Source organism: Marmota flaviventris, chromosome 15, assembly GCF_047511675.1.
Source record: "Marmota flaviventris isolate mMarFla1 chromosome 15, mMarFla1.hap1, whole genome shotgun sequence".
NCBI lineage: Eukaryota > Metazoa > Chordata > Mammalia > Rodentia > Sciuridae > Marmota > Marmota flaviventris.
The window spans coordinates 72373992-72446080 of record NC_092512.1 but is presented as its reverse complement, the minus strand read 5'-3'; the positions used below and the strand labels follow the sequence as shown (position 1 = coordinate 72446080).

The following is a 72089-nucleotide window of genomic DNA, read 5'->3' as shown; positions in this document are numbered from 1 at the left end:
TTTGTTGGAAATGAAATTTAAAAATGTGTCCTTCCTCAATTATATCATGTAATGAATTTTTTTTTCTTGCTGACCTACTCCAAGAGCTAGAGGATATTCTCATGAGGTTCAGGTCTTTGGTAATTGTTTGTAGTGGCTGTTGTGGGAGCACTGTTCCATTACCTTCTAGGATGGTGCCCCTTATTTCTGTAGCTAATGGGAGCATTGGAGGCTGAGGATTCTCACCTAAGTCCCTCTGTGGGACTTGCCCTAGATCACCAAGAGCCACCTAAGCCGAGGTCTCATACCAGGGTTTTGCCCTTCCTCTCTGCTATCTAACTCTCCCCAACAGCCCATATCCACTGAAGGGAAGGTCTCTGTCTGCCTTCCAGGGACAATTCTGAAGAGTCCCCTCAGCTCCAGGGCTTTTTACAGATTTGGCTTAGGCCTTTTTGAAATTGTGCCACATTTCTGTCCCTTTTCTGTTCTATTTCCTTCCCTTCCAGTAGACATAGTGAGCCAATAACCCAGCTACATCCAAATCTTGTTTCAGGGTCTCCTTTCTTGCAGTCTTGCTGATGTAAACTTGGTCTGACTTGGTGTGATTCATTCTTGTTGACCAGAGCTATCCTTTTAGATCTAGTTACATGCACAGTGCAGTGGGGTTTAACTCTTGAGCTCCTAAGAGTACAGGGTATAAAAAAATATACCCTCATGTACAGTCACTTCTCTGGCATAGTATATTAAAAGTTCTCCAGTTGATTACATGCTGTGCAAAACCAGCTCTTCTCCAAACTATGGGCATATATTTATTTAATATTTATGGTGGGTATTATGGTTTGGAAATGAGGTGTCCCCCTAGATCTTCTCTTAATGCGCAATATTCAGAGGTGAAATGATTAAATTATACAAGCTGTAACCTACTCTGGCCATTCTACTTTGAATGGATTGACTGGGTGGTGACTGTTGGCAGGTGTGTGGAGGCTGGGGCAGGTGGGTCACTGGGGCTGTGCCCTGCAAGGATGCATCTTTCCTTCCCTCACTCTGTCTCTGCTTCCTAATCACACCATGAGTTGAGAAGTTTTCCTCTGCTGGGCCCTTCATTCATGATATGCTGTCTCACTTTGGGCCCAGAGAAATATGAAAGACTGAGACTTCTAGGACTGTGAGTCAAGTTAACTTTTTCTCCTCTATGTTACTCTTGTTGAGTATTTGGGTAACAGCAATACAAAAGCTGACTAAAACAATGGGCTTTACTTTGGGGTTCCTGGTTTCCATTTTTGTGACCAAACCTTATTTAAGACCTTAAAAATCCACTTCAAAGGAGTCTCACCTATGAAATCACCAAAAACTAAACCAAAACAAAACAAAGCAAAAACAAAAAACAAACAAAACCCCCCACAAAAAACCCAAACAAAAAATCAAACATGGTATAAAACTCTTTCTTTTGTAATGTTCCTTGGATTTTATTAAGATTTGCTTACCTACCTGCCCCCCAACAGGTTTTGAAGAAATGAACTCTACGAGGCCATCAGTGATCCTGATCCACTCTATTCAAATCAGCATAGCCATGAGGGTCCTCAAGTGTGAAAGAAGAGGCAAAGAAGCAAAGGAGAAACTGGCAGTTTCCTTTGAATAAATAATCAAATCAATTGAATAACAACAGTAACTGAGCTGTGCTTACCAACAATATTTACTATTATAAAGACAAAAGTTTAAATAAAAATACTATCAAAGATATAATTTAAGCAACGATAGACTCAGCTCCAGTTATACTTTCTTCATTAGAAACTTTGAACAATTTTTTTCTTTTTTTTGTATGAAAGTTACAATTTCAATACTAGATATTATCTATTGTACTTTGAGACTGTCCTTTTAGAATGTACAATTGTGAAATAACCTTCTAAGAACTGCACAAAATATGGACGGCTTCACAAATTTGCATGTCATCCTTGTCCAGGAGCCATGCTAATGTGTGCCTTGTTCCAATTGTAGAGTATGTGCTGTCGAAGTGAGTAACTGAAAAATTCTTTTCCGCAGCTTTATAGAGATCCTTATAAATTTTTTCTTTTGCTAGTCATACATATATTAAGACATATTTTTCCCTGGGCATAGTCCTTTTCCTAGATGATAGCATAATATTTTATTATTATGGAGTTGTTCACATATATTCCCACATCCTCCACTGTCTGTTCCTTGGACAACTTTCACTCTTTCTGGGCTTTGCCTTGGTCAACTTGCCTTCCACAACTCTGTCTTTACCTCATTAGCTATTGGAGTTAAATATCAATGTTTTAACTTTTTTTTTTTTTTACTTTTATAGATCCTTAGGTTTTAATATAGAATCTCTGCTCCTCTACAATATAATTTGTCATTTTTCAAATATCGATTGCTTCTTTTCGGAATTATCACCAGTTGATATGCATCTATTTTGGCAAATTGCATGTACTGGATCAGAATTGTTGGTGAATGTCAAAAATGTAAAGTAGATTAATGTACATTGGTATTTCATGGAGAAGGATTTTTTTTAAAACACATGCACCCTCTTTTTTTCCTTTGTGCACACACTGTTAATTTTGCGTAAAATTCTCTTCCTTACTTTATGCAGCTGGCAAAATAAAACCCAGTTTATATATGACTACTTTCTTGAAGCTTCCTGACACCTCTCCAGGTCCCCAGCTCTTATTTATTGCACCATCTCTGCACTGAGTGTATGTTGTTATGATGCCAGCTACCTCTTGAATTATAATAATAATTATTACGCAAATATGGTTTTACTTGTCTCTTCCTAAGATTCTTGAAAAGAAAATTTTCACACCTGTCATCTTTGTATTTCTAGTTTCTAGTCTAGTGCGGAGCATAGATTACATGATCCATAAGTGTTGGCAGAATCTTAAGTAAGGATATGTCTATTTAAAGATGGTGAATGGAATCATCTCTGTTATGTGGCAAATGCCAAGATGGGTTACATTCTCATGATGGCAAGGGTCACAGAAATGAATGGAAATCACTCTGAATTAGTTGATAAATACTATTATTTTAAAAAAATGCCATAAAGAAAACCAGTTGATTGAAAAGTGGCTGTTGCATGTTGTAAACAAATTATTATCTTTGTTCTGCATATACTGTTGGGAACTCCTACTGAAAAATTTAGAAATATCTAAGATAGAAATAGAGGATAGAAAGTTATAAAAGAGTAGATAAAATTTAAAAATTCATTTTCCAAATGGGACATGTTTAAATTCAAGGACTGCTTAATGGGAATAGTATTCATATTTTTACAGATGTCAATGCTTTCCTGTTTCTAGAAGTAATAGATTTGTGCATATAATGGCTCTCATTTTCTCAGGTTTAGCTCTTTGCTTGACTTTTCTGTTCTTTCCATGAGGAGACTGCTCACAGCAGGAGAATTCCATGCTGAGAAACTGACAACACCCGCTTATCTTTCAATGGGATTCTAATTCATTAAAAAATAAACCAGGGCTTCATTCTCATTATAATTCTCCACATGAGTCATGGACCATAAGGTGCAATCTCAAGCTTGTCTTTAATTTTGGTGAAGCAATGTCATTCTAATTCATGAAAGGATTCAGGAGATGGTGGCTATTAAATTTATTCTGGCTGCATGATAGGATTTTGTAGCTGGAAACAACTTTTTATGTCACTAAACAGACTTCCTCGTTTTATAGATGAGCAACCAGAGATCTGCGGACATTTCATTCCTGACTCAAGGTTAAAGAGATGGCACTGAGCTCAGTGATCTTTCTACTACAACAAGTTGATTTGGATATAGTTTCTCCCTTATGGTTCATGTGCTGGAAAATTGATTCCTGGTATGGGGGTGTTTAGAGGGTGGAACCTTTTAAGAGATGGGGTTCTAGAAGAAGTAAACACATCACCCTCATGAGGGTAATGATGCTGTCTTTTGGGAGTGGGTCAGGTCTCCCATATGAATGGGTGGTTATGAGCTCATATTCCTCAGGTTACTCTCTTGCTTCTTTACTTACCATGTGATCTCTCTTTATCCCCACCAATCCTCTCTTTCACATGTTCCTCCCATGCAATGCCATCTGACCCTCAACAGAGCTAAGCAGATGCTCATGCCATGTTCTTGGACTTCCAGAACTAAACAAACCTCTTTTCTTTAAAAGTGTCTAACCTCAGGTATTTTTTTCTAGCAACAAAATGGATTAAGACAATTATACGGCTTTTATTTCTTATTGAACCCTGAGAAAGGCTGAATTCTTTAGAAGTTATGCCCAAATGTATGAATTATTCCCATCATGACTGTGTTTTCCTCTCCCTCTGTGTAAACAAAATAATGGACACCAAAGATGGCCTTTTCCCATGAGACTTGAGAATGATATTTTATATGATAAAATGAATTTTACAGATGGAATTCAGATTTTGGACCTTAATATAGGAAGATTTATAGGAAAAGTATAAATACATGAGTCTTGAAGAGTAGAAGAGAAGGGCAGAGCAGTAAGTCAGAAAGATGAGATGGAAGAAGACAAAGAGACATCCAAAGTCCCAGAAGGACCTGACACACCATTGTTGGCTTTGAAGATGGAAGAAGGAAGGCATGAGCCAAGGGATGCTGTGAGCCTTTAGAAGCTTGGAAAGGAAAGGAATGTGCTGTATACTGGGTCCTACAGAAGAAAAACAATGTAGGCTTTGTGAGAGTCAAAGGAAAGAAACTGAGACCACAAATAACTGATCTCATAATTTGTCAATGTAGTAACAGGACAAGGTATGTACCCTCTAGCTGCACCTGCCTCTCCTCCATCTTCACATCCTCCCTGAAGTCACCATCACCATTGCCTTCATCAAGTTCATTGCTCCATGGTGGCCATCATCACCATCACCACCAGATTGTCCCCTTGCCCTGGGTGCCTATCAATCGGAGCACTGGGCTAGATGCTTCACACCCACTGCCCCCAACCATTAGTTCTTTGCAACAGTTCTGCCATGTGGGTACTATTAACTCTTTCTGACAACCTAGGTAACTGAGTTGTAGAAAAGCAAGCAAATTTTTTGTGGGTTACATAGATAGGAAGTGTAGGACCACCTATCTCTAGGTAAGAAAGGATATCAAATTTGTGGGTAGGCAAAAGTCACAATACTTTATTGTTAATTTTTTATGAATGATCTAAAGGGAAGAAGAAGAAGAATAAGGAGAAGAAGAAGGAGGAAGAGGAGGAGGAGGAGGAGGAGGAGGAAGAGGAGAAATAAAAAAAATAGTGCCTCTCTGCCTTGATACACTTGATACACTCTGGCATGTGGGAAAGAGAATATCAGCAGCATTTAGCAACAGAGGAAGATAAAATAGGTATTTATAAATAAGAAATTAAAAAAATATTTTATACATAGACATGAAATGAGCACAGTATTTTGAGTGATGGCATTTCGTGATAGTGTGCAGTGTGACTCAACATTTCATCTACAGACTTAGAGATTATTAAGATTATCCTAGGTGAGTTTCCAAAAGCCTTTGCTGCTTAGATAAGGAGATCTTCTAATCTCTTCATTATCTGATCTAGAATGGAGTTCAGGTAAGCTAAGCACTGCAGTATGCTTACATCATCTGAATAAATCGGCTGAAAATACGCATTGTGGTCTCAGAATGTAAAAGGATGCTGGTGATAGATGCTTACTGATAACCATTTGATGGAAATAATAAACCTGTAGATGGCAGAGAGGTCTGCAGGCCTGTGAGTCTGTGCTACAATATTAGGGTGCCAGGTGGGGATTGCCAGGAGAATCCAAAAGAAATGGTGAGATTAGTGGAGGTTAGAAAGGAGGCCTGGGAACAGCTGAGGTCAGGGAATCTTGGAAAGCAAAAAAAAAAAAAACAAAATAAAAAAAACAGGGCAGAAAAGAGGCTCAGAGGGCTAGAGATGTGGCTCAAGCGGTAGCGCGCTCGCCTGGCATGCGTGCGGCCCGGGTTCGATCCTCACCACCACATACAAACAAAGATGTTGTGTACGCCGAAAACTGAAAAATAAATATTGAAATTCTCTCTCTCTCCTCCCTCCCCCCCCTATTAAAAAAAAAAAAAGAGGCTCAGAGAAACAAAACACTAGGAAAGAGGGATAAAATAGACCTAGAAAAAGGAGAGAAAACTGGAAATACTCAAAACAGTTTTTGGAAAAATAAAAGACATCTTAAGAAAAAGAAAAAAAAATGATGTTTGGGGTTATAATGTTTAGGATGAGCTATTAAAATTCCAAGGTCATGTTTTAATGCTCTGTTTCCATTTTTAAAGGGTTCAGTTCTTATGTCACGTGAAAATATTTAACCAATTTAACTAACATTTGTTGAGCAAAGAGTTTAAATTTTTTGGTCTCCAGTTCACTTTGTTCTTTGAAGAAAAGAGCTGGGATTTGGTTCTCGTTCTTCCTGACACCCAGGACCAGTTGTTTTTAACACTAAGGGTAGTTTGAAGACATCCACAATCTATACTTGTGTCTGTTTGGTCAGGATAACTAAATATTTTCATGTGCATCCTGAAATCCTGAGTTGAAGCCTTTGTAAAAGTAAGGAAGGGATCAGAGGGTGGTGCTCACACTCCTAGGCAAAGGTGATTGGCTCATAGTCAGGGCTCCCTCTCTTTCAGAGAGCAAGGCATTATCCTGTTCCTTGGTGTCTATAAGAGATGGAGGAGAGCATGTCTATAATATGTCTATAAGAGATGTCTATAAGACATATAGGTGGGGTGGGCAGGCTGTTTGGCTCTTAGTGTATCATGCTCATCTCCAGTGTTACGGAACCTTTTGGCAGGTGAGCTCCCTGAAACTGCCACCCATTAGCCCAAGTTTTAGTTTATTTTTTTTTTTTAGTAATAGAACACTAATACTATTCTGAATATCAGTGTTCCCATTGAAAATACTTCTTTAATAACCCCCTTGCAGCTAGGTATGCCTACATGATTATGATTTAGTCTTCAAAACAACTGAGGAGGTTGTGTGAGACTTCCAGGAAGGTTAGGAGCTAAGAGAAAGCTTGATCATCAGGAAGAACACCATTTGGTTCTCTGCCCTTACTTCTTCCTGCTGCCTGGGACAGATGAGATAGTAGAAGCTCTAGCAGCCATTTTTTTTATATCATGAGGTGACCTTGAGGACAAAAGATGGGAGCAAAAATAGGACTTCTTAGTTACACCAGTTCTGGATGTTCTATCTCTGTGCTTGAGAGAAAAATGGAATTCATTGGGACAGTGTTAGTGTGGGTTTTCTGTATGTTCAAGGTAACATAATCCCAACTGGTACCATAGTTGCACTAGTTTGGGTTGTCATGGAAACAAACATCAAGACAGGATTAGACATGAGATTTATAAGGAGGAAAGAGATTTATAAGGAGGAAAAACGGTGAAAAGAAAAGGGGAGGGAGCCCAGAGGAGGTGAGGAGAGTGTCGGGAAGGAGAGAGGGAAAGAAGATGGGTGAGACAGGCAGAGTCTCAGTGTGAGTACAGTTTTTATGAAGGTTTTGGCTGGGAAGCTGGGCATAGGTCTCCCTGCTGGCATGCACCTGCTGTGGGTCCCAGTCTTAGCAGCAAGCGCAATAGTGGATTCAGAACACAGAAACTGGGGCCATTCATCAGCCTCAGTCTCATGGCAAGGCAATGCATTTCCATGGCCTCCCTAGCAGCCCAATATTGTTCCTGTCTGGTTGTGTTCTGATTTCCCCTTTTTAAAAATATTCTCAGACATTTGTGCACAATGAATCGAAGTGTGTTCTGCTGTCATGTGAAACTAATCTTTTAATTAGAGTAAAAATAAATAAAGAAATATTCTTAGAGATGGCGGTGAGAACAAATTGTGCGAGACACTTTCACTGGGACAAAACCAAGTACTATGTTCCTGGTGCCTCTGGTCACAATTGTTCCTTCATGCTTCAGGTGCCTGTTCTAGGCTGCTTCCATTCTAGAGATGAGAGCAAGAAGGCACACTTCAGTGGTTCTCATACATCCTGTGTGAGCCAGGGAAAGGGTTCCCCTCCAGAGGGATGGGCTGAGAAATAAAAGTAAAGAAAATAGTACTAGAGATAACCACAGGACACAGAAATATAGTTTCGGAGTGGGGGCAGCGATGGACCATGCTGACCAGGGAGGTGCAGCTTCTAACAAAGATGGAGCCTGTGCTTTCTTCATTTATAGTGGTACAGATCAAAGGGGATGGGTTGGTGGTGTCAGGTTTTAATGTGGGAGGAGTCTTGCCTCCTACTTGCTTCTTCACAAAAAACAAGATATAGGTGGGGGGTGGGCAGGCTGTTTGGCTTTTAGTGCATCACGCCCATCTCCAGTGTTGCGGGACCGTTTGGCAGAGCTGGGTGGGAGTTTACATTGTTTTGGGCCATCTCACCAACAGCAGTGCTGCTGTGAGTTCTCAGACACCAGATCTTCCTACTCAATGGCTTCAGTGTCTATCTGGTCCACGCACATTTCATGGGGGTGACTTCCCATAAGTGGTTTCTCCCAGTCTGGGATGGTCAAGAGGAACTGAGAAATCTCAACAGACACGGGGTGATGTCAGACAAGGCAGGTTGGGGAAGCCCAAGTGTGGATGGCAGAGAACACTGGCTTCACTCCTGCTCGCTGCCACAACTTGGAATGGACACTGGCAGGAGCACCCTGCCAGAAATGTCAGGTACAGAAATGTACTACAAAGGCTATAAATGGAAAAAAAAAATGTGCTTTTTCTATTGACTTGCTTGTATAAATGGCTTAGAGATGTTTTCCAAGTGCAAATCCCTAACACTTTTAAGTTTTTATTTCACCCAGTAGGAAGAAAATACTCATTAAAGGATCTACAGACCCCAGCTTCTTGGCAGGAATTTTCAGCTCATTACATGGTAATTAATACTAATCTATATGCTTAAAAAAAAAAAGAAAAAAGCAACCCCTTTTCTTTTTTTCAATTTTTATATTGCTGCTCTGCCAGACAGCCAATAAAAGTAAAACAGAATCCTTTGTGCTTTTTAAGAGAGTATAAGGCAAATAAAAATTTCATGCCTAGAGTAAAGAGATCTATACATTTTTAGATTCTTGATGATAAAAGTTTATTATTATTTGCAAAATTACTACCATCACTAAAACACTTTGCAACAACTGGAGACCCCCACAACCAGTAAAAATGCAAATAGCAGTAGGAATTGGAAAACTCTTTAAATCTTCTTTTTTAAATATTATTTTACCTGGATTTGATTACTTAACAATGTGAATTCACTAATGAAGATAATATTTGGTATTATCTCTGATATTAGATAGACTAGGCTCATGATGGAACTTAAAAGCTTGGTTTCTAATGATTATTCCACACTATACCATACAGAATAAATGTGAGATAAATACCCTTGTTCATATTAATGTGAAATTCATAGCATTTTAGCCATATTTCTGCATGCATATTTTTGGAAAAGTATAACAATTTGGAAAAGAGGAAAGAAAAGATATGGCTTTCATTTTCTTAAGACCTTAGGAAATATTAATGATGATGACTCTGGTGATAAACATGAAGGAATATGTAAGAATAGCCATAGAGGGACTGGTTAGAAAAGAGATGCACACTAAGTACCTTCTCTAAATAAGGCACGGGACATGGACACCACACTTGTGAATTTATATACTATTGAAAGAACATGATCATACATTAAAATTTCACTTCATGGAAAAATTGAATGTATGCAAACTTTCCCAATTTCGGAATTTATTAAAATCTTGTATATTTACAAAGAAGGGCAGGTGGAGTGGCTGGTAAATATTTCATTGCTATGTGTGGCTCCACTTTAATTGGGAAAAGAAGGACCTGCCATCTTTTGTTAAGACCAGGTGTGCTGCTGTGCCAGTCCTGGGTTAGTGATATGTCCTTTCATGCATTGTGACTGCTGTCCACTCCACTGTGTCTTGGGGATGGTATTGTGCAATTCACAGACACTGCCGTTTAGTCCAGTGGAAGACATAAAGAAGTATATAGACACATGGAAAAGGGGAAGACATGCAATGAGAGAGTCATATACAGTATGTTTACAAAGTAGAGAGAAGGGAATGGGACCCAACTTTGAAAGTAATAAGACAATCATAAGGAACTGTCATCTGAGTTGACTTATGTAGACAAGTGGAAGTTAGCCTCAGAAATTATTGGGGAATGTGGGTGATTATTAGAGGAAAAGGATATCCAGGTAGAGGAAGAGGTTATGCAAAGGCATGGAAAGGAAGATGTAGTTTGGCTAGTCTGGAATGCAATTAGGGATGAGGCTGGAGAGGTTTTTAGAACTGTTCTAAGGAGTTTGAACCAAGCCAAGTATACATACTTCCTTTATAGGCTCTGTGTCTGTGATATGTCCAAATTTCTATTTTATAAGAATCACTTTGGAAGCAATGGAGGATAAATGGCAGGATGTGGAGCAGAGGCAATGTAAGACATCATGTGGATCAAAATTGAAGCAGCAGAAATGAAAAAGAAAAAGTTAACTGAGTGACCTTTATGCAGAAAGTGAACAAGTCCTCATGACAGGTTAGTTTGAATTTGGGAAAAGAAGAATCGTGGATGAAGATTAATGTATGATTATACGGAGAGATCAGAATAAACAGGACTTTTAGACCAATTGGATGTGGGTACTGAAGGGTAGAGAAGATTTTATTATTATAACCATTACATTTTAGACTTGAATTGTATTCAGTGAAGGCTTAACTCAGTAGATCTGAATTTTTCTAAAGTCTTCAAATGCCAAAGAAAAATTTGACCCTTGCCCACTTTCTGGGATATAACCCCTGATCCCTGGGATTATCCTGCTTGTTAAAATGGACTTTGTTTATCCTAGGTCTTGGGTTGTGCCAGGTAGTCTATGATAACAATGTGTTTTATGGTGGGGCCCTTAGGTCATGCAGTATCAGATTGAACTCTGGACAGACTGGACATTAAATAACTAATGTCAGCCACGTGAGCAACCAGCCAGGCCTATGTGACCAACTCCCAATAAAACCCCTTGACTCCAAGACTTGGGGACCTCCCTGGTTGGCAATCCTTGTGTGTGCTGTCATATATCGTTATTAAGAGAGTTATGCACTATCTCTAAGAATCAATGGGAGATGGGGCTGGCATTGTGGCTCAGTGGTAGAGCCCTGGCCTAGCATGTGTGAGGCACTGGGTTTGATCCTTAGCACCACATAAAATAAATGAACAAAATAAAGGCATTGTGGCCATCTACAACTAAAAAAATAAAAATAAAAATAAATCACTGGGAGAGTACCAACTAGAAGCTTGTGTCTGTTCTCATGTGTTCTCTGCCTCATGTTTCTTTTACCTTTGCTGATTTCAATTTGTTTCCTGTCACTACAATAAATATGATAGCACACAACAGCTTTTCTGAATTGTCTAAATCCTTCTAGAGAATCATTAAAACTGAGGATGAAGCCTTGGGGATCCCCAAACACCAATAACCAATTGGATAATGATGATGTCATTCGTGGATTAATGAATAGATGAAAAAAAATGGCTTTGGAGGAAAAGATGAATTGGGTCTTGAACATATTGAGTTGAGGTGCTTATTCCTAAGCATTGAAGTGGAGATATCCAGTAAGAAGTACATGTAAACATGGTATGGAGGAGAGAGGGATAAACCACAGCTCTGAATTTGGGAACTTTACTATAGAGATATTATTTAAACACATTTGTAAGAATAAGATTGTCCTGGGAATAAGAAGGAAGGATAGTTAAAGAGAGAATTGCAGAGAAGCCCAATCGTGAAAGAAAAGAGGAAGGACTATCTTAAAATCAAGATGCAACCATGAAATTATTGGAATTTCAAAAGTCAAAGGGGAAAAATATTTACAAGAAGGAGTTATCATCTAAAAATATGCCAAAAGGCACAAAAAGACCAAGTGATACTATAGGAATTTAATACAATGGTAATGGCCTTGTTAACTCTAAGTTATAGATGTCTAAGTTATAGATGAAGAAACAGAATTGTGATTATCTAGCAAAAACCACAAAGAAAGTGTCAGAAAGTAGACAGCCCTGTTCTCCCATGCCTGGGCAGTCTCACTTGCTCCAGGTATTCTTCTGGGCTTCTTTTCTGCAGGGTGCCCTTCCTGACCCAACCTACTCTCTTCCCCCAACTCCACTTCCTTTCATTACTATTGCACATCTGTGGTGCATGGAGGCATGCACTCCCTCAGTGAGAGTGTAAGTTCTCAGAGTCAGGGAACTACATTTAAAAGTATAGCTGTACAAAGCCATGAGTTACAGCATAATTTCTCACTCTCTCTTTTCATGATTTTGCTTCAGATATAAAAAGCTAAATCTCACCCCAGGGGATGTATATTCTGTAAAGGAAAAAAGGATCAGTGCATAGTGGTTTTATTATGGATCCAATCCATAACTTATGATAACACGACATTTTTTTTTTCTTCTTCTTCTTCCAGATATAAGTAGGAATGATAGAGCTAGACAGCAAAGGTAGTATAGAAATGAACAGTTAAAGTTTCACCACCTTCTTTTGGGAGAGGTAATGGAGCTTTGGGGATGGTGTAAGGTTATAGGAGGTGAATTTAACATGAAGTTAGTTCATAGGATGATCTGGGTGAGACCCTTAGCAAATAAAGTATTAAAAATTGGAAACGAGGGTGGAAAAATTACGAATACTGCCGGTGGTATAAGTAGGGAAATCGATTCCCGGGAAATAAGAAGTTATTTTTATTTTGGTGAATTTTGTTGATTAACTGAGCAACTTGAATGTTCGCAGCAGACTCAGCTGGGGAGACCCCTCACATTAATAAGGAAGGGGCTTGCTCAAAGTGTTTTCTGGGGTTGAAAGTATTCCAAGCTCTTGCTGACCTGTACTTTCTTGTTTTTCTCAGGCTGTTTCGAGGTTCTGAACACATTGAGAAAATGGAGGAAGGGGGAAATTTTAGTCCCAATATGACACTTGTAGATTGAGTATGTTTTGCGTTTTCTGCTTTAATGACCATTTTTGTTGATTCCCTATGTTACGGGTGCCTCCAATATGGTGGTGGTTTTGAAGTTCATTGGTGAAACATGACCATGTTATTAAACATCTCTTTCTAGTAGTATTGGAAAGGAATGGGAACCATTTCCTAAAGCCAGTCACCTGGCTTCAGTGAAATCATTATTTATAGTCCTAGATATGAAAAGTTGATATATGCATACAGAGCCATTCAAGGTGTGTCCTCTCCTAAAATATAAATAATATATATATATATATATATATATATATATATATATATATATATATATATATATATATAAACTTGGGTCAAAATGGAGGGAATGTGAATGCATTAAAATAGTTCCAGAAATCCTCTGCAATTTCTCATGCAAATAATTTAGCAACTTACAACTGTATTACCAATGACACAGCCAGACTGCCCAGAAATGGGAGTTGCTATCCGTGAAAGCAAATTTATTGGTACAGTTACCAATTATATTGTGATTTTAGGAGATAAAGTAGGGTTGAAGCTTCCCAGCAGATATTAAAATCATTAATTTATAAGGAAAATTCTCTGGTGAACTTTCAATGCAGAGTAAAACCAACATAACCAAAAATCAGTCTCAAGTTTGTTTTCAGATGATTTCTAGAGGAAATTTCTTCTTGAAGTCTATTGTTAAAAATGAAGTGGACTGATGGTATAACAATGGAAAAATGAATATTTAAATAAAATGGGTTTTTCTTCAAGATTTTATTGCTTAGTAGTAGGCTTGACAAAGAATGAAAACTTTTCTGTGTAAAAAAAAAATTAAAACAGATTATAAACTCTTAGGGTTATTTATTCTAACCATCATACTTTATTGACGGACAAACTGAGGCCCTAAAAGCTAAAAAATTTATTCAGGTCATGGAGCAAAGTCCACCTGGACAACAAGGGCCTGGTCTGCCAGACCAGAGGTCTTTTGCTTAATTAATTTAAGCTTCCATGTTCTTCAGGAAGTTGAGACTCCTCCCGAGCTTAAATGGTTTCGTCCATTATTCTAGAAAGGCTACTTTACTGAGATTGGCAAAAGCATTCAGCTGTTTCGTCTGCCTGGGAAACAGGGTGAATTTTGATCCTTAAATCCCTACCTGGTTTCTCAGGGAGTAGTGAAAAATTACCTAGCCTTAGATTTTAGTCCTCTGCACTTGTGGGTATGAATTTTATTCCACACTCCCAGGTAAAAGGTGTACACTCTTACTTTTAAATATGTACTGACAAGAATTTATATATTGTTCACTACTGGGATACTCTTCCATACTGGTAGAGCCAGATGAAGGTTTTAGCAATCTTTCCTAATGCAGAACATTCAGAGAGGTTCCCCCAATTTGCCTCCCTCTTCCGTGTTTTTGTCTCTGAGAAGCAAAGTATTGGGAATGGTTTGGAGAGCAAGGACCCTAAATAGGCTCCCTCGTTCATGAATACTAGCTCCATTCTTTGAATAGCAGCTCCCACCATCTTATCTATACCCTATACTCCAGTTCTGTGACTTTGAAGGTCTTTGCAAATGTCATACAATTAAAGATCTGCAGGTGAGATCATCCTGGCTTAATTCCAATGACAGGTGTCCTTAGAAGAAGAGGAGAAGATACAGAAGAACTGAAGACCATATGAAGAGGCAGAGACGTTTGAAATTGAAAGCCAAAGAATCTCTGGAACTTCCAGAGTACTTTTGGATACTACTTTTGAATACAAAGGTACTGGATAGTAATTTTGTGGACTGGGTAGCCCTCCCTGCTAACACTGAAATTTGTATTTCTGGTCTCCAAAACTGTGAAAGACTTGTATTCCATTGTTTAAAGACTTCAAGTTGTAGTAATATATTATAGCAACCAGCCTAGGGGTAAGAGCACCTGCTTAGCATTCATGAGGTCCTGGGTTCAATCCTCAGCCCTGCAGAGACAAAACAGAGAACATGCACACAACCAAACTCAGTTACAGCAGATACAGAAAACTAATACAGTGAGATAACCAAGGTAAATGTATCATAAACATTAGGCCTTGCCTTATGAGTCCATGCTAACACTATTGATAAGACTACATAGAATGGTTGTAAGCATCTGCTTCTTTGCTTCTGTTATGCAAAACTTGGGGAAAGGTGGTTTGTGGACTCCAGGACACTGTTACTCTGAACCCTCTTTTCCTAGGTGGTTCTTTTCAGCGTTCTCCATTTGACTAGGTGAGGTCTTGTGTTAGCTGTCACTGTTACAAAATACCTGAGATAACCAACTTAATTAGGGAAAAGGTTTTTTTTGGCTAACAGTATGGTTGCTTGGCCCTGTTGTTTTTGGTCCATTATGGCAGGGGCATGTGGCAGAAGATGTCTGTTCACCTCATGGCAGCTAAAAAGCAGAGAGAGAGAGGATGGGATCTGAGTTTCAATATCTCCTTTAAGGGTACCCAGTGACCTACTTTCCTTCCACTAGGCTCTACCTCTTAAAAGTTCCACCCCACTCCCAGTAATGCCATAGGCTGGTGACCAAGATTATAACACATAGGCCTTTGCAGAACATTCAAAGTCCAAACTGTAATTAAATATGCACACTAAAACTATGGTGTTTTCACTTCTGATACAAAAGTGTGACTCTTTTCTAATCTATGTTGCTATTCTGGAAAACTGTGGCTGGTCTGAGGACAGTGGCTCTGTCATGTATCATGTACTACTCAAGGGGCTTTACTCTGTGTCTTGCATGTGGTAGGTATGATCTAGATGCAAGGCATAGTTTGCTGAAGCAATCATAATTTTTCAGATCTGGGAGATATATCAAGTTTCGGGGAATTCAAAATGAAAGGCAAAAGAGATATGGAAGTACTTGGCATATATTTAGAGGTAAAAGAAATGGATTTTGCTGAAGAATTATAATGGGCAGTCAGAGATAAACAGTATTACTGGAAGTTCCTAGGTTTGCTCTGAATAAGTGGAAGGAAAGCGATGCTATTTAGCAAGATGAGGAAGACCAAGAAAGTCACATTTTTGTTTTATTTTGATTTTTTTTGTGTGTGTAGTGAAGTTTGAAGTCAAAATATATCTTTTGGACATGTTCACTTTGAGATATATGATAAGTTAAACTTTAGAAATCAGGCTTGCAACTGAGCTCATCAGTTTGGAGCCCAGGTAAAGACTCAAAGGTGGGACATTGCATTTTTGATTTGCTGCAACATACACAATATTAGAAGGTGTTTGAGGTCATCTGTGGAGGAATCCTAGACTGAGAGGAGATGGTGCTCACTGAACCAAGCTCTGGGTTTCAATACAATTGACATTCATTATCAGTTATTTCCAATATGTTTCTTTTGCTTTAGAAATCACTTTTAAAAACCTGAAACTTCTACTTTATAGGATTCCCAGTCTCAGAGTGTTCAAAAGAATTGCACATTCTATATAATTTAGTACTGCTTATTTTGCCAAAAAAAAAAAAAATTCCGTTAAGGTGTGCAGTCATTCCTTGCTTTATGAGAAGCCTTAACTTCTTAAGAGACCTGTAATTTTCCTTTTAATTTCTGATGTGAAGAGTCTGTCAATAGATTTTAGTCTGTTAATTACTGAAGCTTTATACTGGTTTCAACTCGTTAGAAAATGTTTAAATTTGATACCATTAGGGGAAATCTTCATATGTCTTTTTATACTTCTCTGTTCTCAAAGTATTTATAAACATAGCAGCTAAGGTTTCTTATCCAGGGAATAGCACCGATTTTATTTAATGAGGTATAATTTGGCTTTCCAATCCACTACCAGTCTCTCTCTCACAGCTGGTATGGTATGGCCTGCTAAACCCCAGCCTTTTCAATTGTACTGACTTCTTGTTAAGGCCTGAAAATGCACTTTAGAAAAAAAATTGGCACCCAGCACCAAGAGAGAGGGGATGGAAAAGGATCATAGGTCACGATGAAATGATAGTCATTTGGGGGTTGGAGGTGTAGCTCACAGAGAGAGAATGCATGATCAGCTTATGTGAGACCCTGGGTTCAGTCTTGAGTACCCCCTCCCTCCAATTGGTAGAATCCTACAAGGCTTTTACCCATATTTATTTGACAGAGACCCACTGAAGAACGCACACACACACACACACACACAAAGCAAAAACAACAACAACACATACACAAATAGTTAAAACTTGTCTGTTTCCCATGCCTGTCTTTTCCCACTCCCATGTAATAAGTCCATTTACAGGACATCTAAATAAAAGGACATCAACTTGCTCAGTGGATATCCTTGACAGCTAAGCCTCCTTTGGAATTTCTGAAACCAGAAATATGTAGGAGAAGAAAGAACTGGATCTGACACTCAGTTCTCTTCTCAGCTAATACAAGAGATACTTAATGCTCAGCCATGCCTTCTTTCCAGTAAGAAAGGCCGGGCTGGGTTTTTGCCAGTGCTATTCGCTCCCACTATAAATCTTCTAATGCCACTAGAATGCTTTATTTTTCAGGTTCCCCCTGATCTTCTTCTCACTGTGATTTAGCAGAAAAACCCACACACTGCCAGATGATCCTATACAATTACAGGATTTATGGGGTGCTAAAACAGCCCTTGGGCAAGGCCATCAAAGGAAAGGAGCTATTCAGGGATTCTGTAGTTGGTGGGTGTACAAAAGGAAATGGTCAAAATGGCAACTGTTTATTACCAAATCTAAAGAATTTAAGCAGTTACCCAGGATAATCTGCTGGGTAAGAGGAAGCATATAGGACTTATTCACAAGAATGGGGTACGGTTTAAGGGTGCTTCTCTTACTGGATGGGCTTTCTGAGACATTCGGCTTATTCAAGCCAAGATACCCTTGTCCCGTAGATGAAGAGTTGGTCCTTTATCCTGTCTCAAGTTTTCTGCTTGGGAGACGATGTGAATGAAATGCAGATGTTTAGAAATATAAAAATCTCATTTTGCTTTGAGTACTTAGTCTGGGAAGAAAGCCAGTGGAATCACTAATTCTGTTTTTTATTTGTTTTGTTTACCGAAAGCTTTTTAAGGTAAGAGTGTAAAAATTATTAAAGAAGATTTTTTGATAAATGTCGAGCAAAAATCCCCCATTTTTCTATAGTGAAATGGAAAATGGTGCTTTTTTAAAAACCAAATCTGGAGGTATCTGATTATATAAATCAGAATCCATGGTGATCAGAAATTTTTTATTTTTAAAATAGTTTTTTTTTTCCCCATGGAAATATGAATACTCTGAAAAAATTTTGTTCCACTTTCAGAGGCAGGTAACCTAGGACTCTCATTCTTGTCATTTCCCATAGTTTATCACAGTTATGAAGAATTGGGTCATTAGAACAAAGTGTTGCACTAATTACATGTGAGAGTCTTGTGCACATAGTGCTCCAGTCTTGTGCACACAATCTGTGTTCACTGCTCTTTAGGTGCTAGATCAATATTTTGCTCCTCATTATAACCCTCTAACTTACCATAATGCCTTGATTATATGCAACCTTAAAGGCAACTTACTTACTGCAAGACTGGTGTATGTCATGAGTCAGTGTTTTAAATAGTCCCCAAGATTTCCAGCGTTCTTCTAGTCTATTCTGCTGGTTCCTGTTCCACGATTATTTTATGATTAGAGGCACCATGAAGGAGGGGACTTCAAATACACTCAGCCCTCTACAGTAAAAGCCTGGGAGGAGAACATATGGATGGGGTCTAAGGGAACACAAAACACCCCAGAAATATCATAGAATAACAATCGTGGGGAATATATTTGAAAAAGACAACAAACAGTAACTGAGTCTTTACTGTATCTTTGTCAGGGGACTATATTCAAATCAATCAAAAAAGAGATCTGCCCAGCTTTCTCACCAAAAGTTGTACAGATGATTATTTAAAATCTTCACCTGCGAAAGCATTCCAATGTCTCCAATGAGAAGAATACTAAACTCCAATGTTTAATGTCCCATCCAAAGGAAATACGGTATCCAAGAGGCACTCATGTATATCTTATTATGACCTTACAGGATTCTCCCCAGCCTTTGTGATAGTGAGAGATGGAGGGTGGCTGGATCCAAATGCAAAATTGCAGGTGCTAGCTTGTGTTCATTCCCAGGATCGCAGTGTCTGCCAAAGCCTGTGAGATTGCATGAAGGGGGAACTTTTCATGTAACTTCTATTATTAAAAAAAAAAAAAAAAGTTCTTTTTCATGCCAGTTCTCAAGCCTAAAATTGAGAGGCCTCCCTGAGGTCTTTAGGTGGTTATTACGAAAGTAGCTAAAACATGTTCTTTTGTTTCCCATTTAAGTCAGTTCAGACAAAAATAAAATTACTTCAGTTCCAACTCGAAGTGAACAGTGTTCAGATCCAGAAGTTGAAAGAATTTCTCAAGCACATAGTAATAATCATGGCTTTCATTTATTAAATACTGTGCTATGTGCTTTACCACTGAGCAGCACTCTGAGAACTAAGTGTTATTTACTCCATTTTACAGACAAGAGAACCGATGTTCAGAGAGGTCAAGTAAATCAACCAGGCTTGCTCAGGCAGAAAATAGCAGAGCCTGGATTTTATACCAGAACCTGTTTTCAAGTTTTTATCTCTAAGCCACATGGCCTCTGGCACTCGATAAAAGAGCCCTCTGAAATATGCAGCTAATACCTGATTTCTCAAAGGTCTGCTATCTGACCCAAATTAAAAAAATGAAATTGAAAATTGAACAAGAAAAGTCAAATGTGTCTAGATAAATTCTAGGGAGACAAAAAGGCATGTTCAGATTACTAGACCTTTTACTAGGTTTTTGTAGGTTTAATTATCTATATGATTCTCTGAATTCATTGCTCAATTTTGCCTTGTAATATTTAGGCACTGTAAAAGCACTGCCCTCTTTCCTTAAGGACATTTTGTGATTAGTAGTGAGTTCTTAATTAAAGCCACTAATTGATATTAGTTAGTGGCTTTCTGTGGCTCCATGATACTTTATATTGGACATTTTTTTGATAACTAAGGTTGCAATCTAACGGCTTTTTCAAATTAATATATCAATACATTCGAATATATATACTTCATCCTTTCTCTATCTCTGTCTGTCTCTCTTTTTGTAATGGCCCTTGGAGTTTTTCTGCTGAACACCAATAATTTCAGGGATGGTTCCAGCATCCTTTTGGGTACATTGTAGAATGCATAATTTGGTCATTATCTCCATTGCTCTCCCTCCAAAGATGGTAAAGAGTTTCAGATGAAAGAAATCTAAAGTGTGCCTCTTTGCCAAAGAAAGCAAATCCAATATCTCCCTTATGGGTTTGTTGTGCCAAACTCCTAAAGGATGACTGTATTTAAAATGGTGTATTTTGCATTAAGTTTTCAAACACCACTGGATTTAAAGTAATCATAAAACTTTTTCCATTTCTTTGGATCTCGTAACTCTTTTAGGTGATATGTGAAGAGATGTCAGAAGACTCTTCTGTGGCCACCTCAGTTTTTCAGGCATAGATCCCTCTCCTTCATCTCCCCCTCCCCCTCCCCCCAGTTTGCATTAGGATTCTGAAGCCAAATGTGCTAATAGGATTCTGACAAATGTTTTAGATTTACCATGGAAAAATCTTTATCTACTTTGGATTATCAATGTTTTTAATTTTTATTATAGTTCTTGGAAGCCAGTGGAATTTTCATGAAAACATAAAAGTGAACAGTAAAATTAAAGTCTTGAAAATCCATACCCTCCAAGAATTTAATCAAATGCTACATCTCCAATAAAGCCTTTGTTGATTGTTCCAAGAATTGACAACTGTTATATTTGCTCCTATCATGTTCTTATTAATTTATTACATTTCTTTATTTTCCCTTTCCCTTTCAGTTATCTGTACAAAATAATTCAACAAATGCTTTCTGAATGAATACATTTTGAGTGAATATTACTGGAAATAATTGTTGGTGTAAATAAGTAAAGTTAACATACTAGTAGTTGATATCATGAGTGTCATAGAATTGCTTTCTGAAACTTATCAAAAGGTACTTCACTTTTTAAAAAGATCACAGAACTCTTCATAAATATTAATGTGTGGTCAAAAGCAGGTCAACTTTTATAAAAACTAAGAATTTAAAAAACTTCCAAATATCTGCATTTAAGGATTAGGAGCTGAAAAGTTCAAAACACAAATTCCCAGCAAATTCCTAAGTTTCAATGGATTTAAATAGTAAGTGATTATGATTTGAAAGTTGTGAAGAAATGAAAAGTAAGTCTTTGTTGTTGTTGTTTTATATCCCACGTATCAATACTTAAGAGCTGGGGAGTAAGATAAGGGCTTGGAGGATTTTTCATAGATAATTACAGAATTTAAAATTTGGAGAAAAAAAGTATGTCAATTACAGACTTTCTATAAAGATTAATGATTAGAAAATTATAACTGTAGAAAGGAAACAAATGTTCATTGAATATCTTCTGTGGACCCAGCACTATGGTAGGTCCTTTACCTATTCATAATGAGTATAATAAATTATACTAAATATATATAAACTTTACTAAGCATCTAACCTTTTTTGAAATGCTTTACATATATTTAATCCCTGACTCATCATCATAGTCCTTTTAGGTACTATCACTATCACCCCCATTTTACATTTGAGGAGACTGAGGCATGAGGTGACCTTCTCAGGGTCACCAAGTTAGTAAGGAACAGAGCCTGGAGTATATTGTTCTCCCAGAGTTGCTGTAACACATTATCACAAACAGGGTAGGTTAAAACAACAGATAAATATTATCTCACAGTTACAGAGACTAGAAATACAAAATCGAGGTATTGGCAGGACATGTGCTCTCTGAACCCATAGCAGGGTTATTTCCCAGCAGTCCTTGATGTTGCTTGGCTTGTGGTTGCACCACTCCACAGTCAATGGCCTTGTTATTAAAGGTATACCCTTGTCCTGGAGCAGTGTAACGGCAGACTGGTTGGTGGACTGGAGTACAGATGGTGAGATTGGGCTGTACCTGCAGGGAGCCTGCCATGTCAATAGATGGGCTTGAGATGCAGTGGGCTAGGGAAGCAGATCTGTCATCTGCGGCAGGGGTACCAGGTGCAGACACTTGCAGCTCCAGACTCCCCCTCCTCTAGCATGCACAATTAGCTGATTGCAATCTCCTGGGATCCTGGGATTTGAGAATGAGTGGCAAGAAGGTGGAAGGGGGGCAGACCTAAGTGGAAGTTCATACTCAAAAGTTAACCAATAGCATTAGTACTTTTCCAGACCCTGAATAGCATAAGTTTGGACCAAAAACGTTGACCTCAGTGCTGTGTAAACCCCTAGATTAGCACACTCAAATGGAAAACCTGCTATTGGGTCCCCTCTCACCTTGGGAGAGTTCTGTTTCTGTTTCTATTCTTGAATAAATCCTACTCCTTTCACTCTCTTGATTTCTGTTGTCCATGAATTTCATTCTTTGGATTTGCAAGACAAGAATGCAGAAAAAAGAAATTATTGGTGAGCTGCTGGGGTCTGCTGGAATACTGAAGGACATATCCTGGCATTCAGAGCTATAACACTTCCTGGCTGCAGAGACCTGTGGTTTACACACACTGTAAGGCCAGCAACAGGGGAAAATAAAGTTTCATCTCATACTCTATTTTCATTATTACCTGACTACATTCTCCTTGTGTGTCTCTTGTCTCTTCTTATGAGAACACAAACCATGTTGGACTAAGGGCTCAGCCTCCTTCAGTATGACCTCATCTTAACTAATTACATCTGCAACTACCCTATTCCTAAATACGGTCACATTTGGACATAACAGGGCTTGCCTCCACCTATCTTTTTGGGGACACAATTCAATCCACAACAGCCCTCCAATCTGTGGTACTTTTCATTTAAACACTGCACTATGCTGTGTTTTGTTTTGTTTTTGTTTTTTTTAATGAAGTAGAGTTTTCAATTTCTCTTATTCTTTACAAAGGTTTGTTGTACATTTTGTACTAGGAAACCAGTTTAGGTGGGAAAGGCTTTTAAAAATATGTTTTACCCTTAAATGAAATACACGTTAAGAACATAACTCTATTTTTGCTTTGTTATAATTATAAAAATTCAAATCAAATTTTCTAGTGCTTTTCTGCTCATTTAAAAACAGGGGCCGAAGTAGCCTGGTTGTTTTTTAACCCCTCTAATGTTATCTTTCTTTTTTCACCTTCACCCTCCTGACAGATATGGCATACTCCAATGCATAGATGGTTCACTGCAACAATGATTCACAACAAGAATGATTATTTCACCACTACCATACTGTCTTGATTACTGTAACTTTATAAGTTTGTAAGTTGGGTGGTGGGAATCCTCCAGTTTTGTTCTTCTCCTTCGGTACTGACTTGGCTACTATGGATCTTTTGTCTCTCCATATAAACTTTAGAATCCATGTATTGATACTGGCATAAAAATAACTTGCTAGGCTTTTGATGGATTGCATCAAATCTGTAGATCAAAGGAGGAAGAATTGTCATTTTGACAATATTGAGTCTTCCTGCCCATGAACCTTAGGTATATTAGATTTACACCCAAGTATTTCACTTGGGGTGGGGGTTCCATTGTACTGAAATTGTGTTTTTAATTTCAAATTCCTCTGTTGATGGCTGCTATACAGGAGGCCATTCACTTTTGTGTATTAACTTTGTGTGCTTCAACATTGCTAACATTGCTTGTTAGTTCCAGGAGTCCTTGTTGATTCATTGGGATTTTCCACATAGACAATTGTGTTATCTGCCAACAAACACAGTTTTATTTCTTCCTTCCTAAACTATCTCTTTTGTTGTTTTTATGGTTTGGATACAAGGTGTCCCCCAAAAGCTCATGGGTGAGACAATGCAAGAAGATTCAGAGGAGAAATGATTGGACTGTGAGAGTCTTAACCCAGTCGGTGAATTAATCCCTGGTGGGGTTAACTGAGTGGTAACTAGAAGCAGGTGGAGTGTAGCTGGAGGAAGTGGTTAATCGGGGGCGTGGTTATGGGGTATATATTTTGTATCTAGAGGTGGAGTCGCTCTCTCTCTGATTCTTGATCACCATGAGGTGAGCTGATTTCTTCCGCCACCCTCTCCTTCCATGATGTCCCACCAGGATGTTCAGCCTCACCTCGAGCCCCAAGAAATGAAGCCGGCCTTCTGTGGACTGAGACCTCTGAAACCATAAGCTCTCAAATAAACTTTTCCTCCCCTACAGTTGTGCTGGTCAGATCCTTTAGTCACAGTAGCGAAAAAGCTGACTAAACCAGTCGTGTTATATCATTAGCTAGAAATATAAAGTAAACCCATAAAATTTTAAGTAGATAATGGACATCAAAATGAATTTATTGCCTTTTAGAAAATATAAAGTATCAGATATATGTAAATGAAAAATAACCTCTAATAAGGATTGGGATAACAATATTATGTGAGAGAATGTCAGAAGAGTTTCTCATTTAGAAAAATGCTTGAGGTATTGGCAAGACCTGTGCTCTCTGATAACTTGTAGTTATCTGGTTCTGTAGATTTCTACTCCAGCATTTTAGTAAAGTCATGCATTTCATGAAACCTTGCCCTCCTAAGTATCTTTCATTTTTTGAAAGGTCTCCCTTCCTGCCCAGTAGGATCATTAGAGTGGACTCAGTCCTGCGCCCCTCTCTCCCCTCCTCCCTCCATCTCTTCTCTGTACATGCTTTCTCTATGTACCATATGTGCCAGTTTCTCCCAAATAGTTTCTTCAGACTTTTGCTCTCTTGTGATCACCAGATTGGTATACGGACTCCTTTTGACATTTCTGTTTGTGAACAAGTGCACATTTCACACTTAATCAACAGTAATAGATATTTAAAACAATCCAATCAAGTTTCTTGCCTTCCACCCTCTCACACATGGGTTATTCCTTAAGTGGTCCTGACTGAGAAAATGACACTGCCATTCTTATCTATACGGCCACAATGGCTCCTAACTGGTCTCCACTTTCCAATAATGACCTTTCTTCAATTCATTTCTTTCAAAATACTATTGAAATTGGCTTCTCTCTGCACTACATATTTAACCTCATTTCCTATCATATTTTCCTTGTGTACTTCTCTCTAGGCTATCTCTTTTTATTCACTGAATACTGAGCTGCTTTCTGATTAGAGCATTAATAAAGGTTCTTTTGCATCCTCACACAGTAGCCTTTTCCAGTTTCTTTTGAATTTAAGTTCACTCAATTTAATGCAGCCATCTTGTCACTATCACGTCACTAGGTTTGGATTCACTGCCCATCATTTCTTACTAACTCATAACTTCTTATTTACTTAGCCCTTTATTTTCTCTTTCCCTTTTATCCCTATTAGGATGGGACTTCTTCTGATTTCTTCACTCATTGTACACGAGTTACCTAGTATAGTACCTGGCCCCAGGTATTCAGTAACTATTTGTTAAAATCAGGAGCAAGTTCAACAACTTTTCATTGAGTCTACTCTGCACCCAAGTGCCTCTCCTTTTTAAAAAATATTTTTTAGTTATTGATGTACCTTTTTTTAAAAAAAAATTATTTACATGTGGTGCTGAGGATCGAACCCAGTGCCTCACACATGCTAGGCATATGCTCTGCCATTGAGCCACAACCCCAGCCCCCCAAGCGCCCTTTTGAGGGCTGAGAATCGGTGGTTAACAATACCCAGCTCCTGTTCTCTCACGAAGGTCAGAGCTGGTAAAAAGAGAGACAAATGAACATATAATGAAGCTACAGGGTGTTTTGGGGAAGCATTCTGGAAGGTAGCTTAACCCAGCTACAGAGAAGGAGTGGTCTGTAATGTCAGAAGAAATGAGATAATAAATTATGAAGAAAAAGTAAAAACTTTCCAGAGTAAGCAAGGAGGGAAAGAGTTCTGGGAAGAGGAGATATAAAAAGGTTCTGACTGTAAAATTGTCCTCTATGAGTCAATCTCAAAAATAACAAAACAAAAACAAAAAACCCTCAGCTTCCCTTAAATGAATGTCTTCAGCCTATACCAACTCTTGAAAAAATGTTTTCAACTTTACTGAATGAACACAGTATATTTTTTTTAATTTTGCAATTGGTTTTTAAAGAAGTAGTTAAAGTATTGTAGATTTCAATTTTAATATTTTAGAATATGGTAAATAAATTTGTATTATATTAATTCCTCCATATATAATGACTATCAACCATATCCTCTTGAAAGTCCTTATTTCTTTTGGTTTATATTAGTATGAAAATTTTCCATTCCATGAATCTTGAGGTATATTTACTAAACTTTGCTTGCATTGTAGCTACCAAAACTAAATATGATGTTCCTAATTTGGATAGTATGGCTTTATACAAATATAGTGTAACCTTTGATCTTTTATTTCTCTTACTCTTGTGAGTGGTATACCACATGTTATTATTTTGAAGTAATATTCTCTTTCCGGAGGAGTCAAAATTATTAATCTAGAGTTTGTCATCTTGTACCTGTGATTGGGAAAATATTTTTGTAAATGTATTACATTGCACTTTTCCACTCTGAAACTTCCTTAGGCTGTTTGTACCTACTTCTAGGTGTTTTGAGTTGCCTTTCTTCCTTCATTATGTAGAACTGTGGTTCTCAGTCTTGATTATATGTTGTAATCACCTGGGAAGATTAAAATAATCCTCATGCCTTTGTTCTATCCCAAGAAATTCTAATTTAATTTCTATGGGTAAGACTTGGGCATTAGATTTTTTTAAGTCTCCCTACATGATCCCAAAGGTACAGTGTTCAGAACAGTTAGACATCTTGCTTCTCACCATGTAGTCTAGGAGTAATCAGACCCTGGATCACTTGAGTTTGTGGGAAATGCAGAATCTTGGGCCTCATCCCAGAACCAGTGAATCAGAATCTGTTATATCACTGAGATTTATTTTTTCCAGATAAATTTAATGTTTTCTGTAAACTTGTGGGTAACACTATAAATTTTCCCTTTGAAAAAAAATATTTATAAAAATGACATGTGAGGAAAGTCTCCACATTCGTTTTTAGGAGCTCTGATTATTAACATTTCCTGCCCTGAGACTTGATTTTACTTTCACTAAACCAGATCTCTATTCATAACTAAACTATTTTCACAATATCAACATTACTACTTAAAAATAGTCTTTCTATGGAACCATGTAAACAGCTTTATGAAATTTTAAATTACATAGTTCCAGGATGCCTAAACATATCTTCTCTGAAAAAGCCAATGATCAAGAAAAATAATTAAATAAATAAATTGAAAAATTATAAGTGAACAGTAAAGGAAGGTCATACACATTCTAAAATAATGAGGTTTTGAACCTAATATACACTTTAGCAAAATTCCAGGGAACTATGGGTAAGATGTCAGAATCTATAATTTCCTGTTTTCTGTCTTAAATCCATTACTCATAAAATTATAAATTCTATTTCCATGAGACTAAAATATTTGACTTCACTTTGGGTATTACTTTTATAAAATCAAATTTACAGTTGTAGATTTGAGCAACTACTATGTGTCTCTGTGTTCTTGCATTTCATTTTTATCCCAATTAATTCTGAATTCTGAAGTCCAAAGAAGCATTCTCTTGTTTCTCTTTAAAGTCCAACAGTAGAGATTTAAAATGGGACTGTCTCAAAAGAGGTCAGGTATTCTCTAATGTTTTGTCCTCAGAAGGAGTAAATTATTCAGAGCAAACATTTTCAAGTCCTGATCCATGTGGAAAGCCTGTATATTCATATATACCAATTATAAAAAATGCAACCACTGAGGGACAATTAAAAAAGACCACATATCCTCATTAAATTTGCTTCTTCAATGGCAGAAGGGACTCAGGGAAAGAGCATCCTTAAGTGGATGTTTGTCCTTTCTGAGACATGTAGAGTTTCAGACTATAAATTTTAATTCTGGGTCTGAAGTTAAAGGGATATATATAATTATATATATAATATAAAAACACCTGAAAGAATGGTTGAAGCCCACAGACATTAGAAAAGGATATTAAATATCCCAGGGAAAATGATCAATAATGAGGTAGTTAAATACACTGAAAGAAATCCTGCCTCCGAAGCCTTAGGGAAGAAATTGAAACCACATCTAAAACCCACAGCAAAAAAACAGTTAGCTGGGAAAAGCACCTGGCCCCAACAATGCTATGGCTGAGCTCATAAAAGCGGCAGGCAATTATGTAGCTAGTACCCTGTAAAATTTGTCAGTGCACATGGAAAAACAGAGCAATAGCCAGAAGCCTGGTACAAATCAAATGGCATAAAGACTGCTAAATAAGGGAGAACCGAGAGCAAGAAGGGACCACAGATCAGACCCAGGAAAGCTCCCTTATTGCCCATCAATCCAGCCACATGCCTCAAATGCTTCAATAAACTATTTTAAGCATAAGATGTCCCGGGAGGCAGAAGTAAGGGGGACATTTTTAGAAAGAAAGCCAAACTAGTAAGCTATAGCAGTGGAGGTGGGGTTTATTGACAACAGCATCTTGATCATTCAATGAAGCCCTCCACCCAGGGGACAATTTCACAATTCAAGAATGGTCTTAAGGGGCTGGGGCTGTAGCTCAGTGGCAGAGCACTTGCCTTGCACATGTGAGGCTCTGGGTTCGATCCTCAGCACCACATAAAAATAAACAAATAAAATAAGGATATGCTGTCCATCTACAACTACAAAAAAATTTTTTTTTTTTAAATAAAGAATGGTCTAGGAATTACACCAATTAGCTCACCCCTCCTTCTCCTACAATTGAGCTAGCACAGAAGTTGCAAATTATGAGATACACATTGTGAATTAACACTGATTTCATGTAGCTTTTTCAGAATGTCATCACCATATTAAAACCCCTTCCTGGGTTATTAGAAACAACAGGAGGTGGGAGGCAGAGAAAGTGGTCCCCCCCAAAACGAACAAACCAAAAAAAAACATTTAATTGATTTTCTAATGGCCTACAGTATATAAAGCATAATGATAAGAACTGAGATTATAAAGTTGAGTGCGCTCAGTGCTTTGTCTTTATCATAAAGAAAAGAGGATTCTAGAGGCTAATTGGATAACTTCAGTGTGAATGAAAATGGTCATCTTGAGTCTTGACTGTGGATGTGGGTGGTGCAACAGCAGCATCATCATCACCCGGTAGTTTGTTAGAGATGCAGAATTTGGGGTCACACAGTCACTGAATCAGAATATGAATACTAACATTAAAGTTTAAGAAGTGTTGGTCAAATATGGTTTGCATTTCAGGAGGTTGATGCCTTGTGCTTAGGGTAAAATAACCAATCCTCAAACCTTAACTCAAATGATTCTATGTTCTTTGTTAAGACTGGACACTCTCATTACTTGTGGGTTCTTCCCCTTACTCTTTGCCTCTTGATGTATATTTGTTCCTTAGGTTTTAATTTAATATACCATCTTGGGGAGGTCTTTTGGATTACCTCCAGTCTGGATTAGCTTCTTCTGTTAACACGATCAGATCCTCTGGATTTCTCTTCCATCATTTCCTATGAGTTATGAACCTGTTTTTTGCTTGTCTACCCTCTCAGATTTTATGCTGTAGGTCTTGGACCTGTTTTGTTTACCACTTTACCCCTCGGTGCTAAAAATGGTGCCTGGCAAAATTTTTCAGTTGATTAGATAAAATGAATGAATTTCCTGGGCATGTAAGTCATTTCCAGATTTATGCTATTATACTTAATGCTCCCGTAATTTGCCCCCAATTCCTCTGCCCCCCCCCCACCACATTTAGGATTCTATCTTAAAGATGAATTACAAAGGATAGAATCTTTTTGAAGATTTTTGCTGTATTCTCCTAAGTAAATCTGTAATTATTAATAACCCCCATAATATCAGAGATTTCCCTTTCTTGTGCATTGTTGTAAATACTACAAATGTAATAATTTGAAATAAATGAAATTTTCTTGGGGCTGGGGATGTGGCTCAAGTGGTAGCATGCTTGCCTGGCATGCGCGGGGCACTGGGTTCGATCCTCAGCACCACATACAAATAAAATAAAGATGTTGTGTCCACCGAAAACTAAAAAATAAATATTAAAAAAATTCTCTCTCTCTCTCTCTAAAAAAAGAAATTTTCTTGTGAAAAATAAGTAGTATTATATTTTAAATTTAATTTTAATTCCTTTGATTACCTGTGGAGCTAGATGTTTATTTTCTATGTTAATCGGCTTTTCTTTTATGGGGGGAATGTTCTTTACCTTATTGATTTTTTAAGTGTTCTCTATATGTGCTTGAAATGCCTGGAATCAAAGAATCTGTGAAGACTTTGGTTCTATTAAGAAAGCAATAGTTGGGCTGGGGATGTGGCTCAAGCGGTAGCGCGCTCGCCTGGCATGCGTGTGGCCCGGGTTCAATCCTCAGCACCACATACCAACAAAGATGTTGTGTCCGCCAATAACTAAAAAATAAATATTAAAAAAAAAATTCTCTCTCTCTCTCTCTCTCTCTCTCTCTCCCCCCTCTCTCTTAAAAAAAAAAAAAGAAAGCAATAGCATTCTTCACAACAACATTATCATTCATGACATAAAAGTGCTTTTCTCAAGGGTCCTGCATTGGACCTTGGCACAATTATGACGAGGGCTATTGCAATAAAACCAACCAGTTCAAATATAGATAGACCTAGAAAATTACTGAGACATTTGATTACAGCATCATAAATTAATTACCATATTAAACAAATGAATGTAAATGGTATTTCTTCAGAGAAAATGTAGTTAGAATTGCAAAGAATTAGAATCATCAAGTAATTAACAAAGAGAAACTCTGGTCTTTCAGAAATCATCTTTATGAATAAACAGGAATGAATTTAGTTAGCACACCAAGTCCTTAGTAGAATAAGCTTTTATTTTTCACTCTTCTCTTAATATTGTTAACAGGGATTTCATAGAAGCCTCAAAGCTAAAATCTAGGATTTAGACAGAATACAGGATTAGAAAATGTGGAGGACTGACAGAGAATATTTACGTTTTTTCATCCCAATGAAATGATAATTAGAAGTTTAACTTGTCATGGAAAAGTTATGAAAGAGCAATTATCTTAATGATTACATGATTAATTATGATTTAGTGTGTACCAGAGACATGAGACTTTATTTGCATTTCATTAGTGTGGTGAATGTATAAAGAGCAAGACTGATCAAAATTTATTCTTTCTCATTCTAGAACAACCAGTAGTTGACCAGATAATCTGTGAGGCAGGTCTGTTTAAAAAGTCAGAAGAGCCCCATACTTAGCCAAAATGTAGATGATAAGAAGATTTAGTGATTCTTTTTTGGATGTGATTTTAACATAGAGATTCTTCCAGGAGAAATGCTAAAGGAATATATTTCTTATCTTAGAATTATCTTAAAATTTTCTAAATTCCTTTTGTAGGAGAAAACTGTTAGCTATCTGAAAACATTGATGGACCTCCAATCCTGTGATGATCAGGATTGAATTATTTTTAGCTACAAGATTTTGATTAATAAGAAAGGCATATTGTTGCCTTAGGCAGTACTTTCGCTTTTTAACAAAGTGATCTGTTTTTATAATCCAGGGTTTGATGAGACTAGTACATCAGCATATGTACTCATCCTCCCTGGCTGGAGCATTGTTTCTGGGTTATAGTAGTGGAAATATGTAAGAGTAGAGGAGGTAGTTTCTAGACCTGCTTAATAGAAAACAGAAACCTCATGTGCTTTAAAAAGACTTTAAATATATTTTGTCTTCATCATGATTCTTGCTCTATGACAAGAGGTAGTGAGGAACTGTATCTCTGAAGAATCCTGTTCTCTTCTTGGACATCTCTGATGAACACATCTGATGGCACATCCCCTCTAAAGGATTCTCTTTTGATATTGCAGGAAAAAAAAACCCAATCTTTATCTCTGAAGAGAATCTGCTTGTGTCTCTGAGTCTTGCCTTCTTATTTCTTCAGTCTTCTTTCTGAGGATGTTAGAGATTGCTTACTTTGGTCAGTACCTGAAGGCACACGAAATGATCTTTAAGCTCATCAAAGGTGATTTCGACTGCTTGACATAATAATCTGGCCACCATTTCCCCAATGGGAAGCAGCAGTGTTATCTATTATATACATCACTTTGTGTGTGTGTGTGTGTGTGTGTGTGTGTGTGTGTGTGTGTGTGGTGCTGGGGATCGAATCCAGAGCCTTGTGCATGTGAGGCAAGAACTCTACCATCTGAGTTATATCCCCAGCCCCTACATCATACTTTTAATACAGCCTATATCACACTATTTTTCTTGAATATTTCATAATCTTGTTAAAGTTACTTGTTGCTTCAATCCTAAAATCCTTTTCCTTTATATCCTATTACTCTGAAATTATTGCAGTAGTTTTCAATCAGGATGATCTCTGTCCCTGCTGCCCCCAGGACATTTGGTAATATATGGAAGTATTTTGATTGTTCAATTGGTATAGGAAGGGAATCCTACTGGCATCCAATGGATAGAGGCCAAAGATGTTTCCGAACTCCGACATTATCAAATAATTATACATTTAAAATGTTGGTAGTGCTAAAACTGAGAAATCCTGAGTTCATATTTTAGATTCAAGCACAGATGCTTATGTTTATAGACTAAAATTCAGTTTCCATATGGTTCATTTTTTTATGTGAAGTATCTGCCTCTGTTCTTAGAGTCTGGCACACATGAAAACACTGTTATTATTGTTAAGATCATTAAAGAACAATAACAACAAAATTCAGGTACAACATCAGTAGCACACATGAAAACAGTAATAGTGTTCTGTAAATAAACAAATTAGGTTTGTGATAGAACTATCAGCAAAGCTGTGAATTCATGATTTTGAAGCATAGATAGCCGTAGTCAATTTAGGACTTCAGCTAATAAAATTTCAAGCAATTAAATCTCCAGGTATGTGAGTGTGTGTACATGTGTGTATTCATGTATTTCAGATTTGTTTGTTTGAGGTGCTGAGGATCGAACCCAGGACCTGGAATATGCCACTACCACTGATCTATGTCCCTAGACCTATTTCATTTTTTTAAAAAAATAAAGTGTAATATATTTTTGTTTAACTAGACTCATTCAATTGCCCATGCTTAAGAAAAAGTGCTTCCCAAATTTTATAAATCTTTTACAATCCAAGATCAAGAGAGAATTTTGTGCTATGTACTTGTTTTGGTCAACTTGGTCAACTTATCTTTCCATTAAGCACCTCCCCTTCAAAAGATGTCCTGTGACCTATGCACTCAAAATTCTTCCTTTTAAGCTTCCCAAAACAGGAATTGGTGTATTAGAACATTTTAGGAGTGTTCTTGAGAAGCCTTTTGTTTCCATAAGAATAACTGGAGGCCTGTTGAACAATCACTTTTTGGTTCTCCCTTCTTGTGTGGTCACAGGTGAAGAGGTGGAATTGGTGCAAGGCACTAGACCAGGTGATGATGAGTCCTTAGGTTGGTGGGCTTTTCCCTGGCCTTCTGTCCCTGAGTTATTTGAACGCCTCACAGCCTACTAAGCTGTACCTAGAGGCTTTTTTTTTTTCTGCTGAATTCTATGCATTATCAGCAGTATGCTCTTCACTGCTTCATACTGACCTCAAAATTTTAATGACCTCATTTAAAAAATCTTAGGTGGCTGGGAATGACTGGAGTTTCTGTAATTGGCTGCAGGAAGAGGCAGTAAGGTCTGTGGGCATTGATGCATTTGTGTCCAAAATGGGGAAACAATGTGTCCCAACTTTGGGAAATTTGGAATCAATTTAGGAAATTAATATAGATACACAGAACCACATGGCAAGTGTAACTTTGCTCATGGGAGTTATCAGTAACATTTACTGAATGAATGAGAATATGTGTTCTGATAGTGCCTTCCAGTCCTGCCAAACAGGAGTGAATTAGATGTCAATACCATAAAAACAGGAACCAAACTTCAATCACATCTTATTTATCTTGGTATTACCAGTACCAGGCACAGTGTTGAATGCATACTTGGTGTTTTATAAATGTTTCATAAATGACTGACTCGATGAATAAATAAATATAATGGAATTCCCAACAGGTGTTATTCATCTGAGGGAAGGGGCAGGTAAGGCTGTGATATGGCTCCAATCGCACTATTTGGAATGGGAGGAGAGTGGACATGGAAGAATTCCTGTTGGCCTTTGGGAAGTTTGGAATCAATTTAGGAAATTAATATAGACACCCCAGAACATTTGGACAGTAGGATGTAACAAACTTAAATCTGTAAGCAAGCAGCTTGTATGTTTGCAAAGCATTAGGAAAGTAATTACTTAAAAGGCAAACTATTTCGTATTCATTTGAAACAACCCTTATTCCTGAGCTATTATGAAGCAAATCCTGAAGTGTTTTCTTTCCAGAAATCATTAATTAAAGCCTGCAAGTGCATACAGTTACAATCCTTGCAATGTAAGAATTAGTAGAATACAACAGTCACTAATATGCCATTATGTAAAAATGTGAATGTGTAACCGATGTGATTCTGCAATTCGTATGTGGGGTAAAAATGGGAGTTCATAACCCAATTGAGTCAAATGTATGAAAGATGATATATCATGAGCTTTGTAATGTTTTGAACAACCAATAAAAAAATGAAAAATATAAGAAGAAGAAAAAAAAAAGAATTAAGTCTAATCAACCAACCAGTCAGTAAACTAAAAGATAGGTGGAGAAAGCCTGATTTTTAAACTCCGTTTATTTCTGAAAACAAACATCAAGCCAAGTTGGTTCTGAACAATTCTGCAACGTTCACAAATGCAGAGAGCTCTTGTTTCATGGGAGAGATAGTCAGATGGTTCCCACAGCAGCTGGGCTCCACGCTAGTGCTGGTCTCACCATCCCTGTGATAACTCCAAGGGCTCTTGAGCTGTTCTCGCAGTTACCAGTCTTTAGGTGAGACATTCTCTTGGCTATCACACATGTGCATGTTTACCAATCCATTTAGGTTATCTTTGGAGGATTTTCAATGGGTGAGTTTTGTAAGAATGTGGTGGGAGGTGCATACCATGGTAGAAGTTCTTAGATTTTGTAGAAAAGAAAGTTTCATCTCAGGTATGAACTATGAGGCAGAAGATGCCAAAAAATGTTACTCTTAAGGCATGATTTAATTAATGGTGAAAAATGTAATTAGTAAATATGTAATTCTGACTCCTCAATTAGGGTGATGCCAAGAGAAAAAATATATCAAGATATCTATGGTTTAAAAATGCCTCTTGTTTTTATTATATTTTATAATAAACCTAATAATTATGATCACTGTAAAAACATGTATATTATTTTAAAAATGAGAAAGAAAGTAAAAGTCTCCACTTCTAATTCTTAGGGAACTCTGCTTTTGGAGATATTTCCTTTCCAGGATATTTTATGAGCATATGCACACAGCAGGACCCAAAACACTTTTAAAAAATTGGCTCTGATTTTGTGCCACTTTTATTGTAGCTTACTTTCACTTTACCTTATGTACTTTATATATTGAGATTTTTGCAAATTATTATTTTTTCAAGACATGATTTTGAAAATCTACATAAATATTGATTCTACTTTCTGATTGTCTTTCAATCGCTAAATTATTTTTTAGATAAGTTATATTTAAATTAGCAGCCCCAGAAAATTGTAATCTTTGGACACTCTCATCACCACTGGATATGATGACTTAGAAAACTGATTTGTTGGTGGACCTAAAGAACTGTATTGTTCCCTGAATTTGCACTTCGAGATTAATATTAGATTGTGCTTCCTGGTTTTTGCTTGTTATTCTCCTGTATTTCTTGCTCTTCTGTCTTGTCCTCTGCCTATTCTTTACTATGACAGTGATGTTTTCCCTGTGGATGGAATTGAGTTCTTTATACATTAATTCATTGCTGTATTTTTGGCAAATATTTTCTCCACTTTCTTTCTTTGGAATTTTTTTAATTTTTTAATTTTTGTTTTCCTTTTGGACATGTAAATGCAAATTTTAAAATTTGGACACACAAATTTTAAAACTTGTAGGCAATCACACCTATCATTCTTGTTTTTTTTTTTTTTTCAAAAAATTCTTATTAATTTTATGCCTCAAAAGTCTTTTCTTCTGTTAAAGTAAGATATATGTTAGACTACACATTCTTTTATAGGTTTATGCCTTTATTATTATTTTTATTTATTTATTCCACTTAGATGGCATGAAGCAAAGTTATAAGCTGATTTAAAAATTAGTTTCTCCAGTCATTACATAATTCTATTTTTCCCAGTTGACTTTTTCTTCTTTAAATCATAAATAATATTAAATTATAATTAAAGTCCACTTCTGAACTTTTTGAATTATTTATTAATTTCATGCCTTTTCTTATATCAGTACAATACTGTCTTAATGAATGAAGATTAGTAATATATTTAATTTACTGTGAACACTCCTCTCTCATTAGTCTTTTGAAGGTTTTTTTCAAAATACTTACCTGTTCTTACTTCAGAAAAATTTTACCTATTTCCCAAAAATAACAAGATGTGATTTTAATTAGTATTATTTGAGTAGTAAAAGTTGCTTTGGGAAGCATTCATACCTTTTTAATTTTTATGTTTTACTTCCACATATGACTCTTCACTTACATTCTTAAATCTTTAAGCAAAATTTTGTGCTTTACTTTTATAGATCCTCCACATTAAAATTAGCATCTTTTTCTTATTCTTTTACATTCTTCTTTAGTATTGTGAATAGCATAGTTAATCTATTTTTATTTTTAAAACTTTAAATTATTTTTAATAAACACATAATGATAATAAGGGGCACAGTGTAATAATGTGTATGTATGCAATATTAACTATTTTACTAATTGCTTATTTTATGCTTTTATCAGGAAAATTATTGATATTTAGATGTTTTTCTAAATCAGCCACAATATATCTTTAAATATTTCAAAATCGCATTGCTATTAAAAATGGTATAGTTTGTTTCCTTTTAAAGAAAACTTAATTAGACTTATTGTTTTAAGCTGCTAGTGACCTGGCTGTCCTGATTTTGAATTTCTATCATATGGAAAGTTTTATGCTGGTTACATAAAAGCTGCACAGATTTTTTCCATTCTCAGCCCTGTCCCATGGTAGCTATATGCCACTTTTGAATAATAAACTTTTAAATTAGAAGCACATAGTAATCCCACAGAGTCCCTCTGGCAACATCTGCATATTGATAAACAAATATTTTGGTAAGAAAGAATCAAGTGCTCAAGATGGTAGAATCTTAGTGAATAGAGCATTTTCTGTTGACCTAATAATATATATTATGAACACAGTTTTGGGCAATATGGTATTTTCTGCCTTATATAGGTCCAGAAATTGCCTCATGCGATATGGACCATGAAATCCACAAGGGTACAAATCATTATTTTCACCAGGGGCAGAAGGTGGCTGATGCAGAATGATCCTAAATTTGTCATAAGGATACTGGCCCTAGTCCTAAGGGAACCGAAGGAGGTTTTGTGGGAAATCCCCGAGGCAAAACTTGGGCTTTGCACTGATATAAATTTACCTTTTATTTCCAGCATACTAACTCCATGAACTTGGTTTAACCCAGTGTGTCTTAACCTAAGCTGCAAATTAGAGTCACCTTAAGAACTTTTAAAAATATTGTTTCTTGGGTTCCACTTCCAGGATTTTTTATTTAGCTTTGAGTTAAGACTTAGACATTGGAATTTTATAAGTTCCCTAGTTGATTCCAATATGCAGTCAAGGTAAGGATCCTTTGGAAACTCTGAATCTGTTCCTTTATCAGCAAAATGAGGAGGCTAACATTGATAAGGTGGTGGTGAAAATTCAGCGAGAAATAAGAATTCAGCTACAATTGCATCTAAACACTTTGTAATAAATTCTAGATGTTATTATGATTAAATTTTGGGCTTAGAATGTTGCCCAAAGTAAATGCTATGATAGGAAGAGCCATCTCCAAAATATTTAAGACATGACACCCTACACTCATGCAGGAATAGGATGCTCTGATTTTTGAGAATCAGAGAGGAATCCTGAATGTGCACACCTACTCATATTTTTCAGGAATTTTGCCCTGGTCATTTTTCTGATTATCTCACAAAACAGTTTTGCCTTTTGGGATCTCAAAATTACTCCTTATTTGTTTCATTACTAAAAGAAAATAAGGAGAAAATGTGTTTTCTTTTAATAATATTTTATACTTGACAAGAACATACTAAGCTCATTTAGGCATAAATTATTTATTTAATTCCAGTTCCAGCTTTGCTTAAATAAAGGCTTAAGCTCTTCAAATTCTTAGAAATTTGACACAAGTCGACCATGAAATTTTTGACTAAGAGGTGTAAAACAAGACTCCTTCTAAGTAGCAGATACTCAAATTCTTGGTAGACCAGGGGATAATGAGAGAAAGACATTGGCAGATAAAGGCAGTCTGCTTCAATATTCAATGCTAGCATGAAGTCTATGGCTCTTCCTTTACTTGTCATGGTCTGTGTGACCTCTCAACATTTCAATCCGCCTGCCTTTGTGCTTATTTGAAAAACCATCTGCAATAATTCAAATGCAATGACTTTCTACATGTATATGTAAGTATATGTGTGTGTATGTATATATATAGAGAGATAGATAGATATTGATAAAAGACATATTGCAGGCATCTTTTTCCATATGGTGCTAGCAATTTGGATTTTGTAGCAGTTTTTATAACTTGTCAGCTTACCACTAAAATGTCAGAACCTGTGAGAATAAAACAACTTCTATTTTAGGTGGTGGATTCATTTGCTCTGATCTTTCAACCAGAAAAACTGACTCTAAAGGCCCCTTTTATTCTGAATGAATGTAACTTTCAGTTCACTACTACCTTTTCAGTTTATTAAGGCTAAGAGTGTTCCAGTATCTCTTCTCTTTGTTCACTTACTGACATTTATTGAACATGTGCCATGAGGGGGAGGCTGTCACCACAGTTAACAAACTGACCTTTATGGCAATGGAAACCAGTGTAAGAGAAACCACAGTAAAAAGAAAGAAAAAAAAATTCACATCGCTAGAAGAAAGTGTCTCTAAGCTAAGTAAAGATGCACCTAGTTTTTAAATCAATTCAAAAAATCTGAGCAAAGGCAGCATAGAAAATTAATAAGAAAATTAATAAATTTGCTTTGATGCTGGCTTTTAAATTAAAGCCACATTTATAATCTTTGGGTGGTTTTGAAATGCCTGACCAAACTTACTGGAAAAACTTTCAAGTGTTTTTACACAGCAATACTTTTATATTTCAGACATGCCAATGCCTTTTCTCACATTTCCCTAGTCTACTAAGGGGTTGGATATCTTTTTTTTTTTTTTTTTTTGTGGTATTGGGGTTTGAACCCAGGGATGCTTTACCACTGAGCTACATCCCCAGCACTTTTTATTTTGTATTTTGAGGCAGTGTCTCACTAAATTGCTGAGGTTGGCTTTGAACTTGCAATCCTCCTGCTTCAGCCCCCTGAGTCACTGGGATTACAGGTGTGCACCACTATGCCTGAATTCCTATTCAGTTGGATATCTTACTGTCATTTATGCCTCATATTGACACATGACCCATTAATTCCAGGGCAGTTGTTTTATAAAGATACTTTATTTTAGAAACTGACCAGTTTTGATTATTACTAGTCTGAATAAAGAGAATTGTTTGCCTAAATGTTAACTTTTTATAGCAATTTCCTATCATTTATTCAGGAGGAAGAGAATGTCCTCCCCAAATCATCATTAAAGCATCACATTGAATTATGATAGTTTTTTCAACTCAACCATATTTCGAATAATATAAGAGACCAACTACTAAGACTCTTGGAAATCTTTCTTCATTGATTTGACTTGAGTAAAGGAGACTTGAAAGTAGGCAGCCTGGAGAGATAATACTTGATCAGGATGTGTCAGAATCTGGGAGAGTCCATTTTCCTGGGATGGCCCTAACTTACCTCTTAAGTATAAGAACTGGGAAACTGGGGTGGTTGATTAGAGGTTGGCCTATGAGGATCAGTAACACTGAAGGTCTCTCTTCTTTTTCAGTAGGCCTATAAAGTCTTGTGTCTTTAATTCTAGGTAATTTGCTCAAACTGGAATCATTTGTGGTAATTTAGATTTCAAGGTGAGGATAGGGTACATCAAGTTTCAATCAAAAGACAACTAGCCACAGATTGAAGATTGATAATTTTTCAAGGAAATAAGAGCTTTCATTCTGTCAGCTTAATTCATGGCACATATGTGACCAATTCCCAATAATCTAAAATCTGTTTTTCAGAGTTCAGAAAAACGTGAGTTACTGTAAATTATCCACAGTCTCAATAACAGAGCTATGATCTGGTGAATTTGGGGGTCTTGTTGATTTTCTACTTTATATAAGTGGAAGAGACATAGACATAGGTGTCTTCATGTCTCTGACAAAGGCATAAAACTCTTTATTTTACTAGTAATTACCTATTTATAAAGATGCTTAGAATATTTATTATGCCTAATCATAGAGCCAATTCTCATTTAATTGTGTTTTCTGTTAGTTTTAACCCTGTGTTGTTCAATATGTGAATCCCTAAGTATATGGAGCTTTTGAATAATTGGAAATTTTAGTGTCTAGTCTGAACTATGATGTTATATAATATGGAAGCAAAATACATTTTTGAATATTTAGCATGAATAAAAGTATAAAACACTTATCAATAACTTTAAATTACATTCTGAAATAGTATTTTGAATATATTGGTTAAATCAAATGTATTATTACAATTAAATTCATTAAAAAAATCAGAATAATGGAAAATTCAAAATTGTGTACATGACTTATATTTGTCCTTTGCATTATATTTTTAGTGGGCTGTGCTATTTTAACATAGGTTATGATATAAATTGTTTTTTCTTAAAGACCAAGAAAGCTGTAGATACTCAAATGCTATTTATTAGCCTGAGCAAAATGGCTTAGAATTTCAAAATTTTCTTTATTTTAATAATAGACAGTAAAAAACTTGAGAAAATGGAAGTTTTAAATTTAGGGGTATAAAAAGTTGTTAACAATATAATTAGAGTTCAAAATATCTTGTTTATTCATACAGCTAACATTATTGAGCATCTACTATGGAAGTGCCCAGCATTAGGCACATTGAGCAAATTTGACAGTGAACGAGACTCAGATTTTATCTTTACAGAGTTTTCAGTTGACCAGTGTTATAAATGTTCTGAATTGAAAACTACAAGTTGGTGAAGATAGTACTAAAAATACAAAGTTCAGAACAGTGATGGGGGATCATTTAGAGAAGGCAGTAAGCAAAGGGCCCTGGGTGGAAGTCACCTTATTTTTTTTTAATGTTTTTATTAGTGCATTATAGTCTTTCTGCAGTCACTTTAGTTTAAGAGGCAGGTTGTCTCCTTCCTCTCTGTTTTAAATTAACTCATTTTGTTTTTCACATTAAAACATATGGGATTAGAATACTGTCACTCAATGTTCTCTGAAAGTTTACAAATGATAAAATGAGTATAGAGTTTACTTACCTTCTGACAAGTTCTGTAGTTGGACTCCTGGCAGATTAGTTCACGAGAATGAAAGCAGCTGGATAAATACTCCCTCTGAAATTCTGAATTTTTCTGGTTCCATTAATAATTAAAACACTACCAAATACAGAACTTACATGGCAAGTCTTCTTGACAGGCTGGCCGAGAAAGGTCCATTAATCACAGATGGTTAGTGACACAGGCTTTGGAATCAGATAGGATTTGAGGTTTGGGGGACTTTGGGAGAGTTAATGAATGAACTCTTGAATCTTAGCTCCTTCATTTGTAAAATCAAGAAAATAGTGTCCAAACCAGTTTATGAGGATAGAATGAAATAATATATGTAAAATGCTTAATACAGTATTGGTATACAGTAAGTGATAATTGTTTTCCCATGTTCTAAATATTTATTTATCAGAAAGAAAATGTTAAGTGAATTAAATAAAAGTCTTTTTTAATGAACAAAGTTACACTTATATAATTCTACAAGAGCAAAATAGTAAAAAGAAGAATGCATAGATGATTTTTAAGCTGAGGGTCTAGGAGTGAGAAGTGGTTTGCTTTGATTAGATTTTCAGAGTAGAATTTTTGAATTAATCTCTCCTTTTCACCTTTTGAGAATTTAGTGCCATTTCTGTCTCCTGGGCCTGGAGTTTTCTTGGTAGAAAGTTTCAAATAATGGGTTTGAGTCTTAAAATAGATACAGAACTAATCAGGCTTTCTTTCTACTGTCAGTTTTGGAAAGTTGTGGTTTATAAGAAATTCATTTACATTGTCAAAGATATTGACAAAGTTATTTAAATATTATTTTACTCTCATTTTAATACCTATAATATCTCTTGTAATTTTTTTTTCATTCCTGATACTGGTGATTCTTTTTTTAATTATCTCTCTCTTCCTTGTTCCTCTCATTAGATTGATACGTTTTGCATTTTTATCTATAAAGATCAATATTTTGGCTTTGGAATTTCTTTATTCTTCATATTTTCTATATCATTGCTTTGTACACTTCTTTTCATTATTTCCTTACTTCTATTTTGTACTTCATTTGCTCTTTTTCTAGCTTCCTGTATGATAAGCTTCAGTTATTGATTTTAAACCTTTCTCATTATCTAGCATAAAACTTTATATATTTATATATTTCCCACTAATTGCTACTTTGCTGTATTATATCCATTTTAACACATTGTGTCCTAATTATTATTCAGTTAAAATCATTTCTATTTTGCCTAATTATTTCCTTATTGATACATGCATTATTTAGAGGAATGTTGCTCTGTTTTCAATATTAGAATACATTTCACTTCCTCTTGTTTTAATTCCTAGCTTGAGGCCATTGTGGCCATAAATATTCTGTAAGATTTTAGTTTTTTTTTTTTTTTAATTTATGGAGACTAGTTTAATGGCCTACTATATGGTATATTTTAGCAAACACTTCATGTCCATTTTGTAAACATGGATTTTTATATTTTTATTTGTTGGGTAAAGTTTAATGGAAATGTTTAGTTGATTAATAGTGTTTAATATTCTATGTCTTATTGATTAATTTGTATTTTTTCCTTATCAATTAGAAGTATGTTAAAATCTTTATGATTACATATTTTTCTATTTTTTCATTTAGCTTTTAAATTTTTGCTTTATATATCTTGAAGTTATTTTCTGGCTAGGTTCATATTTATTACTTTTTTGTTTTCCTGATGAATTAACTTTTATTATTAAGAAATAACTCACCTTTTCTCTATAATTTCTCTTTTCTTAAGATTGACTTTGACTCATTAATATAGCCACACTCTTGGCTTTTTATAATTAGATTTTGCAGATTTTAAACTTTTTTTATTCTCTAATGAATACCAGTATAAGGCTTAGTATGTCAAGTTTGTTTTTAAAACTATCATACAATTGTTGTCTTATTTTTAAATCATATCTTTCAAAAAATATTGATTCATTTACATTTAATGCAATTATTGCTATGGTTAGATTTAAGTCTATCATCTTGCTATTTGTTTTCTGTTTGTTTTTCCTGGGTTCTTTTAATCTGTTAGTGACCGATTCTCTCAGTTTTCATTTTGTCTGAGATGTCTTTACTCTTTCTTTTGTGGAATATTTCTTTATTGGGTATAGAGTTCTAGGTTGACAGATTTTCTTTTAGCTTGCTAAAGATGCTTTCCACTATCTTTAGTTCTCATTCTCTTTTTTGTAAGAATCCAGTCATCGTTATTAATTTTGTTTTCCTAAGTGTAATGCATGTTTAAAATTCTTCTCCTTTATCTTTGACTCTTGGTAGTCTGAGTTTGAGATGACTGCACACAGTTGTCTTTGTGTTCAAACTTTAAGGGTTTGCTGATATTCTTGGATCTATGAGTTGATACACAGCCTCAGTTTTGGCAAATCTTGGCCTTTATGTCTTCAAATAGTGTCACATTCTTTCCCATTTTTCTTTTTTGAGATTCTATGTACAGAATCTTAATGTCATCCATTGGGCTTAAGTCATGTATATCTTTTAATCCTAAATTAATTTTTTTAGAGTATCATTTTTTTCCTATTGAAATTCTCCTCTTAAAAAGCATTTTTTCTAAACTATTTTCATATTCATAATAATTATGCAAAAATTCATATCTGGTAATTTGAACATGTAGGTGATAATGAATATGCTTTTATTGGCTACTTTTCATTGGTTATGGGTTGTATTTTCTTGCTTTGCATTTTTTATTATGTACTAGACATTGTCTATAAAACAGTAGAAAACTGAAATGGATGCTATTTTTTATCTCAGAAAAACATTGCCCTTTCTTTTAACAGGATGGGGAAAGTTTCCTTTAATTTAATGCCAAATTGAGTTTTCAGAGCAGAGCCTTTACTTTTGTTCAGTTCACTTCTAATTTTAAGTATTTGGAGGCTGGAATTAGTTCTTCTATTCAGGAAGGTTTTGGGTCTAAGCACTGAAAGATTTTGTGTTTTTTCTCTGCTTCTTAGCTTCATTCTCTTTCCATGATGCTGCTTAGTCAGAAAAAGTCTCAGGGGGACAACTTACCAATGACAGGGAGTCTTTAACTTTTTATGCTTCCTCAGATGTCCAACTAACTTGCCAACTCATGCTTGGACTTGAAGAATTTTAGTAATCTCCTTTTTACAGCAAAGGTTTCAGTTTTTACCAGTCCCATGGCTCTCCTTGGTGTCCTAGGCTATGCTAATACCTCTAGAGATGAGAGTGAGCCATGGTTTCCGCTTGCTTAGGAAGGATTCATTATTCTTAGAGCATAATTCATTACTTGTCTCCAAGCATTTTAGTAGCTTACAAAGAAAATTTTCAGTTTTGGGTTCATTCTATGATTTCTCATTGTTAAGTGTGAGTAATGATTTATTGGTAATTTCTACATCTTAACCAGAGAAGGGATAAGAGAAATGCTTAGTTTTCCTGGAGGGATCAGAATTTTGGTGTGCAAAGATCTTGAAACTTTTACTATAATCATATACAATGTTTACTAACAATATGTTATTTGGCTTGGGAAATTAAAAACAAAAATTCCATCTTTGTAATTGTATTATTATTGTATATCTTCTCACCTAAAAGAGTTTCTTATTTTATAAAATGTAGTAAAATTGGATTTGATAGACTAAAATGTCATTCAAATATCCTAGGAATAATCTCTTCCACACAAACTTGATGATGCTCTATATGGCAAACAGATCAAACATTAGATGATTCTATAGATGTCCAAATATGGTCTAAGATGTGAATGGCAATCCTTGACTTGTAAAATATATTGCTTCTCTATATCTCATAGGACAGTAATGAAAACTCAGTCATAACATATGTGAAGTGTTTACTATAGGAAGAGGTTAAAATGAATTTTTTACTTTCCTTTTGATTAATAAAATATTTTAATGATACTCATTTCATATTTAAATACAATTCTATTTTAAGACGTTTTAAACTGCCAATTGTTTCTCTATATTCACAGCATGGTTTTTTTGGGGGGCGGGGGGGTTACTTTTACTTTTAGTTTTATCAATTTAATATTGTATTTATAAAGTAACTGAGACCATGGTGTTTTGGAGCCAGACTGTGAAGACAGATTATTTGATGTGTAATCTCCAAAGAATATAGACAACAAAGTTTGTCCCATAAATGCTTTCTGGATATGACAATAGATCATATTTGAAAATAGGTTTGAGATACAAATGAATTTGAATTTTAGACCTAAATTCTCACCAAAGAGAATAATGTTGCAAAAATAGACAAATGGAACTAAAACTTATCAAGTTTCTACATTAAATAACTATGGTATAAACAATATCTCATTTGATGAGATTGAGCCTATCATAATTGTACCATGTTTTATATTAAAAAAAGCAATGAGGTTATATGAAGATCATTAGCATATACTGAGACAAGATAAGTTATCAGCAAAAATTTGAAACCTAATTTAAAAGCATGATACCTCAATCTAAGTTCATATTTTGGGGGAAGGAAAATCCAGAAAATTGGCTTGAAGTATAATCATTATTTTCTGAATCATGAAACTCAGTAGCTTCAAGGGGATAAGTGAAGAGTATGATAATATTCTTTCTGTGAATTAATTTTTCATCAAATTAGAACTGACAGGTGTTTTGTGCCATGTAGACTCACTAAATTCTCATTTGAATGAATTAATATACCTTTATTGTTTGTACTTACAGGCATTTATACATGGAACAATTTTCATCTATTTATTTGAATTTTCATCCTTTTTGATATCAGATTATATTATATGGATTACAAAGTCCACACCCTTTCCAAAATTTTTCCATGATTTTGGGGGAAAATATTTTGTAAATTCAAGTATAACCCCAGAAGGAACATTTCTTGAAGGCAATAATACATACCAGAGTGTGTTCTCACACAGAAACTTAATAACAATTATTGAATAACCCAATCTGACCAATAAACTCCTCAGGTGGTGCTATGGCTTAGATAAATGTCTCCCAAAGGCCCATGTGTTAAAGACTTGGTTGCCAGTCTATGATGCTCTTGGGAGGTGGCGGAACTTTCATGATGTAGAATTTAGTGAAAAGTGGCTAGGTAACTGGGTGCATGCCCTTGCAAGATATATGGTGTCCTCAGCCCCCTCCCATTTATTTTTGTTTCTGGCTGCCTTGAGCTGAGCAGCTTCCTCTATCATGCATCCCCACCATGATGAACTACCTCAAAGCAGTAGACCCAAAGCAGTAGGCCAATTGCTTTGGGTCGGAAACTATAACCATGAGCCCACCTAAACTTTTCCTACTTACAAGTTGTTTTTCTCGGGTATTTTGTCACAGTGATAAAAGCTGACTGACATAGCTGGTAAACAACTTGACAATAGGAAATGTGATTTGCCACCCCATCTTTAGAACTCAAAATTATGCTGATGGCATTCAATAGGATTTCATTAAAAATTATATTTAAGTAATAAGTATTCATTGGCTCATTAAATTTAAGAAAATGGAGTTGTAAAATATAAGGATGAATTTTAAAATATGAATAATATGAACAGTTGATATTTGTTATAGACATATTTTTTGACAAGCTTTGGGTTCTGTTCTTCATATACATATTTTGTAAATAACTACCATAGAATAGAAGTCTACCAATTGTAGGATAGGGAAACAAGTCCTGGCTGTATTCTAACTGGTTAATAAGTATCATATTTGGGACTTGAAGACTTGTCATGCTGATTTCAAAACCCTCATAATTAACTTATTTTTTTTTATTGTTGGTTGTTCAAAACATTACATAGTTCACACTTTGATTCAAGTGGGTTATGAACTCCCATTTTGACCCCATATACAGATTGCAGAATCAAATCACATCAGTTACACATCCATTGATTTACATATTGCCATACTAGTGTCTGTTGTGTTCTGCTGCCTTTCCTATCCTCTACTATCCCCCCTCCCCTCCACTCCCCTCTTCTCTCTCTACCCCCTCTACTGTCATTCATTTCTCCCCCTTGTATTATTTTTCCCTTTCCCCTCACATCCTCTTGTATGTACTTTTGTATAACCCTGAGGGTCTCCTTCCATTTCCATGCAATTTCCCTTCTCTCTCCCTTTCCCTCCCACCTCTCATCCCTGTTTAATGTTAATCTTCTTCTCATGCTCTTCGTCCCTACTCTGTTCTTAGTTACTCTCCTTATATCAAAGAAGACATTAGGCATTTGTTTTTTAGGGATTGGCTAGCTCCACTTAGCATAATCTGCTCTAATGCCATCCATTTCCCTGCAAATTCTATGATTTTGTAATTTTGTTAATGCAGAGTAATACTCCACTGTGTTTAAATGCCACATTTTTTATCCATTCGTCTATTGAAGGGCATCTAGGTTGGTTCCACAGTCTTGCTATTCTGAATTGTGCTGCTATGAACATCTTATAAGTACCGCGCGCTAACCGATTGCCCGACTGGAGCTCCTGCTATGAACATCGATGTAGCAGTGTCCCTGTAGCATGCTCTTTTTAGGTCTTTAGGGAATAGACCGAGAAGGGGAATAGCTGGGTCAAATGGTGGCTCCATTCCCAACTTTCCAAGAAATCTCCATACTGCTTTCCAAATTGCCTGCACCAATTTGCAGTCCCACCAGCAATGTACAAGTGTACCCCTTTCCCCACATCCTCGCCAGCACTTGTTGTTGTTTGACTTCATAATGGCTGCCAATCTTACTGGAGTGAGATGGTATCTTAGGGTGGTTTTGATTTGCATTTCTCTGACTGCTAGAGATGGTGAGCATTTTTTCATGTACTTGTTGATTGACTGTATGTCCTCCTCTGAGAAGTGTCTGTTCAGGTCCTTGGCCCATTTGTTGATTGGGTTGTTTGTTATCTTATTGTCTAATTTTTTGAGTTCTTTGTATACTCTGGATATTAGGGCTCTATCTGAAGTGTGAGGAGTAAAGATTTGTTCCCAGGATGTAGGCTCCCTATTTACCTCTCTTATTGTTTCTTTTGCTGAGAAAAAACTTTTTAGTTTGAGTAAGTCCCATTTGTTGATTCTAGTTATTAACTTTTGCGCTATGGGTGTCCTATTGAGGAATTTGGAGCCCGACCCCACAGTATGTAGATCGTAGCCAACTTTTTCTTCTATCAGACGGTGTGTCTCTGATTTGATATCAAGCTCCTTGATCCATTTTGAATTAACTTTTGTGCATGGCGAGAGAAAGGGATTCAGTTTCATTTTGTTGCATATGGATTTCCAGTTTTCCCAGGACCATTTGTTGAAGATGCTATCCTTCCTCCATTGCATGCTTTTAGCCCCTTTATCAAATATAAGATAGTTGTAGTTTTGTGGATTGGTTTCTGTGTCCTCTATTCTGTACCATTGGTCCACCCGCCTGTTTTGGTACCAGTACCATGCTGTTTTTGTTACTATTGCTCTGTAGTATAGATTGAAGTCTGGTATCGCTATACCGCCTGATTCACACTTCCTGCTTAGCATTGTTTTTGCTATTCTGGGTCTTTTGTTTTTCCATATGAATTTCATGATTGCTTTATCTATTTCTACAAGAAATGCCGTTGGGATTTTGATTGGCATTGCATTAAACCTATAGAGAACTTTTGGTAATATCACCATTTTGATGATGTTAGTTCTGCCTATCCAAGAACAGGGTATATTTTTCCATCTTCTAAGATCTTCTTCTATTTCTCTCTTTAGGGTTCTGTAGTTTTCATTGTATAAGTCTTTCACCTCTTTTGTTAGGTTGATTCCCAAGTATTTTATTTTTTTTGAAGATATTGTGAATGGAGTGGTTGTCCTCATTTCCATTTCAGAGGATTTGTCGCTGATATACAGGAATGCCTTTGATTTATGCGTGTTGATTTTATATCCTGCCACTTTGCTGAATTCATTTATTAGCTCTAATAGTTTCTTTGTAGACCCTTTTGGGTCTGCTAGGTACAGAATCATGTCATCTGCAAATAGTGATAATTTAAGTTCTTCTTTTCCTATTTTTATGCCTTTAATTTCTTTCGTCTGTCTAATTGCTCTGGCCAGTGTTTCGAGAACTATGTTGAACAGAAGTGGTGAGAGAGGGCATCCCTTTCTTGTTCCAGATTTTAGAGGGAATGCCTTCAATTTTTCTCCATTGAGAAGGATGCTAGCCTGAGGCTTAGCATAGATTGCTTTTACAATATTGAGGTATGTTCCTGTTATCCCTAGTTTTTCTAGAGTTTTGAACTTAAAGGGATGCTGTACTTTGTCAAATGCTTTTTCCGCATCTATCGAGACGATCATATGGTTCTTATCTTTAAGTCTATTGATGTGGTGAATCACATTTATTGATTTCCGTATATTGAACCAGCCTTGCATCCCAGGGATGAATCCTACTTGATCATGGTGCACAATTTTTTTTATATGTTTTTGTATCTGATTCGCCAGAATTTTATTGAGGATTTTTGCATCTAGGTTCATTAGAGATATTGGTCTGTAGTTTTCTTTCTTTGAAGTATCTTTGTCTGGTTTAGGCATCAGGGTGAGGTTGGCCTCGTAGAATGAATTTGGAAGTTCTCTCTCTTTTTCTATTTCCTGAAGTAGCTTGAAAAGTATTGGTATTAGTTCCTCTTTAAAGGTTTTGTAAAACTCTGCTGTATACCCATCGGTCCTGGGCTTTTCTTAGTTGGTAGTCTTTTGATGGTTTCTTCTATTTCCTCAATTGATATTGGTCTGTTTAGGTTGTCTATATCCTCCTGACTCAATCTGGGCAGATCATATGACTTAAGAAATTTATATATGCCTTCACTATCTTCTAATTTATTGGAGTATAAGGATTCAAAATAATTTTTGATTATCTTCTGTATTTCTGAAGTGTCTGTTGTGATATTGCCTTTTTCATCCCATATGCTAGTAATTTGAGTTCTCTCTCTTCTTCTCTTCACTAGCATGGCTAAGGGTCTGTTGATTTTGTTTATTTTTTCAAAGAACCAACTTTTAGTTTTGTCAATTTTTTCAATTGTTTCTTTTGTTTCGATTTCATTAATTTCAGCTCTGATTTTAATTATTTCTTGCCTTCTACTTCTTTTGCTGTTGTTTTGCTCTTCTTTTTCTAGGATTTTGAGATGAAGTATGAGATCATTTATTTGTTGTTTTTTTCTTTTTTTAAGGAATGAACTCCAAGCAATGAATTTTCCTCTTAGAACTGCTTTCAGTGTGTCCCATAGATTCCGATATGTTGTGTCTGTGTTTTCATTTATCTCTAAGAATTTTTTAATTTCCTCCTTGATGTCTTCTATAACCCATTGATCATTCAGTAATCTATTGTTCATTCTCCAAGTGATGTATGCTTTTTCCTTCCTTCTTTTATCGTTGATTTTCAGTTTCATTCCATTATGGTCAGATAAGATGCATGGTATTATCTCTACTCCTTTATATTGTCTAAGAGTTGCCCTGTGACATAATATATGATCTATTTTTGAGAAGGATCTATGTGCTGCTGAGAAAAAAGTGTAACTGCTTGATGTTGGGTGGTATATCTATATATGTCTATTAAGTCTAGGTTATTAATTGTGTTATTGAGTTCTATAGTTTCCTTATTCAACTTTTGTTTGGAAGATCTGTCCAGTGTCGAGAGAGGTGTGTTGAAGTCTCCCATGATTATTGTATGGTGGTCTATTAGACTCTTGAACTTGAGAAGAGTTTGTTTGATGAACATAGCTGCACCATTGTTTGGGGCATATATATTTATGATTGTTATGTCTTGTTGGTGTATGGTTCCCTTAAGCAGTATGTAGTGTCCCTCTTTATCCCTTTTGATTAACTTTGGCTTGAAATCTATTTTATTTGATGAGTATGGACACTCCTGCTTGTTTCCGAAGTCCATATGAGTGATATGATTTTTCCCAATCTTTCACCTTCAGCCTATGTATGTCTTTTCCTATCAAATGCATCTCCTGTAGGCAGCAAATTGTTGGGTCTTGTTTTGTGATCCATTCTACTAGCCTGTGTCTCTTAATTGGTGAGTTTAAGCCATTAACATTTAGGGTTATTATTGAGATATGGGTTGTTCTTCCAGCCATATTTGTTTATTTCTGTTACTAAACATGGTTTGTTTTCCTCTTTATTTCCCCCCACTTTACTGTCCTACCTCCCAATGTTGATTTTCATTCTTATTTTCCATTTCCTCTTCCTGTAATGTTTTGCCGAGGATGTTTTGAAGAGTTGGTTTTCTATCTGCAAATTCTTTTAACTTTTGTTTATCGTGGAAGGTTTTAATTTCATCTTCCATCCTGAAGCTTAATTTCGCTGGATACACAATTCTTGGTTGGAACCCATTTTCATTCAGTGTTTGAAATATGTTATTCCAGGATCTTCTAGCTTTCAGAGTCTGTGTTGAAAGATCAGCTGTTATCCTGATTGGCTTACCCCTAAATGTAATCTGCTTCCTTTCTCTTGTAGCTTTTAAAATTCTCTCCTTATTCTGTATGTTGGGCATCTTCATTATAATGTGTCTAGGTGTGGATCTCTTATGATTTTGCACATTCGGTGTCCTGTAGGCTTCTAGGATATGGGATTCTGTCTCATTCTTCAAGTCTGGGAAGTTTTCTCCTATTATTTCATTGAATAGATTTCTCATTCCTTTGGTTTGGAGTTCTATACCTTCCTGTATGCCAATGACTCTTAAGTTTGGTCTCTTGATGTTATCCCATATTTCTTGGATGTTCTGCTCATGGTTTCTTAACAGCCTTGTTGAGCTGTCTATGTTCTTTTCAAGATGAAACACTTTGTCTTCTTTGTCTGATGTTCTATCTTCTAAGTGTTCTACTCTGCTGGTAGTATTCTCAATTGAGTTTTTAAGTTGGTTTATTGCTTCCTGCATTTCTAGGATTTCTGTTTGTTTGTTTTTTATAACCTCTATCTCCCTGTATATTTGATCCTTTGCTTCCTGGATTTGTTTGTGTAATTCATTGTCGAAGTGATCTTTCATTGTCTGATTTTGCTGTCTAATGTCTTCCTTGATACTCCAGATCATCTGAAGCATGTATATCCTGAATTCTTTATCTGACATTCCATCTGCTGCAGCTGTTACCTCTTCTAAAGTTGAGTTGACCTGCATTGCTTGTGGTCCTTTCTTTCCTTGTCTTTTCATACTGCTTGCGTTTCTTTCTGCTTGGTGAAACTGTTGTGTTTTTGAAAATTTTCCCCCCTATATATTTATATTGCTCTTGTATAGTTGAAAAGTCTCCCTTGCAGGGTCGGGCGGCGGTCTGCCTACCTTGCAGGCGCGGGTGGCGGCTCTGCTCTGCCCCTCCTCCAATTGGTGTGAGGTGTCTACCACGCCCGCGGACCCCTGGGCCTGTCCTGCTGGTCGGACACAGGTCTGCCTACCTTGCAGGCGCGGGCAGCGGCTCTGCTCTGCCCTTACTCCAAATGGGGTGTCGTGACTACCACGCCGGCAGGTCACTGGGCCTGTTCCGGGAGCGGGCGGCGGCTCTGCTCTGCCCCTACTCCAATTGGGGTGATGTGTGTACCACGCCGGCAGGCCACCGGGCCTGATCCGCTGGTCGGTTACAGGTCTGCCTAACCTGCAGGCGTGGCGGCGGCTCTGCTCTGCCCTCCCTCCAATTGGTGTGACTTGTCTACCACACTCACGGACCGCTGGGCCTGTTCCGGGCGCGGGCGAAGGCTCTGCTCTGCTCCTACTCCAATTGGGGTGACGTGCCTACCACCCTGGCCGGTCGCTGGGCCTGTTCCATCGGTCGGTCGCAGGTCTGCCTACCTTGCGGGCTCGGACGGCGGCTCTGCTCTGCCCCTACTCCAAATGGGGTGATGTGTCTGTCGCACCGGCAGGCCACTGGGCCTGTCCCGCTGGTCGGCCGCAGGTCTGCCCACCTTTCGGGCACGGGTGGCGGCTCTGCTCTGCCCCTACTCCAATTGGGGTGACGTGTGTACCACGCCAGCAGGCCGCTGGGTCTAATCCGCCGGTCTGTCGCAGGTCTGCCTACCTTGCAGGCGCGGGCGGCGGCTCTGCCCTGCCCCTCCTACCACTCCCGCGGACCGCTGGGCCTGATCTGCAGGTTGGTCGCAGGTCTGCCCACCCTGCCGGCACGGGTGGCGGTTCCGCTCCGCGCCCACTCCAATTGGGGTCACGTGACCAGCACACCGGTGGGGCCTGATCCGGGCGCAGACGAAGGCTCTGCTCTGCCCCTACTCCAGTTGGGGTGACGTGTGTACCACGCTGGTACGCCGCTGGGCCTGATCCGCCAATCTGTCGCAGGTCTGCTTACCTTGCAGGCGCGGGCGGCGTCTCTGCCCTGTCCCTCCTACCATGCCCGCATACCACTAGGCCTGTTCTGCAGGTCGGTCGCAGGTCTGCCCACCTTGCGGGCGCGGGTGGCGGCTCCGCTCCGCCCCCTGTCCAATTGGGGTCACGCGACCACCACGCTGGCGAGCCGCTGGGCCTGCTCCAGTCGCGGGCGGCGGCCCGGCTCCTCCCCTCTGGCTCCACAACAAAGCAAGAGAGACTCGGGTGTCTGTGACTCACCTTCCCTACCAGGAGACCAACTGTTTCTGTCACCGCTGGTATCGATGAAGTTCTCTCCTCTGCCGCTTTCTGATGACATCAGATCTCTGCCATGTTGGTATCCTATGCGAATGGCAGCATTTCGTTCCCTTTGCCGGGTGACCAAAGCAACGGGTGAGTCCTGACTGGCCCTCACAGGCCCCGTCTCGGTCCTGTTGCCACTGCCCATGAAGGCTCGGTTTGTAGTTACCTCCACAGTACTCAGCAGGACCCGGACAGAGAAGCAGTTTATGCGAGCCCCTTAGCCCTGGGGCAGAGCAGTTCCGGGAGCCGGAACTCGGCCGCTCCGTGCTCGGTGTATGCTCTGATAAGAGCAGGCTCCAAGAAACAGTTTCCGCGGGTTATTTAGCACTGAGCCTGAGTAATTTGTCTGCAAGCCGCAGGCGAATGGCAGCCTGAAATTACCTGTTCTATGGCTGAATGAGCTGCGATCAGTGGAAAACAGGGATGGTGACGTCAGCTTTCCAAGATGGTGGCCGCTGGCCTCCTCTGTGGTCTGACCGGTGTGGAGAACCGAATTGGACTGCTTCCTTCCCCCATCTCGAACCCAGAATTCAGCACTGAGTACGGTGCTTGCACGGCTGGCAGAAACTGCAGCGCTGTATCCCTGCGTAGCTATCTCCTCGTTTCCCAGCGCGCGCCGCAGACTCTAGCCGTGGGGCGATTTGCTGAATAAGCAGTGTGACTCTCCGTGCGACAAATCTCTCGCTTTTGGGTCCCCGTAGCCGATCCTCATGCGATGGAAATCCTTCCTCCAGGTTCCGGAGCACCCCACTATTGCTGGAAATTCCTAACAAGATAGCCTTTAGCCGTCCTGACTCGTCATTCTCCCACACAGTGACGTGGCACACGGGGGCAATGCACTCCCCTCACCGCCATCTTCCCTCTCTCCGTAATTAACTTATAATGCTCTAATTCCTGGGTTTTCAGTTTTGCTTTGGCTTTCACCAACTGTCAATTTTAGAACACATCATATACTTTGGCACCATGTGTTATTTATAAAATGGGAGATCTATCTACATGTTACAATTGTAGTAAGGGTTAAAACTTAAAAGTTCATCTGAATGTTAGGCTCTTCCTCTTGGAAGAAGTTTTTAAATATACTACTACTGAGAAAAATAAACATGTGATCCAGTTGTTTCTCAGTACAAAATACCTGTCCAAGAGGTATTTTCAGATTCTATGGGAATGAATTTTTCATGTACCTTACAAACTATAAGAAATAGAACATGAGATTAATAATCTGAATCAAAATGGAGAGGGTAGGTTCTGCATTATTGAAGATGGAAGCATTATTTCCAAGAGCTCAAATTTAAATCTATGCAATATTTGCCAGGAATTCTGTAATAGAGAGTTCATTAAAATATTGTGCCAAAAGGTTGAGCCCTCTGGGTTTTAATTCACCAACTTGGTATTTTTAGTCCACTTCGCCAATCCCCCCAACTCAGTTTTCTGTCTCTAAGACAGAATGTTGTGTGGTTGCTGGTAAAACAGGAAATGAAATGTAGAGGCTGCTGGTGAAAGAAATGACAGAGCTGAACATAACATAGCCTACAAATTGACAACTAGCCTTCTGTTTTCAGAGGATCGGAATGTTCCCATTGATGTAAAAAGCTCATTTTATATGAGTATGGTCTTTGCTCATCAAGAACAGTTGAGGATTGCTTCTTCTTTCTCAGTGTAATTCCTCAGGTTGTTTCAAACCCGTCGAAACTCAGCAATCAGTATTCATTGGAATGTAGTTATGAAAGCTTTGAATAAGAGGAAAGAAGAGGATTTCTGTGAGCAGTTTCCTTGTCCTCCAAACTTACCAAGAGTTATATGCTTTGTTCCTGAAATTGAATATGCTCATGGTGCTGTTTTTGTGGCTGGGATATATAATAAATATGCTAACTTCTGCAAACTTCTTGTATAATTGATGGGGTAAGGACGCTGGAATCATCAGTGAAAAAATTAATTTCAGATCATTTGTTGACATTATTAAAAGCAGAGAGTAAATTTTTCATCCTCTGGAAAAGAAGCTATAGATAAGAGAACATTAGGGAATTGGAGGCCCTTCACAATTGAGCCAGTGAATCTCAAACAGTGCATTTCTCTTCACAATAAATTAAGGAATTTTATCCAGAAATTAATAAGTCACAGAATAATAAAATCCAGGTATGGGACTTGCAGCTTGTCACAAGGGAGGCAATAGGAAATATAAAAAAATAAAAGACCAAGACCTATGGTGCTTTAATATGAACATATAGAGCAATAGAGGTAAAAGATATTGAATTCCTAAATGATATAAACTTCATAAAGATTGACCATAAAATACCTCTGCAGGTGGTCCTTCACCAAAGGTCCTTGGCTGTGAGAACTCACTTGTATTGTTTATTCCATGGAGACATTCTATATCAATGTGCATCGTTTTTGCCTCTATATGTAGATTCAAGATGGAACATACATCTTGTACATAAAATCTTGTACATAAAAAATTTGGAGAACAAAGCTGAATATTGGCTCTCTGATAAATGTGGTTGCTTACAATCTTGAGATGAACGTGGATTCTATACACATTGACTGGCTAACTGGTCTGGATGACATGCTCCAAATTTTGAGACAATAGGGTTTTTCTGTGGATATTTTTATTTTATTTTATTAGATGAACATCCACACAGCATAAACTATAAAGTGACTATTTATTCATCAAAATGGTACTTTGGAAACCATTTGGATGATGTCCATCTGTGGTATTTTTCTTTTAATTTGTTATAACATCTCAGGATCTCTGTATAGTTTTAATTTTCATTCTCTCTCACTCCCACAAAAAACTATGAATAATGAAACAATCTTTCCTCTTAATTATTTCATTTAGAGGGTTATGGAAATAGGAAACATGGTCTGTTAATCTAAGTTATAATTCCTTTCAGCAAGAAATTGTCCCTCCATAAGACACATATCATCTTTAAAATCATGTCCTAAATTTTTAAATTATCTGAAAAAAAGTTATGTCTAGAAAAACAAAAACTAAAAAGTTAATCCATAGAATATTTTGGTTTCGTCATTCAAGTTGATGTCTGGAGGTAGGACTCCCATATGGGTCCCTTAAACCCTGGATGGCATATTATTCTTCTATATTATGTTTAGAGAATGTAAACTATCCAGAAAAGTCCAGTGGTATTTAGAAAAGATGGACTCAGCATCTCTGTAACAAATACTTTGAGCTTTATCTATAATATATTCAAATAGATGCAGTGTTGTCCAAGAGACTGCAAGATACTTAGATGGAAAAACAGAACCCTAAGAGAAAACCACCAAGAATGAAGGAGTTATGTACTTGGGTGGGCTAGACTGCATGTCTGAGGAGTGAGGTATAGGAAGATGTCTGTCCCCAATCATGACACCAGTGTCCCTCTCCCTTCCCCACCAAACCCTATCCCCAGAATGCATGTGTGGTCTTGGAGAAAAATGGCGATTCTATAAAGAAAAGGACAATGTTACTTGTGATCCAAACAACTCTGCTGAGCAAACTGTCTATGAAACATTTGCTTACAAAATGAAAATTATTTGGGGGTTAGTAAGAAGCAGAAGAGATTGGTGGTCTGAGCCCCTGTAGTGTAATGGGTGCTAACCCACATGTTAAACAGAAGTAACATGGTCTATGGAGCAGAAAGTTCTGAAAACTCCAATTATATGTAAGAAATATTGACAATTATATTCTCTCATATTGACAACACAAACTGTCTCTTCTTTCTCCACTCTGCTAAGGGACTCTGCTAAAGGAGACCCTTCCCTCAAACTAATAACCTTATGTCTTCAATGGCATTGGTGCCCCTAGAAGTTTCTCAGACAGATCAAAGAGAATTATTTAAAGACAAAGGTAGCTTTGAAAAGGAAGGGTTTTGAGATGCTAAAATTTAGTGGCATTATTATACTCAGGGTCCGTATTAAGTCATAGAAAGAACTTTGGTTGTATTGATTTTATATATGAGAACATTTGGAAAATTGTAATGTACTATTAAAAGGGTAAACTCAAAACATGTTATCTCAATCAATAATTTTTCCTCTATTATGCACTATGTTAGACACTTAGCCACATTGTAGTATGGGAGTGACATATATACAGATGAAGGCAAGTATTGAGATTAACTGGTATACCAGGATAGGACGGGTAGACTAGAAGTTAGGGAAATTTCTAGAATATGAGGAAAAAGGCTCTAAATGTTTTTCAGTAGGAATAAGGTAGGTGATCTCAGAAGAATATTCCAAAGAGAAGGAACAATGCATGTCATGGTAGAGAGGGCTGGAAGAATGCCACCATCAGGGTTGAACAAGGAGCTTGATGTAGTCCAGGGCTCAGCAAGGTCCCTAGTTCCTAGGAACACAACTGAAGATAAAGATTAAAGGGCAGCAGCCAGAATGCTTGTGTGCCCTATAAACTTTTCTGGCATAGTCTTTCAGGTAATAAGATGTCACTAGAAGATTCCAAGTAGGGGAGTTCCATGATAAGACTGCATTTCTGAGATTTCTCATGGGGGCGTTGTGAATTCTTGCACACAGCAACACACCCAGCAGGTCAGTGTGGCATATCCTTCACCCAGAGTAAGAGAAGACACCATCGAGTAATAAATGTGCTGGGGAGGAGCTCAGATACTGTGGGATCATGACACTCCTCCAAGGATGTCTAGCCATATATTCCTATAAATCTGCATTAACAAGCAAATGCATGCATGAATGAGTAAGATCATAAAATCACTTGGAAAGGAAACAATATGCAGAAGCAAAGCATTAAACTGGGGAATAAAAATAAAATCTGAATGAATGGAGAATGATACCTTGTTCCTGGATGGAAAGACACACACATAAATATTTCACTACTGACAATGATCTCTAAATCCAGTTGTGGCCCCTAAAAGTCCCCACATGATTTCTTTTGTTTTTAAAGCAAGAAAATGACTGCATGCATTTTTATTTTTCATTGACCACAATAACCGTATACATTTACAGGGTTTTTAAAGTGAATTTTGATGTATGTTTACTGCATGCCCTTTCAATGTCATACCAAAGAATTCAGGCTCACCCAGAATTATTTAATTCTCTAGGAGAATTTACCTATAATTGACTTCACTTTTTACTCTAGAATGAAACCCAGATGCTGAATGTCGTGTGTGAACATAGAGATTTCCATCCTGTAGAAGTGGAAATGATTTTTTTTCCTCATAGAAAGGATAGTCTATTAGTCCATGGTTTTGCTGCCATGTAGAAGATCAACCAATTTTGCCCCTAACCTAGAAATTTTATTCCAACATTTTTTTCTATCTTTCTTTTATTATGCACTATTTTAGTACTTTTTTCAGTTATACAAGACAGTAGAATATATATTGACATCATGCATATATGGAGTATAACTTCCCATTCTTGTGGTTGTACATGATGTGGAGTTACACTGGTCATGTATTCGTATATAAACATAGGAAGGTTTTGTCTGATTCATTCTACTATATTTCCCATTCCCATCTCCTCTCTCTTCCCCCTGATTTCTGCCCTGTTCAATCCAGAGAACGTCCCCTTCTCTCTCCCCTCCTAGCCTATTGTGAGTCAGCATTGTATATCAGAGAGAACATTTGGCCCTTGGTTTTTTTTAGGATTGGCTTATTTTGCTTAGCATGATAGTCTCCGTTCTATCCATTTACTAGCAAATGCCATAATATCATTCCTCTTTATGACTGATTAATATTCTATTGTGTGTGTGTGTGTGTATATATATACCATATTTTTTTATTCATTCATATATTGAAGGGCACCTAGGTTGGTTCCATAGCATAGCTATTGTGAATTAAGCAGCTGTAGGCATTGATGTGGCTTCGTCTCTATAGTATGCTGATTTTAAGTCTTCTAGATATATGCTGAGGAGTGGGATAACTGGGTCAAGTGGTTGTTCTATTCGAAGTTTTCTGAGGATTCTGAATTCTGCTTTCCAGAGTGGTTGCACCAATTTGCAGTGCCACTAGCAATGTCTGGATGTTCCTTTATCCCCACATCCTCACCAACATTTATTGTTACTTGTATTAGTGACAGCTGCCATTCTGACTGGAGTGAGACAAAAAAATCAGTGGAGTTTTAACTTGCATTTCTCTAATTGGTAGAGATATTGAACATTTTTTTTTCACATATTTGTTGACTACTCTGTGAAGTATCTGTTCAGTTCATTTACCCATTTATTGATTGGGTTATTTGTTTCTTTGGTGTTTTTTGTGTTCTTTATACATCTAGGAGATTAATGCTCTATTAATGTTCTATCTGAGGTGCAGTAGCAAAAATTATCTTCCATTCTATAGGCTGTTTCTTAATGTTCTTGTTTCCTTTGTTAGAAAGAAGCTTTTTAGTATGATACAATCTCAATTATTGTTTCTTGATTTTACTTCTTGTGCTTTAGGAGTATTGTTGAGGAATTTGGTCCCTAAGTTGACATGATGGAGATATGGGCCGACTTTTTCTTCTAGTAGGTCCAGGATCTCTGATCTAATGCCTAGATCCTTGATCTACCCACAGTGGAATTTTGTGCAACATGAGAGATACAGGTCTAATTTTATTATGACATATGGATTTCCAGTTTTCCCAGCACCATTTGTCGAAGAGGCTATCTTTTTTCCAATGTATGTCCTTCATGCCTTTGTCTAGTATAACTGTATTTATGTGGGTTTGTCTCTGTATCTTCTATTTTGTACCACTGGTATCCACGTCTGTTTTGGTGCCAATACCATGCTGTTTTTGTTACTATGGTTCTGTATTATAATTTAAGATCTGGTATTAAGATGCCTCCTGCTTCACTTTTCTTGTTAAGTATTGCTTTGGCTATTCTGTGCCTCTTGTTTTTCCAAATGAATTTCATGATTGATTTTTCTATTTCTATAAAGAACATCATTGGGATTTTAATAGGAATTGCTTTTGGTAGTATCGCCATTTGGACAATGTTAATTCTGCCTCTCCAAGAACATGAGAGATCATTCCATCTTCCAAGGTCTTCTTTAATTTTTTTATTTAGTGTTCTGTTGTTTTCATTGTAGAGATCCTTCACCTCTTTTGTTAGGTTGATTCCCAAATAGTTTTTTTGAGACTATTGTGAATGGGATAGTTTTCCTACTTTCTCCTTCAATGTATTCATCACTGATATATAGGAAAGCATTTGATTTATGGGTGTTTATTTTATATCCTGCCACTTCACTGAATTTAATTATTCTAGAAGTTTTTTGATGGAGATTTTTGCATCTTCTAATCATGTCATCAGCAAACAGGGATAGTTTGAGTTATTTTTCTATTCATATCCCTTTAATTTCTTTCTTCTGTCTAATTGCTCTGGATAGAGTTTTAGGGCCTATGTTGAATAGAAGTGGTGAAAGAGTATCCCTGTCTTCTTCCAGTTTTTAGAAGGAATTCTTTCATTTTTTCCTCTATTTAGAATGATGTTGGCCTTGAGTTTAGCACATATAGCTCTCACAACATTGAAGTATATTCCTACTATCTCTAGTTTTTCTAGTATTTTGAACATGAATGGATGCTTCATGTTTTCAAATGTTCTTTTATGCTTCTATTGAGATAATCATGTGATTCTTGTAAGTTTACTGATGTGATGAATTATGTTTGATGATTTCCGTATGTTGAATCCATCTTGCATACCTGGGATGAACACCCCTCATCAGGTGCACTATCTTTTTAAAATATTTTTTGTCTGCAATTTACCAGTATTTTATTAAGAATTTTTGTGTTTATGTTCATCAGGGATATTAGTCTGAAGTTTTTTTTTCCTTGATGTGTCTTTGTCTGGTTTGGTATCAGGGTGATACTAGCCTTCTTTTCTATTTCACAAAATAATTTGAGGAGGATGGTGTTACTTGAGTTTTATCAGACATTGAACTGAGAATCTATCTGGGCCTGGACTTTTTTTTTTTTCCTGATAAGCTTTTGATGGTGTCTTGATCTGTTTAACTTTTTGTCCTCCTGAATCAATTTGGACAGGTCATGTGTCTCTAGGAATTTGTCTGTCTTCAAGATTTTCTATTTTATTAGAGTATAAATTTTCCAAATAGGCTCTGATTAGGGTCTGTATTTTAGTATTGTCCATTGTGACATTTCCTGTTTCATTGCAAATATTAGTAATTTGAATTTTCTCTTTCTCTTTTTTTTTATTGGTTGTTCAAAACATTACAAAGCTCTTGACATATCATCTTTCATACATTTGATTCAAGTGGGTTATGAACTCCCATTTTTACCCCAAATACAAGTTGCAGAATCACATCAGTTATACATCCACATTTTTACATAATGCCATATTAGTGACTGTTGTATTCTGCTACCTTTCATATCCCCTACTGTCCCCACTCCCCTCCCCTCCCATCTTCCCTCTCTACCCCATCTGCTGTTATTCAATTCTCTCCCTTGTTTGTTTTTTCCCCTTTCCTCTCACAAACTTTTATATGTAATTTTGTGTAACAATGAGTGTCTCCTTCCATTTCCATACAATTTCCCTTCTCTCTCCCTTTCCCTCCCACCACTCTTCTCTGTTTAATGTTAGTCTTTTCCTCATGCTCTTCCTCCCTGCTCTGTTCTTAGTTGCTCTAATTATATCAAAGAAGACATTTGGCATTTATTTTTTAAGGATTGGCTAGCTTCACTTAGCATAATCTGCTCTAATGCCATCCATTTCCCTGCAAATTCCATGATTTTGTCGTTTTTTAGTGCTGCGTAATACTCCATTGTGTATATATGCCACATTTTTTTTTATCCATTCATCTATTGAAGGGCATCTAGGTTGGTTCCATAGTCTAGCTATTGTGAATTGTGCTGCTATGATCATTGATGTGGCAGTATCCCTATAGTATGCTCTTTTAAGGTCTTCAGGGAATAGTCCGAGAAGGGCGATAGCTGGGTCAAATGGTGGTTCCATTCCCAGCTTTCCCAGGAATCTCCATACTGCTTTCCATATTGGCCGCACCAATTTGCAGTCCCACCAGCAATGTACAAGTGTGCCCTTTTCCCCACATGCTCGCCAGCACTTATTGTTGTTTGACTTCATAATGGCTGCCAATCTTACTGGAGTGAGATCTTAAGGTGGTTTTGATTTGCATTTTTCTGACTGCTAGAGATGGTGAGCATTTTTTCATGTACTTATTGATTGATTGTATGTCCTCCTCTGAGAAGTGTCTGTTCAGGTCCTTGGCCCATTTGTTGATTGGGTTATTTGTTATCTTATTGTTTAATTTTTTGAGTTCTTTGTATATTCTGGATATTAGGGCTCTATCTGAAGTGTGAGGAATAAAAATTTGTTCCCAGGATGTAGGCTCCCTATTTACCTCTCTTATTTTTTCTCTTGCTGAGAAAAAACTTTTTAGTTTAAATAAGTCCCATTTGTTTATTCCTGTTATTGACTCTTCGGCTATGGGCGTCCTATTAAGGAATTTGGAGCCCGACCCCACAATATGTAGATCGGAGCCAACTTTTTCTTCTATCAGGCGCAGAGTCTCTGATTTGATATCAAGCTCTTTGATCCATTTTGAGTTAACTTTTGTGCATGGCGAGAGAAAGGGGTTCAGCTTCATTTTGTTGCATATGGATTTCCAGTTTTCCCAGCACCATTTGTTGAAGATGCTATCCTTCATCCATTGCATGCTTTTATCCCCTTTATCAAATATAAGAAAGTTGTAATTTTGTGGATTGGTCTCTGTGTCCTCTGTTCTGTACCAACGGTCCACCTGCCTGTTTTGGTACCAGTACCATGCTGTTTTGGTTACTATTGCTCTGTAGTACAGTTTGAAATCTGGTATCGCTATACCGCCTGATTCACACTTCCTGCTTAGAATTGCTTTTGCTATTCTGGGTCTTTTGTTTTTCCATATGAATTTCATGATTGCTTTATCTATTTCTACAAGAAATGCCGTTGGGATTTTGATTGGCATTGCATTGAACCTGTAGAGAACTTTGGGTAATATCGCCATTTTGATGATGTTAGTTCTGCCTATCCATGAACAGGGTACATTTTTCCATCTTCTAAGATCTTCTTCTATCTCTCTCTTTAGGGTTCTGTAGTTTTCATTGTATAAATCTTTCACCTCTTTTGTTAGGTTGATTCCCAAGTATTTTTTTTTTTTTTTTTGAGGATATTGTGAATGGGGTGATTTTCCTCATTTCCATTTCAGAGGTTTCGTTGCTGATATACAGGAATGCCTTTGATTTATGCGTGTTGATTTTATATCCTGCCACTTTGCTGAATTCATTTATTAGTTCTAGTAGTTTCTTTGTAGACCCTTTTGGGTCTTCTAGGTATAGAATCATGTCATTCGCAAATAGTGATAATTTAAGTTCTTCTTTTCCTATTTTTATGCCTTTAATTTCTTTCGTCTGTCTAATTGCTCTGGCCAGTGTTTCAAGAACTATATTGAATAGAAGTGTTGATAGAGGGCATCTCTGTCTTGTTCCAGATTTTAGAGGGAATGCCTTCAGTGTTGCTCCATTTAGAATGATGGTAGCCTGAGGCTTAGCATATATAGCTTTTACAATATTGAGGTAAGTTCCTGTTATCCCTAGTTTTTCTAGTGTTTTGAGCATAAAGCGATGCTGTACTTTGTCGAATGCTTTTTCTGCATCTATCGAGACGATCATATGGTTCTTATCTTTAAGTCTATTGATGTGGTGTATAACATTTATTGATTTCCGTATATTGAACCAGCCTTACATCCCAGGGATGAATCCTACTTGATCATGGTGCACAATTTTTTTGATATGCTTTTGTATTCGATTTGCCAGGATTTTATTGAGAATTTTTGCATCTAAGTTCATTAGAGATATTGGTCTGTAGTTTTCTTTCTTTGAAGTGTCTTTGTCTGGTTTCAGGATCAGGGTGATGTTGGCCTCATAGAATGAATTTGGAAGAGCTCCTTCTTTTTCTATTTCTTGAAATAGCTTGAAAAGTATTGGTATTAATTCTTCTTTGAAGGTTTTGTGAAACTCCGCTGTATACCCATCCGGTCCAGGGCTTTTCTTGGTTGGTAGTCTTTTGATGGCTTTTTCTATTTCTTCCTTTGTTATTGGTCTGTTTAAATTGTGTGTGTCTTCCTGACTCATTCTGGGCAGATCATATGACTTAAGAAATTTATCGATAATCTTCACTATCTTCTATTTTATTAGAATATAGGGTTTCAAAATACTTTCTAATTATCTTCTGTATTTCTGTAGTGTCTGTTGTGATATTGCCTTTTTCATCCCGTATGTTAGTAATTTGAGTTTTCTCTCTTCTTTTCTTCGTTAGCATGGCTAAGGGTCTGTCGATCTTATTTATTTTTTCAAAGAACCAACTTTTAGTTTTATCAATTTTTTCAATGGTTTTTTTTTGTTTCAATTTCGTTGATTTCCGCTCTGATTTTAATTATTTCTTTTCTTCTGCTATATTTGCTGTTGTTTTGCTCTTCCTTTTCTAGGGTTTTGAGATGTAGTGTGAGTTCAATTATTTGTTGTTTTTTTCTTTTTTTGAGGAATGAACTCCAGGAAATGAATTTCCCTCTTAAAACAGCTTTCATTGTGTCCCATAGATTCTGGTATGTTGTGTCTGTATTGTAGTTTATCTCTAAGAATTTTTTGATTTCCTCCTTTATGTCTTCTGTAACCCATTGATCATTCAGTAACATATTATTTATTTTCCAGGTGATGCAGGATTTTTCCTTCCTTCTTTTATCATTGATTTCCAGTTTCATTCCATTATGATCAGATATGGTGCATGGTATTATCTCCACACCTTTATATTTACTAAGAGTTGCCCTACGGCATAATATATGATCTATCTTTGAGAAATATCCATGTGCTGCTGAGAAGAACGTGTATCCACTTGATGATGGTTGATATATTCTATATATGTCGGTTAAGTCTAGGTAATTGATTGTGTTATTGAGTTCTATAGTTTCTTTATTCAGCTTTTGTCTGGAGGATCTGTCTAATGGCGAGAGCGGTATGTTGAAGTCACCCATAATTATTGTGTTGTGGTCTATTTGACTCTTGAACTTGAGGAGAGTTTTTTTATGAACGTTGCCGCACCATTGTTTGGTGCATACAAATTGATAATTGTTATGTCTTGTTGGTGGATGGTTCCTTTTAACAGTATATAGTGTCCTTCTTTATCCCTTTTGATTAACTTAGGTTTGAAGTTGATTTTATTCGATATGAGTATGGCCACTCCTGCTTGCTTTCAAGGGCCATGTGAGTGGTATGATTTTTCCCAATCTTTCACCTTCAGTCCGTGTATGTCTTTTCCTATCATATGAGTCTCCTGAAGTCAGCATATAGTTGGATTGTTTTTTTAATCCATGTTACTAGCCTGTGTATCTTGATTGGTGAATTTAAGCCATTAACATTTAAGGTTACAATTGAAATATGGTTTGTACTTCCAGTCATGTTTATTTATTTATTTATTTTAGTTTGGCTAGTTTTTCCTCTTTGGTTATTTTTCTCCCCCTTTACTGAGATACCTCCCACTGTTAATTTTGGGTGCTATTTTTCAATTCCTCTTCTTGTAGTAGTTTGCTCAAAATGCTTTGCAGTGCTGGTTTTCTGGCTGCAAATTCTTTTAGCTTTTGTTTATTGTGAAATGTTTTAATTTCATTGTCAAATCTGAATCTTAATTTTGCTGGATACAGTATTCTTGGTTGGAATCCATTATTTTTCAGCGTTTGAAATTCGTTGTTCCAGGATCTTCTCGCTTTCAAAGTCTGTGATGAAAAATCAGCCGTTAACCTAATTGGTTTACCCCTGAATGTAATCGGCCTCCTTTCTCTCGTAGCTTTTAATATTCTCTCCTTGTTCTGTATGTTGGATATCTTCATAATTATGTGTCTTAGAGTTGGTCTATTATGGTTTTGAATGTTTGGGGTCCTATAAGCTTCCAGGATTTGGCCATCCATTCCATCTTTCATCTCTGGGAAGTTTTCTAGGATTATTTCATTTAATAGGTTGTCCCTTTGGTTTGGACCTCTATACCTTCTTCTATCCCAATGACTCTCAAGTTTGGTTTTTTTTATGACATCCCATATCTCTTGGATAGATTGCTCGTGAGTTTTAAGCATCCTTTCTTTGTTGACTATATTCTTTTCAAGTTGATAAACTTTGTCTTCATTATCTGATGTTCTGACTTCTACTTGATCTAGTCTATTTGTGTTATTCTCGTTTGAGTTTTTAATTTGGTTTATGGTTTCTTGCATTTCTAGGATTACTGTTTGATTTTTTTTTTAAAATCTCTATCTCCTGGTAGAACTCATTCTTTGCCATTTGGATTTGTTTATTTATTTCGTTTTCAAAATATACTTTCAATGCTTGGACTTGCTGTCTCATGTCTTCTCTAATATTCCATTCCATCTGAGTTAGGTATGCCTTGAGTTCTTTCTCTGTCCATTTTTCTGATGCCTCTAGGTCCTCCTGTAGATTTAAGTTGTCCTGCATTGTTTGTAATCCTTTTTTCCCTTGTTTTTTCATGTTGTTCACGTTACTTTCCAGCTCTGTTTGACTGCTGTGTTTTTGCTTTCTCCTATAAATTTGTTTTGGCTTTGTATATCTCTGTTGTCTCTCCTTTGTGGTGGGAGACTATACCTAGAGATGTTGGGCTTTATTGTACTTTAAAGCTGATTCATTCAATTTATAAAAGGCTTCCGGATTCTGAATGCATATAGTGATTTGTTGTTTGTTCTTAGGACTTTATGTTTAGGTTAGGTGCTATGAAGGTATAAGGGTTAGTATGTCTTGGCTACTTTAGAAGATTGCTCTACTGAAGGGGGATACTAACAGTCGATTGGATCAGGATGTTGGTAGTAGCTAGGTATTTAGGAGCCCTATAGACAGCCTCAAAACATTCACCTATTTGCATTTAGACAATTACACGTAATGGAGGACGTAATGCTTGGGATGAAAGTTGGGGGGTAGGGGAAGGAAGGTGCTCTTAAAAAGAAAGAAGGAGAGGGAGATAGATAGAATAGAGGAGAATGGAATGAACAATAAAACTTGAAAAGGGAAATAAAGAAGGAAAAGGGGAGAGAAAAAATAAAATAAAATAAAATAAAATTAGGTCTTAGAGATCCATTTTCTTCTCTTCCAGTAGGCGGAGCTGTGCCCTCCGAGCTGAGCTTTTGCCCTCTATGTGTTGACAGCAATCCCTGTAAGGTGATTCCTGGGAGAATCTCAATCCTGTTAGTCCAGAGCCATTTCACTTCTCTGGCCCCTCCTCCCCTTCCTCCTGCCAGCCAGCCAGGTCCTGCTCACTGGAGGCGGTTCCCCAAGGATCTGGTTACACTTTCAGCCCCACCACGTTCCCTATTTCCCGAATGACTGAGTACTCTCTCTGTCATTCCTCTAAGCCCCAGTGCTATGGAGCTGTGATCTGGGAGCCAATAGTTTAATTTTTCCGGACCCCTTTGGTGAGCACACCCTCCGAAACTGGCGGCTAAGACCTTGGGTGTCGCCACTGGTGGTAAGGGGAGTTGGGGATCGAGAATTCCCTCTGCTTCCCTCAACCCCTACAATCACGACCACTCCGCTGGTGGTAGGAGAAGTTGGGGGTCAGGAGTGCCCTCTGTTTCCCTCCGCCCCTACCGTCACACCCTCTCCGTTGGTGGATGAGGGAGTTGGGGGTGCGGAGTCTTCTCTGCTTCCCTCCGCCCCTACAGTCATGCCCATGCCACTGGTGGTAGGAGGAGTTGGGGGTCGGGAGTCCCTTGGCCCTTACGGTCACGCCCATGGAGAGATTTTTGAAGTTTCCCGGTTCTTTGTATCTGGTGGTGGTGGGAGTCACACATCTGCTAAAGTGGATTCCGCTGGGAAGGAATCTCGTTGGCCGAACTCTGGTGATGTCACCTCTCTGCTATGGCGGGCCCCTGGCTCCTTGCCGGAGTGTCCGAAGGGAGGGGTGGGACTGGCTTGTCTCTGGTCTGACTCAATCTCTTGTTTTAGTTCCCGGTTCCTTATTTCATAAAGGCTTGGTTAGAGTCCCTTCACGTCACCTGCTGAGCCGGGCAGGCGGCGGCTGTTCGATGAGCCGGGCGGGTGGGGGCCGTTCGATGAGCCGGGCGGGCGGAGGCCGTTCACAGAGCCAGGCGGGCAGGGACCGTTGGCTGCGGCGGGCTGGCATGGGCCATTCACAGATCCAGGCCGGCGGGGGCCGTTCGAACGTTCGCCGCAATGGGCTCGCGGCAGCCGTTCGGCGGCGGCCGGCGGGACTGGACCTCTGCGCCATGTGGCCAGGATTCACTCGTCTTAGGCAAACTTTCACCTCCAATAAACTTACTAATTCCCGGCAGGTCTTCTTTCAGCGGAATTTTGCTAGAAGTTTCTCAGCAGGAAGAATCTAGGCGTATTAATGCGTCTCTCTGATCCCATTAATGCGGAGGTACTGAAAGTGCTGCCTCCCCGCCGGCCGCCATGTTGGGTCCTCTATCTTCTCTTTCTCTTTGTTAGCATTGCTAAGGGCTTTTCAATTTTATTTATTTTTCAAAGATCCAACTTTTTGTTTTGTTAATTGTTTGAGTTGTGTTTTTTTTTTTTTTGTTTCAATTTTATTGATTTCAGCTCTGATTTTACTTGTTTTCAGTCTTCTAGTGCTTTTGGTGTTGATTTGTTCTTCTTTTTCTAGGGCTTTGAGATGTAATGTTAGGTCATTTACTTGTTGACTTTTTATTCTTTTCTTTTTTCTTTTTGGTGGTCTTGGGGATTGAACCCAGGGCATGTGGGGCAAGCATTCTACTAATTGAGTTATATCCCCAGCCTTCTAGTCTTTTTATGAATGAACTCAGTGCAATGAACTTTCTTTACACTGCCTTCATAGTGCCCCAGAAATTTAGATATGTTGTATCACTATTCTCATTTACCTCTAAGTATTTTTAAAAAATTTCATCCCTGATTTCTTTTGCTATCCATTCATCATTCAATAGTTTATTATTTAGTCTCCATGTGGTAGAATAGCATCTTTTTTGTTCTATTGTTTTTTTCTAGTTTCATTCCATTATGATCTGATAGAGTGCATGGTATTATCTCTGTTTTTATTTGTATTTGCTAAGAGTTGCATTGTGGCCTAAGATTTGGTCTATTTTGGAGAAGGAGCAATGTGCTGCTGAGAAGAAAGCATTTTCAGTCCTTGATGGATGAAATAATATATATATGTATGTTAAGTCTAAATTATTAATTGTATTTTATTAGTTCTATAGCCTCTTTTTTTTAGTTGTTGTTTGGAGGATCTATCCAGTGGTGAGAGAGGTATGTTAAAGTCACCCAGTGTTATTGTATTGTATCCTATTTGATTCTTGAAATTGAGATGGGTTTGTTTGATATATGTAGATGCTCCATTGTTTGGGGCATAAATATTTATGATGGTTATGTCTTCTGATGTGTAATTCCCTTAAGGAGTGAAATATCCTTCTTTGTCTCTTTTAACTTTGGCTTGAAGTCCACTTTATTTGATATGAGGCTAGAAACCCCTACTTGTTTATGAGATCCCTGTGAATGATATATTTTTCCCCATCCTTTTACCTTCCGTCTCTGGATTTCTTTACCTATGAGATGAGTCTCTTGGAGACAGCATATTGTTGTGTCTTTTTTTTTTTTTTATCCATTCTGCCATTCTATGTCTTTTGATTGATGAGTTTAGGTGATTTGCATTCAATGGTGTTATTGAGAAATTATTTTTATCCCCTGTCATTTTGATTTATTTTTGGATTTTAATTTGAATTAGTTTCTCCTTTGATTGACTATTACTTTAGTGAAGTTCTGCCCTTTGCTAGTTTTCATTTTTATTTTTCATCTCCTCTTCATGAAATATCTTGACTATATTTTATAGTGCAGGCTTTCTAGTTGTGAATTCCTTTAACTTTTATCATGTAATGTTTTTATTTCATTGTCAATTGTTAAGTTTAATTTTGGGGGGTATAGTATTTTTAGCTGACATCCATTTTCTTTCAGAGCTTGGTATATATTATTCCAATACCTCCTAGCTTTGAGAGTCTGGGTTGAGAGATCAGCTGAGATTTGGATTGCTTTCCTTCTAAATGTTAGCTTTCATTTTTTTTTCCTGGAGCCTCTAAAATTTTATCCTTATACTATGTTAGGTATTTTCAAAATAATGTCACTTGGCATGGGTCTGTTGTAATTTTGTATAGTTGCGGTCCTATAAGCCTCCTGTATTTGATTTTCAATTTCATTCTTTTGGTTCAGGAAATTTTCTGATATTATTTCATTGAGGATTGTCCTTTTCTTTCATTTGTATCTTTATCCTTTGTTTATCCTGATTAAATCTTAAATTCGATCTTTTTAGGTTATCCTATATTTCTTGGAATTTCTCTTCATGGTCTCTTAACATCATATATTTATGGTCTTCATTGCTTGAAATTCTGTCTTCCAAGTGAACTAGTCTGTTGTTGATGCTTTCACTTGATTTTTTTGGTTTGAGTCTTTCATTTCAAGGATTTCTGCTTTTTTCCCCCTCCATAATCTCCCTCTCTTTATGAAAGTGGTCTTTCACTTCCTGCATTTTCTCTCTGATTTCACTTTTTATACTACCCTTTAGTTTGCAGATCAGTTTAACTATGTACATTCTAAACTCCTTCTCTGACATTCTTTCTACTGTGGTGTCAATGGATAATGTTATTGGAGTATCTTGGTTTGTTTGGGGTGATTTGTTCCCTATTTTTTCCTGTTGTTTGTGTGTTGACTCAGATAACACTATGCATCTGAAGCAGTAGAGTTTCTACCCTGTAGATTATAGTGTCCCTGAAGTCTTCCAGTACCTTACTGTTTAAGGGAAGAAAAATAATAACAACAACTAATGCAAACAATATACAGCACTAAACCAAATAGTTCCTACTCTGATGTATACAGTGATAATTATCACAATAAAAATGATATGATTAGTTATTGCCTACAATAAAAACAGCACATTTGAAAAAGGTTTGCATGATTTCCATTGGTGGACAGCAAGAGAACAGAAGTGATAGAAGAACAGATGAAGGAGAGAAGATAGAAGTGAAAAATTAAAGAGTGAAAAAACAATAGAAATTGTTAGTGAAAAAAGAGAATCAAGGGAAACAGATAACAGAAGAACTATATATAAAGTAAAAATTTAAAAAATAAAAATAAAATAATAAAAAACAAATATATTAATCAAACATCCTAGTCCTCAAAAAACTGATCCATGAAAAATGACTGGCTTCAAAAATGCTGAAAATGAGGGGAAAAAT

At 37.1% G+C, this 72089-nt stretch overlaps 1 non-coding gene and 1 pseudogene across 1 annotated transcript; one reads left to right on the top strand and one right to left on the bottom strand.

Annotated features, from left to right (window-relative positions):
• Positions 1 to 1894: 1894 nt before the first annotated feature.
• On the bottom strand, positions 1895 to 1998 carry LOC114090708 (U6 spliceosomal RNA). Its single transcript, XR_003582402.1, has one exon. It is a non-coding gene; the product is annotated as a U6 spliceosomal RNA (small nuclear RNA).
• Positions 1999 to 34637: 32639 nt separating this feature from the next.
• On the top strand, positions 34638 to 56461 carry LOC114090605 (tRNA pseudouridine synthase Pus10 pseudogene; annotated as a pseudogene).
• Positions 56462 to 72089: the final 15628 nt, after the last annotated feature.